This window comes from Zingiber officinale, chromosome 9A (assembly GCF_018446385.1).
Source record: "Zingiber officinale cultivar Zhangliang chromosome 9A, Zo_v1.1, whole genome shotgun sequence".
Taxonomy (NCBI): domain Eukaryota; kingdom Viridiplantae; phylum Streptophyta; class Magnoliopsida; order Zingiberales; family Zingiberaceae; genus Zingiber; species Zingiber officinale.
This window is the reverse complement of record NC_056002.1, coordinates 134,048,512-134,117,295: the sequence shown is the minus strand read 5'-3', so window position 1 is coordinate 134,117,295 and position 68,784 is coordinate 134,048,512. Positions and strand designations below refer to the sequence as shown.

Sequence of the window (68,784 nt, the reverse complement as noted above, 5' to 3'; positions counted from 1 at the left end):
ACTGATCGTAAATACGTCATCATCCATAATTTTTAAATATTATTTTCAGTGATTTAAATTTTTAACACCAAATTAGGTCAAATTGGGATTAAAAAATTCCAAATATATATATATTTGGTAAAAAATATTTTTATTGATAGATTTATGATTATGACAATGAGACGAGCACATAGAAACTTGTTTCATCAAATTCTGATATCTCTAGGTCCGTATTTAAGCCGTCCAAGTTTGTTTATTTTAAAAAAAAAATGATTAAATTTTTGGGACGAATCTCTGGATTCGTCCCAAAATTTGGGACGAATTCCTGGATTCGTCCCAAATTTTGGGACGAATCCAGAATTCGTCCCAAACCTAAAATTATTTTTAAATAATTAAAATGAAACACGTAAGGCTTAAATATGGACCTAGAGACCTCGGAATTTGATGAAACAAGTTTCTATACATTCGTATCGTTGAGCTGATCGTAAATACGTCATCATCCATAATTTTTAAATATTATTTTCAGTGATTTAAATTTTTAACACCAAATTAGGTCAAATTGGGATTAAAAAATTCCAAATATATATATATTTGGTAAAAAATATTTTTATTGATAGATTTATGATCATGACAATGAGACGAGCACATAGAAACTTGTTTCATCAAATTCCGATGTCTCTAGGTCCGTATTTAAGCCGTCCAAGTTTGTTTATTTTTAAAAAAAATGATTAAATTTTTGGGACGAATTCTGGATTCGTCCCAAAATTTGGGACGAATCCAGAATTCGTCCCAAACCTAAAATTATTTTTAAATAATTAAAATGAAACACGTAAGACTTAAATATGGACCTAGAGACCTCGGAATTTGATGAAACAAGTTTCTATACATTCGTATCGTTGAGCTGATCGTAAATACGTCATCATCCATAATTTTTAAATATTATTTTCAGTGATTTAAATTTTTAACACCAAATTAGGTCAAATTGGGATTAAAAAATTCCAAATATATATATATTTGGTAAAAAATATTTTTATTGATATATTTATGATCATGACAATGAGACGAGCATATAGAAACTTGTTTCATCAAATTCCGATGTCTCTAGGTCCGTATTTAAGCCGTCCAAGTTTGTTTATTTTTAAAAAAAAATGATTAAATTTTTGGGACGAATCTCTGGATTCGTCCCAAAATTTGGGACGAATCCAGAGATTCGTCCCAAACTTTGGGACGAATTCCTGGATTCGTCCCAAAATTTGGGACGAATCCAGAATTCGTCCCAAACCTAAAATTATTTTTAAATAATTAAAATGAAACACGTAAGGCTTAAATATAGACCTATAGACCTCGGAATTTGATGAAACAAGTTTCTATACATTCGTATCGTTGAGCTGATCGTAAATACGTCATCATCCATAATTTTTAATTATTATTTTCAGTGATTTGAATTTTTAACACCAAATTAGGTCAAATTGGGATTAAAAAATTCCAAATATATATATATTTGGTAAAAAATATTTTTATTGATAGATTTATGATCATGACAATGAGACGAGCACATAGAAACTTGTTTCATCAAATTCCGATGTCTCTAGGTCCGTATTTAAGCCGTCCAAGTTTATTTATTTTAAAAAAAAACGATTAAATTTTTGGGACGAATCTCTGGATTCGTCCCAAAATTTGGGACGAATCCAGAGATTCGTCCCAAACTTTGGGACGAATTCTTGGATTCGTCCCAAAATTTGGGACGAATCCAGAATTCGTCCCAAACCTAAAATTATTTTTAAATAATTAAAATGAAACACATAAGGCTTAAATATGGACTTAGAGACCTCGGAATTTGATGAAATAAGTTTCTATGCATTCGTATTGTTGAGCTGATCGTAAATACGTCATCATCCATAATTTTTAATTATTATTTTCAGTAATTTGAATTTTTAACACCAAATTAGGTCAAATTGGGATTAAAAAATTCCAAATATATATATATTTGGTAAAAAATATTTTTATTGATAGATTTATGATCATGATAATGAGACGAGCACATAGAAACTTGTTTCATCAAATTCCGATGTCTCTATGTAGATATTTTTTAAAACATCTATAGATTGATACTAACTAAAAATGTGTTGTGTACTGAACGTTTGTAAATTAGTGTCCGAAAGCTTAAATAAGGACCTACAGATCTCGGAATTTGATGAAACAAGTTTCTATGCATCCGTATCGTTGAACTGATCGTAAATACGTCATCATCCATAATTTTTAAATATTATTTTCAGTGATTTAAATTTTTAACACCAAATTAGGTCAAATTGGGATTAAAAAATTCCAAATATATATATATTTGGTAGAAAATATTTTTATTGATAGATTTATGATCATGACAATGAGACGAGCACATAGAAACTTGTTTCATCAAATTCCGATGTCTCTAGATCCGTATTTAAGGCGTCCATTTTTGTTTTATTTTTTTAAATAATTAATTTTTTGGGACAAATCTCAGGATTCGTCCCAAAATTTGGGACGAATCCAGAGATTCGTCCCAAAATTTGGGACGAATCCAGAGATTCGTCCCAAACTTTGGGACAAATTCTTGGATTCGTCCCAAAATTTGGGACGAATCCAGGATTCGTCCCAAAACTGAATTTATTTTTAAATAAATAATATCAAACACCTAAGGCTTAAATATGGACCTAGAGACATCGGAATTTGATGAAACAAGTTTCTATACATCCGTATCATTGAGCTGATCATAAATACATCATCATCCATAATTTTTAATTAATATTTTCAGTTATTTAAATTTTTAACACCAAATTAAGTCAAATTGGGAATAAAAAAATTCCAAAAATATATATATTTGATAAAAATATTTTTTTTTTGATAGATTTACGATCAGGACAATGATACGAGCACATAGAAACTTGTTTCATCAAATTCCGATGTCTCTAGGTCCGTATTTAAGGCGTCCAATTTTGTTTTATTTTTTTAAATAATTAATTTTTTGGGACAAATTCCTGGATTCGTCCCAAAATTTGGGACGAATCCAGGATTCGTCCCAAAACTGAATTTATTTTTAAATAAATAATATCAAACACCTAAGGCTTAAATATGAACCTAGAGATATCAGAATTTGATGAAACAAGTTTCTATGCGTCCGTATCATTGAGCTGATCGTAAATACATCATCATCCATAATTTTTAATTATTATTTTCAGTGATTCAAATTTTTAACAACAAATTAGGTTATATTTGGATTAAAAAATGCTAAAAATAAATATATTTGGTCAAAAATATTTTTATGGTTGTATTTACAATCAGGACAATGATACAAATGCATAGAAACTTATTTCATCAAATTCTGATGTCTCTAGGTCTGTATTTAAGGCGTCCCATTTTGTTATATATTTTTTTAAAATAATTAAATTTTTGGGACGAATCCAGGATCCGTCCCAAAATTGAAAATAATTTTTAAAAAGGTAAAATCATACACCGAAGGCTTATATCTTGACCTAGAGACATCGAAATTTCATGAAATAAGTTTCTATACGTTTGTATCGTTGACCTGATCATAAATATGTCTTCATCCATAATTTTTAATTAATATTTTCAGTGATTCAAATTTTTAACAATAAATTAGGTCAAATTGGGATTAAAAAATTCCAAAAATAAATATATTTGGTTAAAAATATTTTCATGGATATATTTACGATCAGGACAATGATACAAACGTATAGAAACTTGTTTCATCAAATTCCGATATCTCTAGGTCCGTATTTATTCTTTCTAATTTTTTTCCTCTTTTATTTAAAAATAAATAAATTCTGGGACGAATTCCTGAATTCGTCCCAGATTTTGGGACGAATCCAGGGATTCGTCCCAAAATTAGGAACAAAAACATATTTGATGCTAAAAACCCTATATCTACATCTCATCCCGATTCCTATGTTCTTCCCCATTTCTTTCTCCCCCGTTCCCCCTTCCAACATGCGATTTCCAGGGTTTCGGCCACATCTCCGACCGACGACGGCGTGATCTGCGACAACCGCTTGCTCTCCAGCGGTGGAAGGTTTTCGATTGGTAAGCCCACTGCTCTCGGATCTCCCTCTCTCGGCGACGGCGCGGGCCTTGCCGTGGCTGGCCGAATCTTGTCCGCGTCGCGGGGCTGCCTGCCGTCGTGGGCTGTCCGGCGCCAGGCGCGTGCTGGCCACCGCCAGGCGCGTGCTGGAAGCAGAGAACGATCCGTTCTGTTGTTGGCGATCAGTCGAGTTTCCAGAAACAAAATCGAAGTCTCCATTCTGTTGTTGGCGATCAGTCGCTGGATCGTGGTCGAATCCGGTGTCAATTGATGGTGAGGAAGCCCAGCAGCAGTTGCTGCGCCATCTGCGAGGGTTCAAATCTGGCATCAATTTGTGCTCCCTGCCACAAGCTAGTGATTTCTTTTGATCATCTTTGATATGGAGCTGGATATGGGCAATTGTCGGTATGTAGTGATATAATTTCAGAAATTTCAGGTTAAACGAGTACAGCCCTCTGTTGAAATCTCTGAATACCGTCTGTAAATCTCATTATTCGAAGCTGGACGATTTGCTCGCCAAGAAGGTTAGCCTTCAAGCCTGTTGTCTGTGGCGTTTTGACTTTGTATTGTACTACACTAGTGACTTTCAATTTCAAATTTTCCCGAATGGTACCACTGTATTTTCATCTCGTTTGAAAAAAAAAACTTTATTTCGCTCAATTGTTTTTACTAATGGATTTTTCTTCGACAGCTTTTATGCTCTTTCTTTTAGGTGAAATGTAAGTTTATTTTCGTTAAATGTTTTGCTGTTTGTGTTTTAGAGGAAAGCAGATCAGCAGATTAACTGGAGAGTGATGCAAAATGTGGAACTCAAGGCATTGAAGGAACGGCTAACCTACTTGAAGAAGAAACTTGCTGAAGGTTTGTTTCTTTGTAGGTAATGCAAGTTAAAGCATCCCTTCTTGCAGCAAGGATGCTTCATTATGTTGCGGTTCGATTTTCTTGAAACTGATATTGCTCTTGCAGATAAGGCTAAGGTTTCCAAAGAATCAAATGATCTGAAGTTGAAATATGGGTCATTGGAATTAGCATTTTCTATAGTGAGATAATTTTACTTTTATACTCTTCCTACACTTATTCGTCCTTTCTTCAATTGTATGCTTCTAATATGTCTGAACTTTTGTTAATTATTCATGTTTTAGATGAAAAACAAGCAAACAGAAGTATTAGATAAACTCAGTAGCGATCTTATGTCCAAAATCTCAAAATTATTTATACACATCTGAATTGTAAGATAATATAGCTATGTAAAAGAAATCAAAAAATATACCAATTAAGATTTTCAAAATTAATTGTACACATCTGAATTTAGAACTATCAAACCATAAATCAACTTTTTTTCATGATATGCATCTTTTCCGTATTAAAAGGCAATCTAATTTAAACAAAGCCAAGTCCCTTCATCAGCCTATCTTAATTATTAGTACCACATATACAAGATGTCCACATAAAAGCATAAAAGAGGAGAGGATTACAAGGAGGATGTGAAAAGAATCAATTAGGCGAAATTAATAAAAATGATCAACAAGCATCCAACAACTTTTGATGCCATCATTTTGCTTAATTTTTATAGTTTGATAAATGAGCTCCGAAAATATATCCTTTTTGGTCGTCCTAACGTTTTGTGACACTTTACAATTAATCATATTTGCTTAGCAATAAGTAAACTTTGTACCAAAAGCAAGTGATTGAACTTACTAGAGAAAAGAACTAGTGTAAAGAACAGTAGTTGTGTCTTAGACTCCTAGTCCAGGATCCATAGTAAGTTTCAACTAAAATACATAGAAATTAGCAACCGTTTCACTTAGATGAGGATCAGGTGCATGAAAGCTAAAGGAAGAAAGATTTGCATATTCACCATGAAAACCATCATTAGTTTACAGAAATTATTTGCATATTCACAGAAATTATTTTAAACATTCTTTAGTTTACATTAAACACCAAAATACAACCAAACCAAGGACAAAACTATAAATTCAGCAAATTAAAATAAAAAATAAAGTGAACAAAGTGAGGAAATTTGAACCCTAATACCATACTACACAAGATCTCTTTCTCTCTCTATATATATGATGTGCCAATTATATTAGGTTGTATCATAGTTACGATACTTGTACTTAGCTTCACGATAATTCTTATACTTTTATTTACCGTTGCTATCACATGGATGGTTATATCGTTGGTAAATAGGGCATTTATTTGAATGTTTAAGGAATTTCACAGTTATGTCTTTTTTCCAATCGTTCTTGTTACATGGTCATATCGTATCATATTTACAATCTTTCTTGTTACACATGATCTGGTTTATTTGTTTGTTGTTATGTAGGCAAAGGAGATTTGATGGGGAGCAAAGCTTTTGTGGCAGACGAAGATGAATTGATGTATTATTAGTTTATTTACCTTCTTGATGGATGATGAACTTATATAAGATTGGGTTGTTGAACTTTGTATAATATTTTCTAGAAGCTTGAACAAGATTGTTGAGATCTTTATATTTGTTGAATTATGAGTTGAGTTCAATTATTAATATTGTATGTGAAATTAGGATGTGTTGAATGTATATTATATGTTATTTGAATTTGGTGTTTATGTATCTATGGATTGAATTGTAGAAATAAATTGAATCTGGAAAAAATATTTAATATAGGGACGAATTTGGCGACGAAAATGATTTGTCCCCGTTCTATCATAATTAGGGACAAATTTATTTTCGTCCCAGATTTCGTCCCAGAATCTGGGACGAATTCTGGATTCGTCCCAGATTCTGGGATGAATTTGTGGATTCGTCCCAGATTCTGGGACGAATTCTGGGACGAATCCACAAAATTCGTCCCAAAATTCGTCCCAGAATTTGGGACGAATTCTGGGACAAAATTGAATTATTAATATTTTCATGAAATTTGGCAATTTTTGTTGCCAAATTTGTTGCCAATTTTGCAACAAATTTATATTCGTTGCAAATTTAGGGACAAAAATGGCAACAAAACATATTTTGTCACCGAATTTGTCCCCAAATTCGTTGCAATATTAGGGACAAACTTCGCAACAAAAAAAAATTTGTCTCCGAATTCGTCCCCAAATTTGTTGCAAAAATAGAGACAAATTTGGCAACAAAACTTATGTAAACTCGTCCCCAAATTCGTTGCTAAGTTTGCAACAAAAAAATTATTCGTTGCAAATTTGTATGCTTTTTTGCAATGAATTTGGGGACGAAACTTTTATTCGTCGCGAATTTCGTCCCCAAATTCGTTGCCAAATTTGCAACAAACCATTATGTGAATTCGTCCCCAAATTTGTTGCTAAATTTGCAACAAAAAAATTATTCGTTGCAAATTTGTATATTTTTTTGCAACGAATTTGGGGACGAAAATATTATTCGTCGCCAATTTCGTCCCCAAATTCGTTGCCAAATTTGCAACAAACCATAATTCGTTCCAAAAGTTGGCATCAACCATTTTGGGACGAAAAAATTTTCGTCCCTGATTTCGACCCAAAAAATTTTGCAACGAATTATTTTTTAAAATTCGTCCCAAAATTTGTCCCTAAAAGTCTTATTTTTTGTAGTGATTTATCTTTGAACTTAAGCTTTAGATTTGAATTTATATTTATGTTGTATTTTCATGGTAAATATTTGGTGTTTAAAAGTTTAAAATTATGAGTAATTTATGATTATATGAATTAAAATGTTCTATACATAGATTTATGTTATAATTTGGATTAAAACATTTAATAATCAATTAAAAAGAATATATCAGGTTTCTTTTAAAATTGATTTAAATTAAAGTATGATGTAAATTTTACGATTTAATTTTACAATCCAATCTTATAATTACTCTAATGATTTTATCTAAACTCTCAATTTTGATAACAATGGACTTAACCTAGCCCATCCTTGTTGAGCACAATTCGATGCGAACGAAAAGCTTTTAGAAACCTTTTCGACGAAAACACTTTTTTAAAAAACCTCAACGCCATCCTAAAGATAAAGATTTAACTCTAGCGTAGAAGTTTATTACCCAAGAGGGTTTAAAATCCAAGGATGAGACTTTATGATTAAAGATATTTTTTTGACGAGTTGTTATACTATTTAATAATAAATATGTTAAATGAGTAAAAAGAGAACATAATTTAGTTAGTATTATAATTAAGTCCTTATTTATTGCTTAAATAGAGAATGTAATTATTAAATAATAAACAAATCAAATATCTAATTATTGCAACCACTCTATTTTTTAATTTATTTTCTTTGATAGATAAGTGCTAATTTTAAAATATCTTCTTTTAATTTTTTAAATGTTGCTTATTTTGATGTTTATTTCCTTTTCTATATTACGTAGAGTCATACGTTTCATCTTACCAAGTCCATACAAACTTTATACACATTTTAGTGAAATAGACAAGGACGTATTTTTAATTTTTTGAATATATAAAGATCGAGTCCTAATTTTAATTTAATTTTAATGAATTAATAAATAAATTTTTTAATAGACAGTTATCCTAAAAATATTAGATTGATGGACCATCCATAATAATTGTTGTAAGTCCTTAATTTATCCTGAAGATAAATAAAAAATTCTCATAAAAGTTAAATTGATCATTCTAAAATTAATGACGAGATACTTAATACTTGTAGGGTGCTGTGGGAGTAGATTTGGGTATTTTTTTTTGTATTTACAAAAATAATTTCCCTTTTTTAACAAAGTTAACGGGGTACTTTAATATAAAAAAACCAATTACGATAACTACGCCACGTAGCACTCGGTCTCCCTGTTTTCTCAATTACGCAACTGACACTTTCCCCGGTTGGCGCACCCCCGGTCACGTGCCACGCTCGTACTTAAATACCAAGTCGACCGATGCGATACGAAACCGGAAAGGGCAGAGCTCGCTACGACCATCGCCTGCTAGGTCTCGTCTCGCTCCGATCGTATTCATGGGCGTGGACGCGATCGACTCCAGGATCGATCCTTCGGCGGCAGCTAGGGGGCGCCTAGCGGTGCTCGCTGCCCACCTGGCCGCCGATCGCTCTTACGGTGGCCTTCCGCAGCTGCTGGAGAGATCCCCAACTCTCTCGCAGGATGCCGCAGGGAAGCCCGGGAACCTCGGAGGGTCTCTTGCTGTCGTCGACGAAAGGACTGGGAAAAATTACAAGATCCAGGTCTCGCCGGAAGGAACTGTCAAGGCTACCGATTTCAAGAAGGTATAGATAACAGCTAGCTTGTTTTAACATTAGTACTTTTCTGATCCATCTCTTTTTTTCCTTGTATTAACTCGTGTTTCGAGTTTGGATTTGATTATAAGCGAACCAAATGGATCCTTTGTAGATAACTACTGATAAAAATGACAAGGGACTCAAGATCTATGATCCGGGTTATCTCAACACTGCTCCAGTCCGGTCGACCATATGCTACATAGACGGGGATGAGGGGATACTTCGTTACAGAGGCTACCCAATTGAGGAACTTGCTGACAACAGCACATTCCTTGAGGTGGCCTATCTATTACGTAAGCCTCTGGTGATCGATTTATTGTTGTCACGGTTGGTTGATTCAATTAAAGTTTGTTACTCAAAGGATTTTTATTTCAGTGTACGGTAACTTGCCATCTGAAAGCCAACTGGTAGATTGGGAGTTTGCTGTTTCTCAGCATTCTGCTGTTCCACAAGGCATCCTTGTATGTCTCCACTTGCAGTTTTATTTTAATCTCTGAATTTACCAGATACACTCTGACATTGTATTGGCAAATTATTTTGAAAGCATTATGAACCTATCTTTTCTTAGGATATCATACAAGCAATGCCACACGATGCCCATCCCATGGGTGTTCTTGTCAGTGCATTGAGTGCCCTTTCAGTCTTCCATCCAGACGCAAACCCTGCTCTTAGGGTAAGTTTTCTACACACAAGTCAAGACTGTGGATGAATTAAATAAGAAACACATTTGTGTGTAAGCAAACCTTCATCTATGAGATGCTGACCAATAAGTCTTTTCCAAAATCTGCAGTTGCATTATTTTGTATCTGTGATATTAACTTTTTACCAAGTCAAATAGCTCACATGATTTTGTCTTGCTTTTAACTGATTATAGGTTTCTTTTTAATGCACGTGTAGTCATGAAAATAGCATAAGTATCTCTATGTAATTAGCTGTGATCCATGGAGAAGAATGTCTTCCTAGTAGTCATCTATTGCATCTTAAAATAATAGCAATAATATCTTTACCTTCTTAGAAGAACATATGCTTAATATGATGCTTTCAGATTTCGTTCTCAAGCATTTCAATTTTTTTGAATATTGGACTTCAGCCATCTCCTTTGGGTTGAGCTTTGTTACTAGTTTGCACATATCTGATTCTGGTTTGTGCGACCACATGTATCTTGATCAATTTTTCATGTAGGGTCAGGATCTGTATAACTCAAAACGAGCCAGGGACAAACAAATATTGCGAGTACTTGGAAAGGTATGTGTAGTTGTCTTCTTATATCTCTGTAGATTAGTAGTCAAATGGCGTTTGGCTATCGTTTTTACAATAATCTGACATGTTACATTTGGAAGCTTACACTGATTCAGCTATCAAGACTCCTTGCTCATGGAACCTTCGTAGCTATGTTGTATAGATCATTACTTGTCTATGTAAAAGATATCATAATTATTTGTATCAGGTACCAACAATAGCAGCTGCAGCTTATTTACGGTTAGCAGGAAGGCCTCCAGTTCTCCCTTCAAACAACCTTTCATACTCAGAAAATTTCCTCTATATGTTGGACTCCTTGTAAGTTATCTTGCATTTTTTTTTAAATGTAATAGTATTTCCTTTTTAGTTGATAAAGTATAACTACAATAAAGTTTCATATCCTTAAATTGAAGACAAAATTGTGGCTTATATTGTTTTTAAGAACTTGACTGTCTAAGGTTTTAACTTCCCTAGCACATGATCTTTACTTTGTAGGGGTAACCGAGCATACACTCCTAACCCTCGACTTGCAAGGGTTCTTGACATTCTTTTCATCCTGCATGCCGAACACGAAATGAACTGCTCCACAGCTGCTGCAAGGCATCTCGCATCAAGGTAGGTAGCTAACTTTTGTTTAGGGCTAGCATCTGTGATGGCTCCTGATTTTTTTCACTGTATTTCCAGTGGTGTTGATGTTTTTACTGCTCTTGCTGGAGCTGTTGGTGCTCTATATGGTCCTTTGCATGGTGGGGCAAACGAGGTTAGCCTGATTGGATTTTCAGTTTAAAGAACTTATCATTGTTCCTACTTTCACACATGTGTAATGCTGTCTGTTAGAAACTGCACCCTTTTTCTTATATATATATATATTCTGGAAATAAAACTCATTTTTTATTCTTTCCTTGATAACTGAGTTATTTACCTAGCATTTGTAGAAATTTTTATATGTCCTATGAATGAAAGCATGGTGATTGAATTTCTTTGTAACATATTTTTCATGTTATTCTTTTTATTGCCTTTTTCAATTACAAAATTCATACTGGATATCTGATATTGAGAAGCCAATATAAGCATCATTTTACAATTTGGTATATGCTTGGCAGGCTGTCCTTAAAATGCTAAATGAAATTGGACAAGTTGAGAACATTCCAAGCTTCATCGAAGGTGTAAAGAACAGGTAATACTTCTTATGCAGATGTTGCTTATGCTTTACTTATTATTATAGTGATGAATATTTAATTTTTTTGTCCCATTTCAAATACTGGCATTTATAGAAAGCGGAAAATGTCGGGGTTTGGACATCGTGTCTACAAAAATTATGACCCTCGTGCTAAGGTCATTCGCAAATTGGCTGAGGAAGTTTTTTCAATTGTTGGCCGTGATCCTTTGATCGAGGTTTGCTTTATTTTTTTCCCTCTAGACTTATAAAATTCTGCTACATCCTTTAAAAGTTGAGACTATATTGCTAAATATACCCTTTTGTGAGTTCCATCATCTTGGCTTCCCCTAACAAGAAAGAAAATACTCAACCTCTCTGCAACATAAAGAACATACTAAAAAATTGAATACACTACGTGTTAACTACAAGTGGAAACTACGGCAGATACACAAATTCTTGATATCAGTTTGACAATACTTTGTATACAATTGCAGCAACTAAATCTTCACTTTGGAACTCTACCTCGCCAGCATATTAATAAAACTTGAGCATATCTAAAAATTTGTTAACAAACTTGAGGAAGTTCAATGCACATACCTTCTATGCCTATTTGGCTTCTTCATAGCAGAAATCTACAGTAGCATGCTAAAATGCTGGAAAACTCAACGGCTGTTCATATTCCTTAAAACTACCATCTCCCCTCACCATTTATGATTGGCACCAACAGATTCCAGTATGCTGAAAACAACAAAACTGAACAAAGTGTGTATTGCTTCGAATAACATGGTATCCAAATCCTATCTTAGGAATTTCGTTTAAGAGTGTTTTCCTATAGATCGTTTATTGCAAACAAATGCTGATTATGTACTTGATTAGCACTATGAATACTGTATAGTTTCTACATCATTTTAAAATTTCTTCATTTTCTTAGGTAGCTGTGGCACTGGAGAAAGCTGCTTTATCTGATGAGTATTTCGTGAAGCGGAAGCTTTATCCAAATGTTGATTTTTATTCAGGCTTAATCTACAGGTATGGAAAGATAACCATGTGAATTATTCTTCTATTGCTTTCCTCAGATGGTAAAGTTACCACCTAGAGATAATGGACTGCAATTTTCTGTAACAGGGCAATGGGATTTCCAACAGAGTTCTTTCCTGTTCTCTTTGCAATCCCTCGAATGGCTGGTTACCTAGCGCACTGGCGAGAATCACTTGATGATCCTGATACAAAGATTATGAGGCCGCAACAGGTTATTCATATTAACAACTGTGTAGCCTTTCCCAAATTCTTTACCTATTTTGAGTGCAATTTTAAACTTTTATTTATTATTATTATTATTTTTGAGCATGCTACTGGTCAAATGTATGATATCATATATGGTGGCATGCATGGTAAATTACATAGTTGTAAAAATAGATAGAGATATAACGACGACAATAACAATCAAGTCTATCCCACTAGGTGAGGTTGGATATAGATCCTTCTACGTCACTAGGCTTTATCCTCCTATTATATTACCATATATATCTTTAAATAAATCCCACGGGGTTATCTGAGATAGTAAGTGGTGGTTACGTTTACAACTAAGAACGCGGGGTTGAACCACAGGGATGTCAGTGCGTAAATCTCCGGATTCTATGTATCTCATCCCACCCACCACTTGCCCTCTCGGCTATCGTGATTTACCTCCCTCGTGATGGCCTTGGGTTGGGTGGGCAAGCGATTTCGTCTTTTTGCAGCAGATATATATCTTTAAATAAATTTTATTATTGTTAACCAAATTTTTTTTTAGTCTTCTTCATTTGATATGCATATTTGTCATAGTTAGAGATACAAAGGAAAAAAGAAGCAAATTGAGTAGAAGGGTGTCTGACCTTTGAGACCAATGAACAAGGTGGGACCACATTGTCCCTCAGTTAGGAGTACCCAAAGACAAAATCATTATAACCCACATGGACATACCATCATGGGATTTGATAGGACCCCCTTGACATCAACCCAGTCACCTAGACACAACCTAGCCAAATTCACATCACCACAATCACTCTAGGGAGTATGCGGCAAGGTAGATCTTTGATTCTGGGGGTTCTACAAGCAATATGACTTGATTCTAGGGGTTCTCCTGCTCGAGCGCTACCTAATGAAATCCATGATCTTTTATTTACAACAGACCCGCTCGGTCTGTTGCAGTGTCAGGATTGTAACTGCATATTTGAATATATGCGCATTAGAGCAGTGAGTCAGGATTGTTAGTTTAAGGTAATGAGTTTGGTATCCTTTGGCTAGTAATCCCGTTTTCTTTTCAGTTTGTCTTCTTGACTTCACATTTTGCTCACAAAGTTGCCCGAAATGACATACTGTGTCGTAGGTTTATACGGGTGTGTGGCTTCGGCATTACACTCCAACCAGAGAGAGATCGACATCTGAAGATGCCGACAAGCTGGGCCAGGTTGCGATATCTAATGCAAGCAGGAGGCGACTGGCAGGCTCTGGAGTTTAAACTGCCTGCCCTGAAGACACCGACAGGTTGGGCCAGGTTACGACATCGAATGCAAGCAGGAGGTGACTGGTAGCCACCGGAGTTTAAACTGCCTGCCCACTTGAAAAGATGACATTTAAATAAATCCAGGGTCATTGTTTCACTACTAGCTTAATAATTAACAACAATAATAAACTTGTAGGTGTTCTGTATTTCTCGATCGCAGATTTGGAATTAAGCAATGCTAAAGCTTTCGTTGCAGTGAAGAGAGCAAGTAAATGAACCTCTGCTTCTTTAAGTTTCTTCAGAACTATATGTTTTTTCCTTTGGCCTTGCACCTTTTGAGTTTATTAGTCATGTTCCATTTGAAAATTATTTAATTTCTATTGAATATTAATATATTTATTTTGACTTTCTTTTTTTCGAAAAAGCTTTTTTTGTTATTTTTCTTACGTATTATTGGTTATCCCGTTTTACCTCGCTCAAGATTATCTATATTTTTAAGAAGTTTAAAAAGCTTTCTTGTTTGATTTTGTTGTCATATTCTTTTGTTTGAAAATTATATTTTTCACAACTTAAATATCAAATTGTTATTTTGTATTTTTAATGATTACCATTAAAAGAAATTATTTTGAAGACAATTGGTCAGATTACTTAATATTAATCTAAAAGTTATGTTGTTAAACCTACGGATTTGATATACATTCAATGATAATTTTTTTAAAAAAAATTAGGGTTTTGTTCGGTGTATTCACGGATGGATGTGAAATATATTAAAATCTAAATCTTGTAAAATTAAATATTACACGATCATCCAAATATTCAAGCGAAAAATGCATCTATGATCTCTTTTATTACTCTTATTGTTTTTTTACTTGGAATTTTTATTTTTATGTATGTGGTTTTTCTACATTAAAAAAAAGTACATGCCATCTCATCTAACACTTACGAGGCATTTAGCCTGCCATCTCCGAACCCTAAACCACTCCAAAAAAGGTATTAGGGTAAATCTATTTTAGAATCACGCTTACAATGAAGTATAAATCTTATGCAAAAGAGATAACATTAAGAATTTGAGTTGAAGCTTTCAATCTCAATTCAAGCCTCTTAAAGTGTTGAGCATTGCTAGCACCCTCCTTACGGCTTAAAGCTGTCCAAGAGTTTTTATCAAATCACTCCCATGACCACAATTTGTCCATCTCTATTTGATTTGAAATCAAAATCGGAGGACCAAGCTAAGTTTTAGACTACAATTTAGCATCCTAGTTGAAGGTTTCTGAAAGCTCCATTCCTACCTAACTACGTTGCCTAAAGATAGAAGCCCAATAGTTAGATTTCACTTACGTTATCTCTCACACTCCTATGCTTCTAGGTTTTCAATCAACTGAGTCTCCTCGCTCTCTCTCGTTCATCTCTTGCCGGGTCCTAAGCACCTATGCACCAATTAAGCTACTTGAACTTTCTCCATGCCATTCAATTCTCCGCGCATGCAAGTTCACCTCATTACATCTATCCTATAGTTCACATTGGGCCTTTGGTTACTTGTCACCGAGCTACCGTGATTTACCTCCCTCGTGATAATCCTGGGCAGGGTGCGGCGGGGGCCCTGAGGGCGAGGGTTTCGCCTTTTGCCACATTGGGCCTTTGGTTACTTTTGACAGTTAATAAAAAATTTCTATGAATCAGAACGATCGTCCAAAGATTTAGTATTATATGATTTACCATTAGGCTTTTGGTCTTAGTAGAAAGGGGCAAGAGTGGGCTTCCTGTGAAATCGGAGAAAATACCTTCTCATGTAGTGGTATGTTGATTTACTAATTTAATTCTTTCTAGATAGTTATGGAACCGATTATATAAGACATTTGAGATCGTATGAACTTTTATAGACATATTAGACCTTTTGGTCCATCAAATGCACTGCAAATCCTAGAACTTGCTTCATGCTATCTGATTAGTCGTACATTTCGAGTTTATGATTTAAAATTTAGGATTTTAGGGCTTGTGCGTTGAGTCAAACTCCATGAGCGTTTTGTGTACTATTCTAAATTTATGACACTTGACATACATATGAAAGATATATATGTAAAATTTAATTTAAATTATTTTTCAAATGCATCAAATAATTAGAGTTTAATTTGAGCCCGAAATGACCAAAGGCTAAACTCTAAAATTTTAGCTTGACTTCCATTCAAATTATTCAGAGCCTTGATTCAAATAAAATTGAATTATAATTTAAAACGACTTAAATTAATATTTGATTTGAATTATTTAAATTTTAATTTGAATATAATTAAATTAAATTTATGTAAAAGGAATTAGAGTTTGAGTCGGGATTCGACTCACGAATGATTTATGAATAATCGAATAAAATATTACGAGTTTAAATTCAATTAAAAAAATATTATGCAATATGTTCAAATTCGTCTTGAATTCTATAATTTTAAATACCAATCAATTTTTTTTATTAGTCAGTTCAAAAAATTCAATCTAAATCTAAAAGTCTATTGACTTTTTTATTTTAATTAAATTTGATTTTTTTTTTTTCACTCCGTAAATAAACCCATGTGAATCACGGCTCAAATGGATCGGCTCATCTGAATCTATCTATTTATAAAATTTTAATTCAATCGGTTTAAATTGTTTTACGGTCGATCAATGCGGAATACGAGAGTGGTTCCACCGTTGGAGCTAGAAATGCCGGACGTTGGAGCCGCCCCCAACCCACCAGCCGACTAGCCGCGCACTATGCTAGCGTGCGCACGCAGCTCCTGCGCACTCCGCAGCGCACGGACACCTGCGGTCGCAACCACCTCCCAGGACGCAGAGAGGCGCAAGGTGGCGGGCCGACGTCGCAGTTGGTGGCGATCTACCTACCTACCCCGGTCCCGTCGGGTGGTCCGCCCCTTTCCCTTCCTCCCCACGCCGCCTTCATTTCGATCCCCGTCGCCTTCAGTTGACCGATTGTACGCGCAACAGCGACATCGCCACCAGCACCCTGCCCGGCCCGAATCGCAAATAAACAATTCCTACTTTTTCCTCCTTTCTTCCGAGATTTGAATTCCGCCAAACCAACTACGGGTAGGTCGATCTCCGCGATGGGCGAGCCAGGGCTTAAAAGGAGTCAGATCGATGGTGGAATCGGCGAGAGCCAGGGTCTCCGATGGGGAAGGAGGCGGCGAAGAAGGGCGGCGCCGCTGGGAGGTATTACGCGGCCAAGGGAGGCGAGAACGTGGGCTGTGGGAAGAGGCATGCTCTCTTCTGCAACCATCTGAGGATGGTTCTGTTTGTGTTCGGACTGATGGGCTCCTTCTTCCTGCTCGATTCCCTCATGCTCACCGTCATCCATCACTTCAATCTCCACCGCCGGGGATCTCTCCAGAGAAGGCGGTGGATCGTCCCGCAGGTTTGCCTCCCCTTTTTTTGCCCTTTTCAGATCAAATCCAATTCGTGGAATTGATGAGGTCATTTGATACGTGCATTATTGAAGAATGTCAAGAGTGAAATCCCTACTGAGGAAAGGGCAGAAAAGATTATGTACGCACGGCTACTAGCTCTGGCTTCTGCGGCTATTTCCAAGGTATTTTTCAGCTTTAAATCTACAAATTTGATCACTCTCATAACTCATTCATATATTGTTGTTGAATTTCATCTGATATGGCACTTCTTTGCAATAGAATGAGATACATGATTCAATCGAGCTATTCAAGGAACCAAATAATCAAACATCTACTTGGAGATCTTGTTCTGATCAGGGAAACCAGATTCCTCAAGGCAAGTTTCTATCTGTTATTTTAGTTGAGAGAACTTTTTGAACTTGATATTGAAATTTGATTCTGATTTTGTCTTCATTTTGAGTTTGCTGAAATACTTTGAATGCTTCTTTGGAGTTATAAATGTGCTTTAGACAGAAATGAAAAAGAAAGAATCAAGAACTTTTGTTTGAATGGTTATTTTGCTTATGATCATTCTTAACTTATCTTGAGTGCATTCTTGACAAATGTTGCATGAAAGAATCTCAGCATATGTTGTTATTCATTCCTTGTATGCATTTTGCAGTTGTTGTAGGTCGAACCAGGACACGATCTGGTTATATATTGGTGAGCGCAAATGGCGGTCTGAACCAACAGCGAGTTGCGGTAAGACTTTCGATTATCCGCTTAAGTTGACAATGATCAGGGTGATTCTTTTGTTTAGTGCTAATTTACTATCCTTGGACAGGTTTGTAACGCTGTCGCAGTTGCTGCCCTCCTCAACGCCTATCTTGTTATCCCCAACTTCCTGTATAGCAGTGTCTGGAAAGATACAAGGTTCGTATTGTTTTTAATAGCTTGTCATATCCCAAGATATCATAGGCATTATTTAGACTGTTTCTTTGTTGTGCAGATGCTTATTGCTTCATTCATTTAGTGGGTTAATTGTAAATGATAAGTAAAACCTTGAGAAAACTACAAGCTCAACACATTCTCTACTCAAGAGAAAAAGAGTAATACAAGAATGTTTACCATTAGAGTTTAAAGAAGAATGCCATTTTCGTTCCAACATCAATTTAATACTTCAATTTGAGTAAGTATAATATATTGGCTTTAGAGATGCATTCATCTACTTAAGCAAAATAAGAAATGGTTAGTAATGAGTTGTGTGACATTTAATAATTAGAGGAAGTTCAAGAAGTTTTCTGAACTAGGGAAGTTGAGTTATTAATTATGTTCATACAGATGCGAGCAAAATAGATCTGATTATATTTCTGGTTAATCACTATAAAAGAGTTCGTAATATCTTTTGCAGCCAGTTTGGCGATATATATCATGAGGATTTCTTTATGAACTATTTGAAGAATGATGTGGATATTGTGAAAGAATTGCCTTCCCACCTTCAATCACTTGATATCGAAGCTATTGGAAGCTTAGTACGTACGCTTTCTTAACTGCTTCATACAATTTACTTTACCTGTTTATCCTTCATTCTGAACCTTGTTTTTGTTTTTTTGGCCAGATCACTGACAATGATATCAGGAAAGAGTCTACACCTGAATATTTTCTGCGAGTTGTATTTCCTCTCCTCCTAAAAAATGGTGTCGTCCATTTTTATGGATTTGGAAATAGACTATCCTTTGATCCTCTACCTTTGGATCTTCAGGTATATCATTTTTTTTTATCTATGATTCATCATGCATTTGATTTTCAACTTTTTTTGAAAATTTCATAAAAACATCTTATGACTTTGTTTCTTTTGGGTGGCAACCTCTTGTGTCTGTTTTTCAAGCTCATTAGGATTTGCTACTATCTAACAATTGGTTTATAGAAGTTGGTGGTTTTACTTGGAAGTATAACTTTATTTGTTTGCCTCCACCATTATATGAGTATCTTCATTTTTTTATTAATTTGGAACTTATTTTGAAAGTGATATTTGACCTAAATATTTTTGGGATATGAATAGCAAGGACTTGAAGGGGAGTCTTACAACAGCAGTAAAATTAATATCATGTGATCTTAAGGTCACGGATTCGAATCGTAAGAATAATCTATTATAAAATGCAAGATAAAATTGTGTACAATGGACTCAATGTGCTCCGACCTTTTTTTGAGATTCTTTTACGACAGGAGTTTCGTGCATTGAGCTGCCCTTTAACAACAAGTACTTCTGTAAATCCTATTTCAATTGGAAATTGATGAGTGGTTCCATCTTGCTTTTACTGTGACATCAGTAGTTACTCTACTTGCTGCTTATCAGAAAATACGTTTATATAAAATTTGCAAATTTATAGATGTAAGAATATTTTGGTCTAGAGGAAAGTATTCTATCACTTAATTTCAGCAAATCAAATGAAGGAATGAAAAGGTAACATTCAATAGAATGAACAAAACTAAGGAATATATACCTTTCTCATTCCTATTCTACTTCATTTCCAAGAATAATTATTTTGTTCTTTCTCAATTCTATTCTGCAAAGAAAATGTACTCTAAATTAAATCTATGAATGCATATTTTGACTTGCTTTCCTTTGATCAGAAATTAAGGTGCAAATGCAATTTCCATGCATTAAAGTATGTCCCCAGAATTCAGGAGATTGGTTCTTTATTGGTCAGGAGAATCCGTAAATATAATTCAAGCCTGAATATGTTGGATGAACACTTACTTGGGAAGCATATGCCTCATGCTCCAGTAAGGAGAAACGATACTTCTACAAGCCCTGTCAAATATCTTGCAATGCATATGAGATTTGAAATGGATATGGTGGCCTATTCTCTTTGTGACTTCGATGGTGGCGAAAAAGAGAGGAAAGAATTGCAAGCATATCGGGAAGTTCACTTCCCCACTCTTACGATGCAAATTAAGAACAATAAGTAAGTTGTATGTGTGCTCTGTTTACCTCACTAATGTCAAGTTCTAATCCTGTGTTTGGGATGTTGGTGTGCAGCTCCCTTTCTCCAGAAGAGTCAAGAAGCTTGGGGAAATGCCCATTGACGCCCGAAGAAGCGGCGATTATGCTCACTGCACTTGGTTATAGTAGTAGGACTTATATTTATCTAGCTGGTTCTCGTATTTACGGAGGTCGGTCTAGAATGCTTTCGTTTACAAGGCTATATCCGAATGTGATCACAAAAGAAGATGTTCTCACTCCCAGTGAACTTGCTCCTTTCAAGAATTTTTCTTCACAGGTAAGTACTCACTTCTGTCAAGTATATTTGTTTGGCCAATTCTGACACCATCTAGTTCTAAATCGAATGGGTTGATTGTTCCAATTACTCGCACTAGCAATTTTTGACATCATGCTCTTATACAGTGTTAAGTTTGATCATTTTTCGTAAAATCTCAAAATCTTAAGTTCTGCTAGAATGTACACAATTTCTTTAAACTGATCTAAAGAAGATAATATGATTCAACATAGCATTATTGTTTCAGTTCAAAAGCTAAACGCTAGTGTGTTAATGCAGCTAGCAGCTTTGGACTTCATAGCATGCGCGGCTGCTGATGTATTTGCCATGACTGATTCTGGAAGCCAGCTTTCATCTCTAGTAAACGGTTATCGAATATACCATGGCCGAGACCATGCTCCGACAATACGACCGAACAAGAAGAGGTTTGCTCGGATTTTGTCAGAGAATAGGACAATACAGTGGCATGACTTCGGAGAAAGAGTGAGGAAGATGGTTCAAGAGAACCAAAGAATCATCGCCCGACGTAAAGGTAGGAGCATCTACAGGTTACCAAGGACCCCCGGGTGTATGTGCAAATACTAAAAAGATGAACCTGAGATTTCTATGTTTTTTGATTCCATGCTGACACCTCATTTGTAACTTCTATTTCCATACCATCAATAAAGGACTAACAAATTTTTGTCTCTCTAGACCATTGATTTCTCATACTTTGAAATCTGCGACAATTCTGTGTTGTCTTTAGATATATTTTGCCTTTGTTTTGCCTTGGCACAAAGGAAGATTGATGTTTTATGAATTCTGTTGAAGTGATGGTTAAATGTAACTTAGTTATTCAGTATGCTGAGCCAAACTGTATTTCAAGCTTTGTAGTCAAGCTACACAACTGAGACTGAGAGCACACCTAAAACTTCTAGCACATCCAAGACAAGTAAGTTCTTCATTTATGCTTTTGATGAAGGATAGCTTTTATGTCATCTCATCTTTACATTGTTATTAGATTGTTATGTCTTTAATTGTATTTCCATGATCAAATAATGATGGCATTTATAATGTGTTCTTACAACAACCAATCCAATCTAGCTGTCAGTCATGGGTTGACTTGCTATTCTAGCAGGATGAAAAATCCACAACCCAATCCAAATTTAACGTGGATTGCGTGTTAAATGGATCAGCTTATCATAAAATATAATATATATTAAACAATTCCTATAATTCATTTAATTTGATCATTTCATAAATAAAATTTTTAATTCTTGATTTCATACATATTAGCCAACGTAATTGACACAAAAAAAAATTTATAATTTTTACTAAAAAAAATACATATATCACCGTAGCCCTTCTCAACCTGACCGACCTGCCTACAACCAATGCTGATTGATCAATTTAGATCCATTTTTAAATGAGTTGATAAAGTTTCAACACAACTCGTTTAAATTATTTCAAGGGGTGGACCAATTTGACGAACCTAACCCAAATTGACGATTCTAACAACCAAATATTATCCATTAAGTGAGATCGATTATATAAATCCTTCTTGGTCATTAGACTTGCTAACCAAATCTTCTTTGAACTTAATGGATATGAGAATTTATCATATTTATCAATTAAATAATGATGGAATATAGCATTATTGACATTCATAATAATAATATGTTCTTATAGTATATGAAAATTGCCCGTATTTAGCAAACAAATCAAACACATTTTGCATGTACTACATAAAGGAGCAATCCAACGTACAAAGATCCAGTCAACACATTGAATTGGGGAAGGCTTGAACCATATTAGGTTTATTATCCGTAGTCTTATTTTACATTTTACAAAAGATTATTTCTATAATTTAAACCCGTGACCTCAAGGCACTCTCCAATATGTAAAAGAATGAAAAAGTTTTGCACGTTAATTAAAATGCCCTATTTCTAATTGAACAATTTTTTTTTTATAGGAATCCAAATGCTATGATTCTTAATTGGAATGAAAGAAAGTAAAATGTGTGTCGGAAATCCCTTTTCACTAGCTTAACCTAAAATGTCCCCTTGTGCAAATCCTTGGGCCTCCATGGCTTACATCAATCTTGATGCGATTGTTGTCGATGAAGTTTTGTTTTTGGAATTTAGTAAAAGTTTGGTTAAATATGATACAACATGTTGAAAGCTTCATGGCATGCAAAACCAAACATAGTCGATTCTGGGCATTCAAAAAGGGGGAAGAACTAAGCAACAGGGCAGAAAAACAACAAGCATCGAACAGGGCGTGTGTACCTTGTATACTCTCGCAAGATGGAATTCTTCGATGATTCTGCGATCAATCCGGAATTCTCCTGTCGTTCAAGGCGGACTCAAAGCGGCTGCAGGAGTCTACTCTCATCTCGGTGCTCATGTCGTTCTCCGGCGCCGGGTAGTAGTCTTCCCGGAGCTGGACGTCCCTCAGCACCGGAATATCGAGGAAGAATCTCATGAAGTGTTCGTGGGCGGTGCCATGGATGAACAGCTTCCTCAGGCTGCCGCACATTTGGAGCAGACCTACGGCTGGGAGCGACAGGCTCCTCTGGTTCACCTCCCTGTCCTGCGGCGGCCAGTAGTCGAGTTCGTAAAGGCCGATAAGCTCGCCGATTCCGTGGAGGTAAAACCTCTCCCACAAGCTCAGGTCCATGTGGCCGGCGGGCGCCGTCAGCGCGTATCCAATGGCCTCGCCGCAGTCCAGCTTCATCTTCCGCAGGGTAGGGTAGCGAGAGAGGAAGCTCAATCCGAACACCATTTGTCTAGGCTTGGGGCACAACCTGCAGTCGCCCTCCACTTTGATGCAGATGTCCTCCAGCTGCGGGCAGCACTCGAGCCCGGCGTCGCCCAACGGGGTCAGTACTTCTCCGGCGGGAATCCAAAGAGACAGCCGCCGGAGCCTCTCCCACGTCCGAAACCAGAAACTGGCGCTCTCGAAGCTCTCGACATCATTAGCTTGTGCGTACCTGCACCTCTTGCTTCTCGAGTGGTCAGGAGCCTCCATGTCGTCCTCCTCCGGATCCGACTCTTCTTCCTCGACAGGCAGCTGATCCAGCTCAGAAGATGCCCAGATGCAGTCGATGTGAAGGCGCTCGATGCGGTCGCGGATGGGTTCCAGCGCACGCAGAGCGCTCGTGGCGTTGAGGAGCTGGCAGCCGGAGATGGCGACGTCCACCAGCGTGGAGCGCAGCTTGCTGGCCAGCTTTTTTATCCCAGCCGCGGTCACCTTGTGACATTTGTGGATCTCCAATCTGGAGAGTCTCTGGCATCCGCGGGCGATGGTGGCGAGGCTGGAGTCGGTCAGATCGGGTGAGCTCTTGATGGAGAGAGACTCCAAGTGGCCGCTGACGGAGACGCCGTCGAGGTGCTGCCACAAGCCATGGCAAACGCCGTGGAAATGGCCGAGCTTGAGAGATTTGACCTTGGAGCACTTGTTCCCCAGGGCCTCCAATGCCGGGCCGGTGTCTCTAACATTGTGGCAGAGATCTAGGGCGAGATCCTCCAAGTGCGGAAGCCGGGTAAAGAGCCCCTCGAGGCCGGGCCCTGTGATGGCGGCATCTTCGTTGGCATCGGAATCGATTCGAGCGGGGGAGAGAGTGGCCGGATCGACGAGGTGGAGGAGGGAGAGGCAAGGGCAGGCGGCAGCGAGAGCGAGGAGGTCGTCGTCGCCGACGAACTCGATGCACCGGGGATTAAACACGCAGGGAAGGAGGAGGTGAGTGAGGTTGCGACAGACTGCTGCGATGACGGCCAGCTCGGAGGAGCGGTAGCCCTCGTTGGAGGCGGGGCAGAGCAGATCCAGGCGGGTGAGGGAGGCGGCAGTGAGGGGGTACTGGTGGAGTGCGGGGGGGACGTCCTCGGTCCAGCAGTAGAACTGGGAGAGGTCGAGGGCGGAGAGGGCTGGGCAGGCCTCGAGGAGAGGCGCGAGGTCGGCACCATGGGGCAGGTTGGGGGGCCGCTGGTGCCAGCGGACGAGGCGGGCCGTTCGAAGCTTAGGCCAGAGAGGCGCGAGGGCGGCGATCACGGAGGGATCGCGCGCGTAGACGGAAAGGGAGGAGACGGAAGGGAAGGCCTGGGCGAGGCGCGCGGCGACGAGGGCGGCATGGTCGTCGGGGAAATCGTGGTGGTGCTGCTGCTGCTGGTGGGAGGAGAGGAAAGGGTGGTGGCCCCAGGGCGAGAGGAAGGAGAGATCGAGGTGCGCGACGGAGGGGAAGCAGGTGGGGAGGAGGAAGGGCAAGCGGACGTGGCCGCGGAGGGCGAGGGCGGTGCGGGTGGAGCGCTCGAGGCCGCGCCACCGGCGGCAGGCGAGCGCCATGGCGTTGCGAGTGCGCACGTCTTCCACCAGGGAAAAGACTTGAGCAAGGATCGGCTCCGGCAGGTCATGGACGTGAGTGGCAGACGCCGCCGCCCCCGCCGCCATCGATTGGGCGTCGCAGCGACTGCGAATCGAGCGGTAGGAGGGAGGAGGAAGGATCGATCGAAGAAGGTGAAATCGAGTGTTTATTTTAAAGGAATTTGGATTACGACGGAAAGGAAAGGGGAGGTCGAATTGAAGAGGAAGGATGGAGGCGAGGAGGACATGTGATGGCGATCGGATTTCTCTCATCTTCCGCCATGGATTTGTGGATAATTACGACTTTGCCCGCCCATCACGTTTATAAATAAAATCCCTCCCTTCCTTTATTCTAATTTATTATACATATGGCGGTGGTATAATTCCGGCCGGACTATTTGACCCGCAACTTACCGGCTCAATTGGGTCATAATTAGGGCATATATTTAAAATATAAAAAATAAATTAAAATAAGACAAGAACAATTGAAATGACAAAGGTAAGTAGTGAGGAAGAACTCGGTAGTCGGTAGTTTGCTTGGGTAGTAGAGAGAATCTAGATCAAGGATTTGTTTGATCTAGATGAGCTCTGGTTGAGGGGAGAGTTCCCTAGCTTTTAATCATGAGAAGGTCTAGTGTCATCTTATAATAACCATTGTAGAAACTTATTCTATTACGTCATTTAAAGAGTGGATAGTGGAGTTAGGATGATTCACTATGCATATATATTGTAAGGCTAAGACTGAAAATAAAGTTCAGTTAGAATTGTGATTAACTATTGATCCTTCGTGAGAGGATGAATGAACTATCGATGAATTGATGTTGATTAAGTCGTCAATCTTTCAAGGATAATGAGGACTTATGGAGAAATTCACTAGTGTCTGGAAAGAAGAAATACGGAAGGAGATGGTTAAAATGACGGTCAGAGTGTCCCGACGTAGCCACTTGGACGCTCAAGTAAGTTTATAACATAGGAGAATGGAAAAGAATAGAAAGCATATGCAAGAGCAGACGATCTTTTATGGAGCTGTAAATGTGCTCTCACGTTCTCCACGTGTTTTGAGATCCGTGCTTATATTACCCATGTTTTTGAAATAAATGATTATGTTACTCGCCTCTTCAGGGCTAAATGACTGCGTTTTTCATGTTCTTCCAAAAATATGGCTACATTGTCTGCAATGGCGAAGCCAGGTTCACAAGCACTCAGGCTGTAGCCGGGTTGACCAATGCAGTAAAAGGGAAAAAAAAACTTGGAGTTACTATGAAGAAAGGAAAAAGAAAATGAGAAATAGTGGAAGTTAGCTCAGATCGTCGAGCGCTCGTAGCCCATAGCCCGGGTAGATCACCCGGGCTGGCTCCGCCAATGGTTGTCCGTATTTTCAATGAGCAATGGCTCAACGCCTTACCTGTCAGAAGTCGAGTATATTAATTCGGATAAGAGAAACCTAGAGTCGGGAACGGTATGTAGTCGGAGAACACATAGAGTCGAGGACCATATGGAATCGGGGATGGTATGGAGTTGGGGATCACATGAAGTTGGGGACCACATGAAGTCGGAGACCCCATGGAGTCAAGGGCAATATGGAGTCGAAAAGCAACTTTATGTTGACTTCCCCTTAACTACGTGGTATCCTCTAGTTACCTCCTGTATCAATTATCTTTCATTTTTGTTACAATTCAAGTGTTCAAATTTCGTCCAACTAATCTTGGAGGTAGATAATATTCTTTTAACTCACTTATCAAGGTAATCCGAAACACAATTTATAGACATTCAGAAATAGTAGACTTTCAAAACGTACATCTCATTTGAGATTTAAACTTTGATCCTCTTATTGCTATTGAATGTTTTACCATTAAAGTCTATCTATAGATTCTGTGAAAGGTGGTAAATTAAGGAATTAGTTTATAGCCAATTATGAAGTAATTAAAGGGTGTGAAGAATTTTTTTTTATTTGAGAGCATGCCTTTGAATGTTTTACCATTGTACCATATCTAAGGGGCTCAAATTAATATCGTAATTGGCCATACACTGAACTTTATATTTAACAAATCTGAGTTGTGAGTATTTTTTTTTCCTACAAGAAATGTGTATTATTTATTCATGGATCATCGTCGTTCCTAACACAACTTTGAATTGGACACGAAAATGGAAAGCTAATTCAAGCAACTATGGCCAAGTTGAAAAGGCAAAACCCATCAACTAATAAAAACACTTGGGGCATGTTAGTTGAAGGTTATGGGTGATAATCTTGATTATCTAATAAAGGTTATATTATTTATTCCTATTTTATTCAAGTAATAATTGATTCTCAAGTAATAGAGCATGTATGTTACATCATCAAATGGAGGATATAATTAGAAATGTGATTATGTTGAAAGTATGAGGTTTTACGTAATTTCAAGATTAACCAATTTTTTAAAAATATTATGATTATCTGATAATCATATAATCAAAATTATACATGATATCTTAAATCAAACGCGCTCTTGAAGTCTCAATGGTTCTCTTTTACAGCTACCTCAAAAATCCCTAGTTCTTGGCTTGGGCTCGAAAATGGTCAATGTCACATTTAAGAAAGTAGTTTTGAGGACTCTAATTAGAATTTCTTAGTTTTGGGCCATCTAAGAAATTCATATTTTGTCGATAAAGCCTATAGTAGGTAAGAAAAGGATCCACAAGGTTCTCAATAACATAGTGCCCAAAGATGACACAATTCGACAAAGAGCCGATATTTATTCGCAAGTCTTTTGAGGGGGTCCTACATGTCACCTTCCTAAGTAAGATTCTCTAATTTCAAAGACTTAAGAGGGATCCCACAAGATACTGATTGAGCCAGGGTCGCAACGTTGGGTCTATCCTCCGCAAACTTCTAAGCCTGTAGCACTACAATTAGCATCGTGAATCAACAACTTAAAAACAAAGCGAGACGTGCATGAAATAAACCTTAAGAGAGGAGGTGAAGTGCCAAATATACCATGTTAAGCTAAGGACCCAACAGTTAATTAGAAATAGGATACTAAATTTTATTTTAAAAAATTATATCAACTATAATGTGTTAGGGCTTCTCCAATGGAGATATTTGAAGGAGATATTTCTTCAAATATGTGAGGGATATTTGAGAGGTGAATAGAAATCACCGAGCATAACTTTATGTCCCATGATTTCATTTTAGGTGACATGCAAGTGGACCCCACGAGGGGCAATGATTACTTTATTTTTTTTAAGTTTAGGTGGCATGCAATAGTTAGTGAGATATTTTATTATATAATTTGAGATATTTGAGAATAAGATATTTAGTAGGTGAGACTCATAAATATTTAATTGAGTGAATATTTGATTGTGATATTTGGGATATTCGAGGAGTGAGATATTTGATTGATGATGTAGACGTGAGGACCACAAATATTTAGAAGAAATATTTAGTGTTACTGGATGCTCTTATAACATGAATCTTTGGTGTGTGTGTTTTTAGCAAAAAAAAAACAAGAAGATGCTAACTCAAAGAGGGCCCACTTTGATTTTTTATTAAAAAGATGCTCCATTTAGTTATCCAACTGTCCTCTAATACTGTTCAGTACTATTATCTCCCATATAATTTTTAAAACGATCGAACGCATTATAACAGCTACGAAATCGTAGGTACTACACATGTTGTAATAGTTACAATTTTGTAGCTATTACAATATGAATGTTAAATGAACAAGTTAAATCCACATTGTAATAGCTACGATTCATATATGTTATAACGTGAATCTCAAATTCACATTCTAACAACTACAGTTTCATAGTTACTAACAATTGTAGCAGTTCTAGTTTCATAACTGCTACAATGTGAATTTCTACAAATATTGACTAGATTACGCATGTATTGTAGTAATTATAAAATTGTAACCGCTAAAGTCTAAAGAAGGTGAATAAATTCATCAAATTAATCTATCTAGTCAACAGACTCACGAAAAAAGGCATATCAAATTCATTATAATTGATCACTTACTAAAAGTGATAGGAGATGATAACACGTGCAGTTTTGAAATGGGAGACGTCCTATGCTGATGAAGATCCATAGCTCGTGGATCCACGCACCTTTCAGCTTGGTCTACATTGGAGGCTAGAGGAAGCTGATCCCTAGAAAATGAAGGATAGCCAAATAGGATGTTCAACTACATGTGGCATAGAGGCAGTACAGGAGGTGATTGTTTGACATTGGTGATAGAGTTTGGTGGATACCTAATCTCCTGTGGTTCATATGAAAGATGGATAATCAACCATAGCACATCTAATAGTTGATACACAAAGAGAATGATGATAATCATGTGAGTACATGTACGTCATATCTCGAATACTTTTTCAAATCTAACATTTCATCAGCCAAGACATGAGCAGAATACTGGTTTATATATATACCTAAAAAATATATAAAATTATAGATGCTCTAATACATGTGAGCTATAAAATCATAATTGTTACAAGTTCTAGATTTAAACAAGAGTTTTAGGCAAGAGATAACAATAGGACAGTTGGATAATAATACAAGACTGAATAGTAGAGTGTGCGTCATTTTTAATGATTTGGAAAAAAAGAAACCCCCATTTAACTTTTGACCCTTTTTTTTATTATCTTCATGGGGTGGAAAGTTTTTGGGGGGCAAAAGCTGGAAGAGAATGCTGCACGGCACTGCAACGAGTGGAAAAGATGATATGAGATGCGGGGTCTCGTCTTCGCCTTTCCTAACCCTCCCAGTTTCCAGTCCCAATCACAGCCCCACTCCTACTCGACGTTTCTTCATCTTCTCCCATTCATTATATTCCTATTCCTGTCCCTACCTCCACTTTGAGTGCCATTGGCAGACAAAACCACTTCCTGCACTGACTCAATCCCCTTTACTACTTCAGCATTCAAGTCCCTGCCTCATGCCCAGTGTTTCTCTAGATTTAGAACCAAATGAACTAAGATGGGGGTTTTAAATGATGTCTCTGTCGAGGTGCTGTGGAAATGCACTAGCAAAAACAGAGATAAAAGCAGGATGAAAGTGTGTGATTAAATGAATGAATTTAAATAGGCAAGTAGATGCATACCTCTCCAGTCTCCACTGCACTGCATCATCTGGAACTGCGTTAAAGCAAAAGCATGGTTGAGCACGTGGAAGTGAAGTGAAGTTTAGGTGTGGATAAGATGGTCCCGTTTCGTGCGTCTGAAAGGGAGCAGCACATCCACATGAAGAAGAAGCAGAATCTGAGGGGGGAAAAGCCAAGCCTCCTCCCTTGGCATTTACTTTGATCCATCAAGTGTCCTTATCCGCAGCATGATTGATGGCCCCATCTACATGTCCTTCTCTTATCTACAAGAGAAAAACAATGCAGTTGCAGTACCTAAAAAGGACAGCTATGGAACCTGTCCGCTAACCTTTGTGCTTTCCAGTCGGGCACACTGGAGGCCATGTCCACCAACAATGACACGCACCATTATCCAGCAACTAATGCCACTATCAATTAATTAAGTAGAGATTACACTAAAAGCAAGTCCTGGGCATGGGCCTGATAAGACCATCATGAGGAAAAATCAAGTGATAGTCCAAACTGTCCGACTAATATTAAACAACAATATCTCACTTAACATATGGATGTTTGATTGAAATAAGCTTATTCTCCTTTTCACACAAATAATTTATTATACAAACTTGAGGGTTAGCAGATAGTTGTTCATATCCAAGTGCATAAGATAGCATAAAACAACATACCACGACAGTAGTAATGAATGCAGTAATCAATGAATGAATCGACTGTCAATACAAATGAAGAGACCTTCATTGTGGAAATAATTGTAAAAGACAAAAGCCAATAACATGATATCATAGATAAGTAAATGCATCAGTTATATAAGAGAGACTTGCATTGACGAAAACAAACTGTAGCCAGCAATATAATAAAATAAATAGACCAAAGATCTCACTAGTAATATGAGAGAACCTCCATAAAAAAAGACAGTTTGATGCATGAAGCCAATGCAGGTCCTAGAGAAAAGTCAAATCACATTAGGTCTATTATACACAGACTTATCTTGCATTGCAAAAAGTTATTTCTGTGATTTGAACCCACTAGATAATTACATGCATTTGAAAAGTTTTCTACATACCTCTTCCCTTATTCTGTTCTGAATAAAAGATAACAACAACAACAACAACAACAATAATAATGTGTTAGTAACCAAACAACAAAGGCCTCCATTGATACAGGGCATCCCTCTCGAGCAAGTTTCTTGGGATAATGATCTCTTCTGAAGCTGATAAACACAGCCAAACTTACCAGAATTCAAGAATCATTTTCACTCACTCTTCAACTTGATCTGGATAAAGTCTGGCAGGCAAGACAAAAATGGAAAATTCAGACTTTTGTCGTATCTATATTTTCAGTAAACTTTCATCCTGAATTTGAAAACTGTATATCATCTTTGTGGATGCATTGAATCCCAAAATATTATGATTTAGCAAGGAATATTTTGTTTTTGTTTAACTTCCTATGGAAACATATGCTAGTGAGTTTATCCATTTTTATATTTTCTTTCAGAGTTAGTCCTACTACTGATTTCTGGATTTCTCATGTCTAAGATGTATAGTGGATCTGCATGCTTATATAGTCGATCAAGCATTATGTTAATGGGCTATGATAAGAATAGTTTATCTATTTTATAAATGGGAGGCATTCCCTAGCAAATTGTATGGACAATTTTAATAAAGTGAGCTTTCCATTTTTTTTCCCTTCACTACTAGTTCTTGTATCCTACGTAGAAACTTTATCTTCTTTCAATTTTCCTAAAAATTTTGATATCAGAACAAGACTTTCTAGTCCTTCAATTCTTTCTCATTGTTTTAAATGGAATGTCTCCTAACACCTAATTCAAACATTTAAGGGAGAATTATGAGCTCTGCAGTGTCAAAGGCAGATTCTATTTTAGTATGATCAACAATCATCATGATTCATGATGAAGCTGGACCTAAAAAGTTTTTTTTAAAAAAAGGATTCAAAGGCAATGAATTCTCTTCATCCAATGTTATCCATGATAGTCTTTTTTAGAATCACAATAGCTGAGATATCGAAGGAAGCATGAGAGAGTCTTGGAATAATAATATCAAATTGCCTCTAAGTACTCACAGTAAAGCTCCAATCCCATGTTGTGAGTTTGAGGCTTTGTTTACAAAATTTAGTGAATTTATTTAACAATTTCTTCCTAAGTTCCTAAGAGTTTGTAGTTTTGGCCAAATAAAATTCTATGAAGAAAATAGTGATAATCAAATTGTCGTTGAAAAAGTTTTGGAGTTTAAATTGAGAGTTTAATCATATTCTGCTACATGATATTTTTGTCACCACTCAAATTTAGTGCAATTGTCATTCATCCCAAGTTTTGAAATATCAAATCTTGTAGGAGTCTTGGTCTTTTCACTAAAATGATATATTTTGGTTCCATATTATATCATGTCAGTACAGTTTCCATATTTATTTAATTGAATTATTAATAATAACATAATTATCAAAATTAAAAATTGTATAACTTAAAACTTGTCAAATACATGAGATGCTAACCCCTTTTACCGATTGATAGTATGACTTAATTCTTTAAAAAATCCTAAAAACTCTAACTTTGTTTAAAGAGACTTATCTAAAAATAACTATACACTTTTAAAGAAGCAAACTATGCTATCATATACATAGAATATTTTAGGGTTATCCATGAATACAAAAATATGTTTTCCCACACTCCCTTCAAACTGGTGAATAGATGTTCATCATTTCTATTATTTACTATGTTTCTTTGAGATCCTACTATACTTGGTGAGTTGCTTGTTGATGAGCTTCTTTTGGATACGGGATGAATTGACTAATTACAATTTGAGATATAGAATATTATATTTTAATCTTAAGTTAGAATTTTGTATTTTGTATTTAAAAAAACTAGCTCAATGCACGAAACTCCCACCAATATGGGTCCCGAAGAAGGGTCATACTATATTGGATCTATTAATTATATTTATTTAATTTTGTAAGAAAACTCATTGTGGTTTTATCTTTCCTCGGTACCCCGTATTGACAGAAGCTTCGTGCATCTAGATACCCATTTAATTTGTAAGTATAATTATTTTAAATGAAAAAAAAAAAATTCAACTCTACTTCAACTCAATCAAATTTAAAATTTAAGATGCAAGATTTTGTGAATAAAATTAAATTAAAAATTTTAAAAAAATATTCTTTCAAATTAAACTAGATAGCAAAATAAATGAATTATTTTTTAACTTAATCAAGCATCGTGTTAAACTTTAGTTGTTTTTTGACAACCAAACCAAAACTAAGAGAAGACACAAGGAGGACAAGATTGACACGATCTTGTTAAACTATAATTTTCTCATTGTTTGCTCGCACGACCTTTTGACATTATAGAAGTTAGAACATGAAAAAAAAAAATCTTTGCAAATGGTAGGTACTAAATTTTATCTTATTTAAAATCTTGCATTATTAAATTATTTTTAAAAAATTTCCTAGTTGATTAATTAGCCAATTGAAAAGGGCAGTCCGGTGCACGAAGCTCCCGCCATGTGGGGCCCCGGGGAAGGATCCATTGTATACAGCCTTATCCTGCTTTTTGCAAGAGGTTGTTTCCAGGATTCGACCTGTGACTTTTTGGTCACATGGCAACAACTTTACCATTATGCCAAGGCTCCCCTTCTAATTAGCCAATTGAACCAACATTTTAAGTTTTAAGGGTTGAATGAAAATGGATTAAGGGTTAAGTGGATCCCATCAAGTAGACATGGTGATGATTAGGATCAGTGGATACAAATTAGGCTTGATTTATATTTATTTTTAACATGTTTGAACCTGAACTAAGTTTATAGATAGTATAGTTTGGTTTAATTGTATTTAATTAGATTAGTGGTATTTTTAGAAGCTTATGCTGGTGTAATTGAGGAGATTGTGGTGCTATCTACCTTTAAAAAGCTTGAGTTAAGAAGCGGTTGTTGATGCAATCATATTTGAGTTGAGTTGGTTATGCGGCTGGCAACACTGTTGGCATATTGTTGAAGTTAGATAATGAGATGAATTAATCTGATTAATATGATGTCATATGTGCAAATGCAAGATCTTCACAATAAGTATAGGTGCAATTTGGCCAAGTTTGGTTCATGAAAGTCCACGAGTTGAGATGTTTGGCAAGAGTATGAAGTCCCAGAGAGTGAGCTTCTGCCACAAGTTAAGGAAGTGGAGTCTCCTAGAGGATGAAGTTTTGGCGTCAAGGAGAACTAGATGTTTAACAAAAAGTTCCGAAAGTGGAACCTCCTTGTAGGTGATCAAGACAGTTCAAATTGGTCATCAAGGACCTAATATATCTTCCTATAATTCTAGAGAGTCTAAATTTAGTAAAAGATATCAAGATGGTTTGGAGTCTTATAATGGATCAGGCTGGATAGGTTGGCCATCAAGGTAATTTAGGCACAAAACACCTTGATGAGGAAGGTATTCTATGTATGAAAACAAAAGAGAATGTGCGCCATTTGAAGTTTTCAAAGTAGAAGAATATTTGCACAAAAAGTAAACTGGGGTGTGTTATATCAAAATTTTGCCAAAAAATTACAAGAGACTTAGGCTACGTTTGGTTGGGTGCAATGTAATGGAACTTGTAATGTAATCAAATTTGTAATGTAATGTAATGTAATCTTGATTACATTACTACGTTTGGTAATATAATGTATGTAATCTTTGATTACAAGGGTGATTACATTCTTTTGTTTGGTGTCCATTATTTTTTATAAGGAATGTAATTCATATTATTATAAAATGAAAAAAATATCCTGCGACTTTTACCGACGGGCCGCCGCACCTCTATCGAAGCTTGCGGCAGCCACCGGCAACTAGCGGCTGTCACCACTGGTCGCTGCCGATGGCGGGCGACAAGCGGTGGCGGGGGGCGGCGGCTGACTAGGGGTATATTTGGCATTCAAATTTTAGTTAAGCAGTAATCTCGTAATGTAATCGGATTACATAGTATTTACTTTTTAATCCAGATTACAAAACTTCACTACCTTTTGTAATCGAGATTACATTACATTACAAGTTTAAAGTTAAACCAAACACAATAATCAGCCTTGTAATGTAATCTTGATTATATTACAAGGCAGATTACACCCTACCAAACGTAGCCTAAATGCAAAAAACACTTTAGGTTTCTATATAATACAACCTTAACTGAAAAAAAGATCCACAGTGTTTTTTCTGGCATATGTGAATTGTATTTCTGCTATATAGAAGGGGACTCTTAAAGACAATAATTTCACAAGATGCTCGAGGGGAAAGCATATCTTTATGAAAAAAATAAAAGAAGATACTCCACAGAATTGGATAAAGGTAAGCATATTTATGTAAATCTCTAATCTTGTTGTGGGTCATTAATCATGCATAAAAGGATAAGCAATATGGTATATGTGGTTTCATCTCACATAAATATGTGTCATGTCTGGGATTTTTCCCTGGTGCACTTTTATGACCTCACATATTCACAAAGTTGACTTGGAGGGCTTGTGGAACTTACATATCAACTTCTTCATAGAACCCTAGGGAAGAATGGCGAGTTTGATCGCGGAGAGATGCTTCAGATAATGAACCTGGCCAACAAGTCCTGAGAATAAATATAGCATAAATCACTTCAATCAGCATCCAAATTTTGCATTTCATCAAAGGATGTTTTATCACTCATGTTACTTTCTGTTATCTTCGATTTATACATGGGAAACAACAAAATTCTTAGCATAATCTAAGTAATAAACAGTAGCACTTTACTATTTTGGAATAATATATTAGAGGAGCCTTTTCATAGCAGAGAAAGCAACTAGCAATAATCAGAGTAGAAGCATAGTTAAAGGAGAGGAATGGGCACTTCACCACATGAATCAAGTCTGAACTCCAAAGCATTCAATTGCACGGCTTCTAGAGAACTCCATGTAATAGCAAATTGATAATCCTCATTATCAAACTTTAGCGCTTTATGAGCAGTCAAATGTGGCACAACTTTGCTCAGCATGAACTCTTCTTCTAATTTCGGTTATCAATTTACTTGCTCTAACCTCAGCAATCTCATTTGAGCTCTTCCATTTTTGTGTCTCATTTGAGCTCTTCCATTTTTGTGACTTCTTTGAGTCTTTACGTGTTTTTAAAACATCCGACATCACCTCAGCCTTCCTCAAGATGGATTTTCTGCGCTCAGCAACATCATCCTTCTCCCTTTCACAAAAAGTATCTGGCAGCTTTGTAGAGCGAATCACTGAGTTCATCTGATTGCTAACATTTATTTCCACTTCAGCCATTCCCAACCTCTTAAGTCCTCTCACAAGAATCCGATAAGTAATATATTGCGGCACAATCCCTCTTTTGATCATACTCTCAAATTCCAAAGATGCCTCCTCAAGCCTACGCATTCGACATAGTAAATGCACCAACATGGTACTCGTATCTAAGTCTTGATCAAAACCATTTTTATTCATCTCCTTTATCAGCTGTACGGCCAGCTCTAGTCTCTCTTTCTCACACAGCATTTTAATCAATAGCTGGTATGTGAGTCGATCTGGAGAGTATCCCGAATGAATCATCTTGGTGTAGAGGTTCATGCCTTCTTCAATTTTTCCAAACTTGGAGAAAAACCTGAAAAAATAATTGTAAGTGGTCGAAGATGGAATAATGCCCCTTTCTATCATCATCTTCAGGATTTTGCTGGCGCCAGCAAGGTCCCGACGCTTGCAAAAACCCTTCACCAGGGAATTAAATGTGTAGATGTTGGGAGAAACACCATAGAGAGGGAACTTTTCAAGCATCCCAAGAGCCTCTTTGAATCTACCATCCTCGGATAATGCATCAATGATCGGATTGCACGTAAGAGGGTTGGCCTGAATCCCAGCAGTCTTCATCTCTTCCAGTAGGGTGAGGGCCTGTTCTGGGCGGCGCATGCGGCACAGCCCCTCTATGAGTGTTCCATAGGTGACGACCGTGGGAGAAACTCCCTCTTCTCTCATCTGATCCCACAGCTTCTCGGATTTGCGCAGTTTCCGAGATCGGAACCAGCCATGGAGCAGCATATTGTAAACACGAACTGAAGGGGGTGCAGTGGCGTCCTGTCTAGTGCGATCAAGCAATTCCGCAGCTACCTTTGTGTGGCCTTCCTTGCAAAGGGCGTCGATGAGGAGCTCAAAGGGATCCGAGGCGCCATCTTCTGCGGAAACGGCTTCTGGGTGGCGCCGGGTGTAATAGAAGGTGCGGATGGCAGCGGAGGGCATTCCGGCGCGGGCGTAGCGTCGGAAGAGGGAAGAAAAGGCTGAAAGAGGGAGAGGAGCGTGGTGAAGGAGAAGAGACCAGGCGGAGTCGAAAGCCCGGGACTTGCCGAGGCGATCTATGAAGGTGACAAGGAGAGGAGAGGCAAGTTGGGGGGTAGCCCAACGGTAGAGAGCGAGGATGGCGTTGGAAGAAAGGTCGCCGGAGCCGAGTATGGAGGAAAGGATGGGGGCCGAAGGGGCAACGCCGGAGTGGAGCAGAAGAGATTCCAGTTGGGAGGAATCAGTGGCCGTCCGGAGGAGTCGGGCGACGGTGGCAGCGTCATCTCGGTGGCCTTCTTCTGTGGAGAGGGTCGGCAATAGATCCGTACGCGTGAGATCTGGCACGGCGGGGTCGGCTTTTGGGATCGGTCGAGAAGGGCGGCGCGTGCGATGTCTAGAGATGGCGGAGAGCGGCGAGGAAGCAAGGGATGGAGAATCGGAGGCAGAGTAGAGGGAGCGGAGGGGGAGGAGGCGGCTGTTGGGAGTGACGAGAGAGGCGACGATGCATCGCCGGAGCAGGTGAGGAAGCATACGGAGTCGTGGGTGACGTTGGGAGCCAGACGGCCGTAGATGTAGAAAGAGGGGTATTTATAATTTATTCACCCAGTGAGCAGCGCAGTCACCCTCTTGGCGTTAGATATTAGGGGTGATTGTTAGGGTTGAAGGGCTTAAAAGGATTAAGAGGGTTTTTGGATAAATTTATTAAAAATAGTTTATAAGTTCGTACAGTTTATATGTTGTTTTAGAAGTTTAAAAATTGTTAGATCTTATTTTAAAAATAAATTGTTAAAGTATTTGGATAAACTTATTACAATCAACTTAAAGATATTGATGTGTTTGGTATTATAAGATCTTTTTATTAATAAAATTACCAAAAAGGATATAATAAGAGTTTTGAGATTTTTATTAATAGAGGGTTTTGGGCGAATTTCTACACTGGGGGAGAGAAAATTATAAAGAGGTGTTGGCGGAGAAGATGACACAACATTGGAAGAAAAGTCGACGGGGATAAAAAGATATTAGACTTATAAAGATTTATGGAGGATAAGATGGAGATTTATGAAATTATATAAGGATATTTTAGAGAAATAAATTATTAAAATAAGATCTTTTTTTAAAAATAGGGTCTTCCATACTTTTTTAAAAACAGCTTATAAGCTCTAAAATAACTTATTTTGATAGTTTATAAGCTATTTGAAAAAAAAAATACCAAACAAATTTGAAGAGCTTATAAGCTCCAAAACAACTTATAAGTTGTTTTAGAGAGTTTAATTATAAGCTCAGCCAAACACCCTCTAAGAGGTTAATAATGTTGGTCTAATACGCTATAACTATAAATAGAACCGTGGCATTATAGTCCTGGAACATATTAGTCTAATATGTGGAAAAAGGTGAAATCGTTTGTCCCCAGTGCCTTCGTCGCACCCGATTCAAGATTATCACGAGGAAGGTAAATCACAATATCCTGAACGAGCATGTGACAAGTGGTCTAATATGTGATCATTAATAAAATGTATTTATCAAAATTGATCAAATATTTGGTAAATAAAAATAGGTAAAAATATAAAGGGCATCCGAAATTAAGAGAACCATGAAATGGATTCCTTTTTTTTTAAAAAAAAAACAATAGTACAAAAATAAAAAATAAAAAGGACGCTCCACATTAATAGAACCATAATATTGACATCCTTCTTCTAAAAAAAAAAGAAGTCAAATAAACATCTCTTATCCTAAAATATCCCTAGATTTAGTGTTACACATTGTAAAAACTACATGCTAACTTTTACACGTTCGATCATAATTAAATTATGTTCATTTAAAATATAATGAGTGTTATAGAGTTCTCATCATTTGATTTACTCGTTGAAATATTATTTTAATCATGTTATTACTCAAAAAATCAAAATGAAAATGATATAAAATTACTATTATAAAAACTAGCAACTAGATTCTATAACTGTAGAAGCTAATATCTAGCTTCTACAACGTGTAGAAACTATAGCCCCTAAGGTTAGCTCAATTGGTATGTGCATGGAATAATAATTATAGTGGTTGGGAGGTCGAAACTCAATAAGAGATTTCATCATCTCTACATACGCCCGCCCACGCAGTTGCTAATTTGTGTTCCTGCTGAACTCTCTCTCAATGGTGGGATAGTCATGAGAGGGTTGCAAACATAATTGTGGAAGCTAGCATCTTGCTTCCATAATTGTAGAAGCTAGTAGCCTAGCTTATGCATGATCGAATGATCAAACAATGTATTGTAAAAGTTAATTGCTAGCTTTTACATATTGTAGAAGCTAGATGTTTGCATCTATAATTATAGAAGCTAGTTGTTAGCTTCTATACGACCAAATGATTTGATAATGTAAAGATATTTTGGACATATCACTTTAAAAGAGACGCTCATTTGCCTTTAATAAAAAATGGGACACTCATATGATGAAAACGCAAATGACGGTCGCCAACCCTTTTATCTAATGTTATTGTAGCAACTATCGGTAGCTGCTACAACGTGTAGAAGTTTCGAAGTAATTGCTACAATGTACTTAGGATAAGTTTAAGATTTACATCGTGTAGAAGTCACTGAGTAGCTACTACAACCTGTAAAACTTATCCAATATTTGTTAGAACGTATTTAGGGTAAGTTTAAGATTTAGGGTTGTAGTAACTACATAATAGTTTTTACAATTATTTTAAAGTGATTTTAATAAAATTTAAATAATTTTGATTAAGTTGATAAATAATATTTTGATATAATAGTATTCAAAAATCCTAAATTCTAACTCACCCTAATAAACACATTGTAGTAGCTACTAAGTAGATAGATTCTACATGTTGTAGCAGCTACTCGGTAACTCGTACAAATGTAAACTCTAAATCCAAATTTTAAACTCGCCCTAAACACGTTGTAGTAATTACTTTGTAGCTTTTACATATGGTAGCAGTTAATCGATATATTTTATAAGCAGCCCCGGCCCATAGGTCGGACCGTCCTGGGCGATTGACCAGGCCCCAAGTTTGGGAGGGGCCCACAAATCATAACTTTTAATATATATATATATATATATATATATATATATATATATATATATATATATTGTTTTAAGAATTAGACTTTGTAAAGTAAACCTAACGGTCCTAATACTGCTGCACTTTTCTTCGCCGCCACACAATTTCACAAGCAGACAAGCTCACTTTTCTTCCGCCGCCGCACAACTGCACAAGCAGACAAGCTCAAACCTCAGGCTTTTGCAATTTCTGCCAAGTGCTGACGCTCTCCTACTGTTGCACCTTTTCTTCCGCCGTCACCGCACAACTGTAGTCTGCACAACACAAGCAGACAAGCAGCAAGCTGTTTAAGGGGGTGCCAGATGTATGATTAACCTGAAAAAAAATGTTATTTCTTCATTTATCAGTAGAATGATAGCAGACTGCTCATTGTTCCTGGCATGATCAGATTGATTCTGCTTAGTCTTCTTGAATATCATGTTTCTTGGTGTTCAGCATCAGCATCTTGCTTTGTATTTCTAGTTTTCTACCACTAATATTCATCTCACAACTTTGTTTGAAATTGTATACTTGTCAGATTGCACGAAAAAGTGGTGTGGATTGTTGAGAAACTAAGAATACTATTTCTTCCCTTGTGTCATTTCATGAGATGCTTTGAAGTTATCAATAAAAGCTCTGATTTTCTTAACACATTATCCTGCAAATATTTTTGCCGAGGGTCGACGCTCTCGTATTTTCTCTTTTCTCTTAGATTTTTTTTTTACAATTACTTCACTTTTCTTTTAATCTTCTCTTTTCATTTTTGTTTGCTCTCCTTTCTACAGGCGACTCCGCGACGGTGTCACAACGACCTTTACCTCTTCTCTACACGGCTACATCAGCTGACCAGCACTCCAGCACCTCCTGCACACAGCACGCTGCACCTGAAGATTTTGAACCTCTACGGCCTGCGTTGCGGAGGTTTGCGAGTTGCGACAGTTGCGGATTGTCATCTACTCCTATTTTTCTTCCAGGTGCATTTATTCCAGTTAATTTAAATTATAATTTTATTCAGTTTATTTAAATTATACTTTTGCAATTATTGTAATTTTGTGCATTATAATATGCAAAATATATTTCTGGATGTGAAAAAAGAAAAAAAAAGAATAGAACAATTAAATGAATCACAAAGAGGTGCTCTTAATAAATTCTTTATTAAAAGATCAAGTTCTAATGAAAATATAGAAAATTTAAATAGGGATAATATAGATGAATTTAAGGAAATATATGATGTTAATGAGGAGTCTAATGAAATTCATGACATTAATGATGAGTCTAATGAAATTTATGACGTTAATGATGAATCTAATGAAATTCATGATGTTAATGAGGATAAAGATAATTTAAGAGAGCATGAAAATGCTACTAATGTAGTAGATAATGAGAATACTAATATTGATAAACAATTTATTCCTCCACTTGATATATATGATCCAAGGAATTGGGATAATCTTGATAATAATGCACATAATATTTTAGTTGAAAAGGGGCCTATAAGAGAAATGAATCTCATATTTCCTTTTGATCACTACTCTAGACATTTTTCAAGTACTCATTTTAAAAAATTAAGTAATGGAGAGGTAAGAGACCGAAAGTGGTTGGTATACAGTAAATATGTAGATAAAGTTTAATGCTTTTGTTGTAAGTTATTTAAATCTGAAAATAATAGAAGTTCTTTAGCAAATGATGGGTTTAGAGATTGGAAACATATCAGTGAACGACTTAAAGAACATGAAAATTCTATTGAACATATAACTAATATGAACTCTCGGAAAGAATTAAAAATGAGATTAGATAAAAATGAAACAATAGATAAAGATCTACAACAAGAAATCTCTAAAGAAAAAGAGCGTTGGAGACAAGTTCTTACAAGAATATTAGCAATTGTAAAATGTCTTTCTAAACGTTGTTTGGCTTTTCGAAGATCTAATGAGAAACTATATCAAGAAAGTAATGGAAATTTTTTAGGATTGATTGAAATGATTGCTGAATTTGACGTTGTGATGCAAGATCATATTAGACACATTCAAAATCATGAAATTCATCATCATTATCCTGGTCATAAAATTCAGAATGAGTTGATTTCTCTTTTAGCTGATAATGTTAGAAGTATTATCATTAAGAAAATTAAGGAGGCAAAATATTTTTCAGTAATTCTTGATTGTACTCCAGATATAAGTCATCAAGAACAAATGACTTTCATAGTACGATGTTTTAATATGTCATCTAACAATGTGAAGATAGAAGAGTATTTTTTAGAGTTTTAAAAAGTTAATGATACATCTGGTTTTGGACTTTTTAATCAATTAAAAAATGTGTTAAAATCACTTGATCTTAGTATTGAAAATATTAGAGGTCAAGGTTATGATAATGGTTCTAATATGAAAGGAAAACACCAAGGAGTTCAAAAGAGGTTGCTTGAAATAAATCCAAGAGCATTATACATGTCATGTGCTTGTCATAGTCTTAATTTAACTCTTAGTGATATGGCACATTCTTGTGTTAAAGTTGTTTCTTTTTTTGGAGTAGTGCAACGCATATACACATTGTTTTCAAGTTCTCCTAAAAGATGGAAAGTTTTACTTGATAATGTGAAAGGATTAACTGTCAAATCTTTTTCAAACACACGTTGGGAAAGTCGTATTAAAAGTGTTCAAGCTATTAGATTTCAGGCTCTTGAAGTGCGAAGTGCTTTATTAGAATTATATAATATTTGTGATGATGCAAAGTCTAAGAGTGAAGCTGAAAGTATAATTAACTCAATTGAAAGTTTTGAATTTTTACTTGGTATGGTTATTTGGTATGACATTTTATTTGCTATAAATATGATAAGTAAGAAGTTATAATCAAAATTTATGTGTATTGATTCTGCTATGAAACAATTAGATGGTGTAATATCATATTTTGAAAAATATAGGAACGATGGTTTTGCAACAAGTTTGACTATTGCTAAAAGTCTTGCATCTCATATGAATATAGAACCAATATTTTCAATGAAACGTCGTATTTTTAGAAAACAAATAATTTGATGAGAAAGAAGATGATGAAATTCCACTATCACAGAATCTTTTAGAATTGATTATTTTGTGATTGTTGTAGACATGACAATTTCTTCTTTGAAAAGTAGATTTGATGAAATGAAAGCATTTGAAAATATATTTGGTTATTTGTTTGATTCGAAAACATTAGATAATGATGAGTTGGGAAAATGTTATATTAATTTAACATCCACTTTTACGCATGAAAATTCATTAGATGTTGAGTTAGATGATTTATTTACGGAATTAAAAATATTACAAGTGACTTTACTAAATGAGATAATGTCAGCAATTAATATTTTTAATTTTGAGAAAAATATAGATTATTATCCAAATGTTGCAATTGCTTATAGAATATTATTAACTATGTCTGTTACCGTAGGATCAGCTGAAAGGAGTTTCTCAAAATTAAAATTGTTAAAAACATACATGAGATCAACAACGTCACAAGAGAGATTGAATGGATTAGCAATTTTATCTATTGAAAAAGAGATTTTAGAAAAATCTTGAAATTAATAATATTATAGATGATTTTGCATCTAGAAAAGCTAGAAGAAGTCATTATAAATAATTATTACTTTATGAAAAAAAAAATTAAGAACCTCTTTTGATCGTTTCGCCCTGAGCCTTCTGATTGTTAGGACCGGGGTTGTTTATAAGTTGTAGTAGTTGTTCGGTAGTTATTATAATAATGCTAGGTCAAGGGTATTTTTGAGAAAAAAAATTGAAGGAATACCTTTTTGATTTTATTTATTTTAAGAAAGAGATGCCTTTTGATAATTTTTAAATTTTGGAACGCCTTTTTTATTTTTGCCCAATAAAATCCTCCTAGGTCAATATTACTCAAATATTTGACCTAAGTGGAAGAAATTGAACCTCGATGTAACGGCGACATTGAAATCACAGTCGAGGTGACGAAAATAATCTCTTACAACATGCAAAATAAGACTATAAATAGACTCAATATGATCCAATCATTCACTGAAACCCCACGTTAATACAACCCTTTAGTGGATTTTATTTCTACAAGGATGAGTGGTAAAGCATTTATAATCATGGGTTAAACATGAGCTAATTTAAGCCCGAATTAAGCTTTATAAATTACCTTCATCAATGTTTCCTTAATTGATACTTGAGTCGACTTATTCACTCTTAGGAAAAATGAACAAACAGAATATTATATTCATATGCTTGTGTTTAAACCAGTCGATTAATTAGTCAAACTGATACCATGAACAATGAAAATTTTAAATCGATTGATACCATGAATCATCACTAAAGATATCTTAATTCGACTAAACAATAATAATTTTACTATTACAACGGAATGTTGAGTAGCTGCCATGGAACAGTTAGCTGTTACAACACCAACAATTCAGAAGCTTCAGTTGATCTTGCAATGACATAAAAGTAGTTGTAGCAACTTACAGTTGGCCTCGTTCTGCGAGTATTCACAACGATATTCACACACTCTTCGTCGAGTAAGAGACTTGGGCTTAGGAAACATACATCTCAATTCACCAGCTCCACTGGCTCTCCTTGATGCTTTATTTGCCTCTACAATTAGGAAAATAAATGTTTCTTCATCAACACAAAGGAACACTTGTACTCCAATCTATCTATCCGTCTTGTTATTTCTTGGATTATCTTTTTTAAGGAAAAAAGCAATGCGAAATATGATTTATTTATCAAGTAAAGCTTTTTGATATGATGACTGAGAATTGGGCAAATTTGATGCATTTTGTTTATGAAGCCAACTTACCTACCATCCAAATCTAGTAGCTCATGGGTAATTCATTTTCAGCCTCTTCAATTAGTTGTTCTTCGATCTCTGCATCCGTAAACGTGAGAGCTCGCTGAAGTTTTCTATGGCAGAATACCTCAACTTCGGCCATGAAAACAGCTGTGACAGGTCTGTGATCGGATAGTTTTATCTCCGCTCTCTTGTAATTTACAAGTTTAATGCCTTTGCCAAATGATAGAATGCGGTCGCACCTGCAAATAAATGTAAATAGACAATCATGATCAGAGATATCCAATCATCACAAAATTTACTAAGAATGCCGTCATAAAATGAAGGAAAAGATGCATCACACCATGCAGGAGTTCGCTTTCCACCCTTTGTAATCTCCCCAATGTATTTCTCTGAGTTCAACTCATATTTGTAGGTAGGAGGGAAGTTTATAACACCTTCTGACCATCCATCAAAAACATGCCCTTTCTTGAGCTCGAGCCTCAGCTGCAGTGATAACAAATCATACCAAAATTTATGTAAAAGTTTCTTTTCATATAGTTAGTGAATTTGAAGAGAGAGCGTGATTTAATGAAATCAAATTATTGTGCTCTTTAACAAAAATAAATAAATGAATCAAACAGCAATATATCTCGCTCTTAATTTTAAGCATCCAATTTTATTAGCAACACTTAGTGAACTTGAAACACAACAAATCACGTACCTGGTCCTTCTCAAATAGTTTACACCATTCCTTTCTATTTATTAGTTCATGAGTTCTTTCATATGGCAGGTTGATGCGGTAATTTAGATCGCCTAACCAGATGATTCTTCTGAAAATTGAATTCGTAGAGATCAGAAATTCTGTATGCAGGTAAAGAAAATGAATTCAAACTTCAAGGCTAAAAGGAGATGTGTCATGTTCAATTTTCCATGTTATAAGTGGCTAGGAATATCGTCAACATCATGAGGCCTAAGTTCAGTTTTCCTGTTATATGTAGTCTATACAACTATAGCATCATCATACTCGATTTCTCCATTGAGACTTGATAAAATAATAGTTCTAGAATATATTACCATTTCAATTATGATTTCAGAAAGAAATTGACTTGTAATAGGCTCTGCAGTGTTTACTTACTGAATTTGATATAAATATTTACTATCCGTTTGTAAATAATTATTTTGCAATTTATCTTCCTATCCCCATGCAAAGCCTTGGGGACTTTCAGTAATTCTAAAGGAGTAACTGGGTGGTTCCCTTCATATCTGAAACCTTTAGACCATCGCACCTTGTGCTCTCCCTAGGTTAAGACTTTGATTAGCCGAAACATTCTCATATATTCTATGTAATTCAAGAATAAACAGAAGTGCTGCACGTCCTCCACTTTAACTAATAAAAGCAGCATAGAGTCATTTGAATGCAAATCTTAGGACGTGATGGACATTTGATTAACTTACTCGTGATCACAGATCGTCTTAGGCATTCTACCACTTGGAACTGCAGAAGAACAGAATAGTGTTCTCCTTTGAATTTCTTGCACATCAGCATTCCTTCGAAGTTCATCACCTTCTTTTTCTCCCGAGGTTAGATGACTACATATGAAGCAAAAATGTGTCTGATATATAGACATGCTGACTGATATAGATCCCTGTAATGAGGTACAAAGATTGAAGGTCATTATTTTTAGGATCAAGTTATGCAATAAACAAACTTTCATGATATGAATAACACAAACCCTGGCACCTCTAAGCACTTCAAAATTTGAAAAAGAGAAACATTAGGAGAAAAGAGTGGCATAAAGTAGTGTAAATGTCCTCTCAATCCATCAATCACCAGGCATCTGTAAAGCAGCCTTTTCAAGATGGAAAGTTACAATTACAAATTTTTTGAAAGTTTGTGCATTGGGCTAACCAAAGCGCTAAGATGTACCAGGTAATTGTCAATTAATATAAAGAGTGAAGAGAAACTTCAACCCATCAAAACCTTTAAGCCATCGAAACCAGTAGATTCCACTCATATTTGGTTGGTATTTTTAGAATTATATTATAATATTTTATCGTTCATTACATGTTAAATTTGTCAAGATGCTTGTCCTATTCAGCGACTGAGATGAATCTCATAAACTTTAAAGCATTTTATGACTATCCATAACTTACCAAAAGAAGACATGACCATTGGGTCATTCAATCCAATCCATTTTTAAGGACTAACCTTGTTACCTATGTAGCCCATGACACCTACTCCAGCAGTTGATATTTTCAAGTTCTGAATATGCTTCCGCAGGCTTCTACGAACCCAGACTGAGAGATAAATACCCACCATTTGTTTGCTTATAATTCGCACAAACAATGACCTTTTCTTTCTATTTGCAGCAGACTCCAAAACTGATTCAGGACTCACAGATGGATATGCTGAAGCTTTAGGCTCAACATTGAGAGACTTGAAGGAATTGCATGCTTTAAAAGATTTAACTGCATTTAATGATTTTGGTCTTAGTGAATCAGCATTATATTGAGATAACAAATCCAGTGGTTGTTCTGGCCAAATTAATCCAATCCTTTCTGAGCTGCTTAAAGTTTTGGTAAGCTTCTTTTTTTGACTTACTATGGCTTCTGACCTCATATCATGATTGTTAAAGCTCAAATTACCATATCTTTTGAAAATATGTTCAAGATTTGGTTTATGTGCATGTCGATCTGTGACTGAAAAGTGCCTTTGGTCATCTGTATTTACATCAATCTGGTCTTCATTGAACTGGATATTCACGGACTGTGCATTGAATTGAATGTCCTCATCACTGTCACTATCAGACTGGGACAATAGTTCATCTTCTATGGCAAGAGAATCATCAGATGGTCTGAATCTTGATGGTGAAGGAGGATCGCTGTAACATTTGTATTTCTCTTTAAATGACTGAATCTTGTTCAGCGTCTCACGAATTATATGTTCCCATCTTTGGATAGGGCGGCTATCCTCAGCACCAAGGACATTGCCAGCATTTAGTGGAACAATTTCCTGAAAGCTGCAACAATAGGGAGCCTATTTTAGTGCGTGAAGAAACAGAAAACATGTTACCATCAGAACTGAATAACATAAAGAATTAATCTGTTCTTTGTGTTCCTTTGTACCCATGTCGAATAGCGACATTTGGACTTTGACACTCCTAGGGGGATACCTGATAATTTTCCTATACAAACAGTTACCTTCGTGAAATTCTTGACATTTGGACTTTGACACTCTACAAACACTGTGAAATTCTTGACATTTGGATTTGACACTCCTAGGGGAACACCTGATAATTTTCCTCTACTAACACTTACCTTTGTGAAATTCTCAATATCTAAGTTGCAATGGTTGTTTTCCCTGATGATCTCATCAGCAATTTAAATTTCCATTAAGGAAGAAGAGGAATAATTGATTTACAGAAACAGGAAAGGCTTAAAATCTACACTTCCAGTATGCATACCACAACTTATAACTTCATGATTGGACAACTCTATGTGAATATGCAATGAACAACATGATTAATAGACAATTTTAACTATTAGTATTATTTTCTTCACAAAGGTAATAGCAAGCTAGACACATACAAAACAATTCAAGTTAACATAGAAACAGGACGGCCACAGCATACCTAGAAAGCTAAACCTATGATATTTGTGAGACGCATCCACCCACACACAAATAAAAAAAAAAACATGTCAGGTATCCAACACTAAAACGCTCAAGGTTAGGCATCAATATCTGCATGCTTTTGTAATATTCTTATGCTCTTTTCTTCCGTGTGGATCAGCATGAACTCCATGTTAATAATAGAGTTACCATAAAGAACTGTATGTGTGTCTCAATTATATTCTGAGGTTATTATTAAAGTTAGTTTTAAATGACCAAGTTCATGTAGGGAGCTGGTTCACAGGTGGACAGTAATCCAAAATTTGTCTTAAAAGAGTTAGCTAAAGTTTACAGGAGTTGAGAATGAACTATAAACTCCCCATTTAAGTTAGATAAAATTTACATGAGTTGAGAAAGAACTATAAACTCCCCATTTATATGATGTTGTCACAGCAACAACATCAAGCAAGTTTAATGTGTATGTGTATGCCCTTTTCCTTTTATCCTCTTCCAAAAAGATATGAGTTCTCTTCTCAGAAAATCTAAGGAGATCTTGTGTTTTGTACTCAGACAAATCTATCATCAATTTTCAAAATTAAAGATGAGTTCTCCTTTTAATTGAAAGTTGATGATAGATTTGTTAATACACATAAAATGTAATACATATTTAGAAATGTTTCCTAGATAATAAGATTAGATGCTATTACTTAGTGTCTTTTTTTTTAATTACAAAGAAATACTAGTATTACATTAAATAAATCATGTCTATAATATAAAAAATTTAATATTATATCAAGTTTATATATTGTAGTATATAAGGATGTGCTATATTAATCTATTAATGATAGAATATAACAAGTAGTTGAGAGAAAATAAAACTTTATAGCATTGAGAAAATAATACAACTTAAAGGCTTAAGACTAAGGAATATGGAAAAGGCTTATTCTCTCTAACACTCCCCCTCAATTATTAACATAACATAAAAACAAATCAAGTAACAGAGAATACTTAGTAAAAATGTCAGGTTATTTGTTCTTTTGAAAAAGTGTATGGGCGTGCTAATCTACTCATACATGACTACACCTTGAATGAAGAAACACTTTCCTTCAACGTTTTTTGTGCGCTCATGAAACATTGAATTGTTTGCAATATAGATGATTGCCTAATTGTCACGATACATATCCATTGGTTCTGTGATACACATAACACAATCATGTTTTTTGACTTCCTTAATAAGTTTTATGTAGCTGAAGGCTAATCTCTGTTTTCATATTTGTACAAATGCAGCAAAATCCTACGGAATCATTCTTACTAGAATCTCATCATTTGGTACTAATATTTCTTGGCATGATGTTGTCAGCACATAGAAACAATGATCAGTGGTTAATCATACTTAGAGTGTGAACTATGATATAACACTTATGTCAAGTATAAAAGATTAGAGAAATACATGTGGCATCTAAAATTACTTGATAATTGATCGCTGAATATAATTTCAGGGCAATTGCTTGTGTTATTAGAGGTTACCCAAGCACATATATGTCTGCAGCTTCCTCCATATGTAGCCAATCTCTGATGTCTAAATCATCCGGTGGAAGTCTTCCCCCAACATTCCATGTTCCTGCAAGGATCCTGATTGACCAAACAATTAGCAGATTACCAACTTCTAAACCTTCTGATATTAGATACCCAGAAATACAAATGGGGATAACAAGATATGAATAAAAAATGTGATAACAAGGAGCCTTTGGATTTTCCTGCAAAGATCCTGATTGACCAAATAGTTAGCAGATTACCAACATCTGCACCTTCTGATATTAGTTGCCCAGAAATACAAAAGCGGATTATAAGCAATGAATAGAAAGTGTGATAACGAGAAGTCTATGGATTTTCCATCTAATAGGATTATCGCTTGCCATTAATCATGTCAACATAGTTTGGATAAGGTGATATTAGACATGCCTTAGTTCCTTGGTATTTATATATTGAGCGCGAAGAGTCTCAGATTTTCGTCTTCGTAACCTATAAGGAATGCTGTCCCTGCGATTAGCTGCAAATAAAATATAAGGGCACATGCAACCATGAGAATTGTAGCTGTTACCAATAAATCAAATGTATAAAGAAATATATGATAGCACAGACAAAATTCAGATAATATATATATATATATATACACACACAACTCTGATGCCCTGCACACTCGTTCGGTGCACACTCTTGGGAGACCCTCATAGGTCCAGGCGCCCGGATGCACCTCCGAACGCTCGGATGTCAGGGTCGCCCAGGAGTGTACACCGAACGGGTGTGTAGGGTAATATATATATATATATATATAGAGAGAGAGAGAGAGAGAGAGAGAGAGAGAGCACAAAACTGAGGCAAACTCATGCACTTCGTAGATGTCTTATGAATACTTTATAGAATCAATTAGAGCTTTCTTGTTTCTTGGAACAGCTAGTCTTATATCTCCTTCAAGCTTTCTAGTGAACAAAAGGATGGTCAAATTACAGCAGATACAACAGTTTATCAACACATGACAATGTAGGCTTAGATGGAGAAATATTTGAGTTAGAGCTGTTGAGTGGATGATTCACTTCAGCAGGACTAGGAGTTTGGCTGAGCTGGATTTTTTCTAGGAGGTTGGTCGAGGTCTGTTATTCATTGTTGTCGGATTCATGATCATCTCTCAGTGACTAGTTTGTTATTTTTGGATAAGTTCATGTGAAAACAGTAACAAATTTAATCTAAGAAAGAAAAGTTATCAAAATCTGGAAATTAGACATTAGTAATGGAAAAAAAAGGAAGGAAAATTTACCATTGGTCTCTGCACCAAGTCCACCCAATCTCCTCTCCTCATCACGCAATTGACGCTCCCAACCGCACATCTCTGCACCAAACCAATATGGGCACACGGATTATGGGAAAGATTAAAAAAAAAAAAAAGAGAACTCAATCGACGGAAAGAACCAAAAGGGGGGAGAATTTTAATTTTTTAAGTTAAGGAGAGAGTTAATATGTTCACAAAATGAGTAGAAGAAGCGAAACCACAACCTTCGTACTCGAACTCGCTCTCCGTGGTCTCAGATTCGTCGGCGCTAAAGTCGGACTCTCTGGAGCTGATATTGAGCCACTTCTTGAGAACGATCTTGGGCCACAGCTGCAGGCAGGCGCAATCCAAACAAGAGAGTTCAGTCCAACTCCACTGCAATTCCCCCGACCGACAAGCGCGACAAAAAAGCAAGCACGGAATGGATCTGGCCGTTCACGCCACTGGTAAAAGGGAGACAAGAACGAAATCTGAAGCCTTCTTACCGCTTTTTGCTTCTTCATCGCTGCCTGCCTCATTTTGCAGGTCGACGGAGACGGCGACAGTGAGGCGATACGAAGCTAGGAATGGAGCTCCTACTCGTCCCCCCAGCGCCACCAACGAGAAGAGGGAGATCGGACACCGAGCGAAAATAAATAGAATTTTTCGATGGAAAGGTCGCTATGTGGGGTCTCTCGGGAGTCGTCGGATCTGGACGGTTCAAATCCGTTTAAAAGGTAGACAAAGAAAGGTGCGGATGAATCGTTGACGAGATATGAAGCGTTCAATTAGCAATCGGACGGCTGAAAATTGTCTTTCTAGGCCAAGATTGAGCTTCAATTTCAATGTAACAACAGATAAATTTTTCTTAATAAATAATTGACTTAAAAATATTGAATTAAACTACCTATTAAGAATATTTTTTAATTTATCCTAATAATTGATCCAAAATTTACGTGAGCACACCGATAATCTTATAATTAATCTATATAAATTGAATACTTTAATCAATTAAAAAATAAATAATAATAATAATAATAAATACTTATAAAAATTTACCATTGTCTTCAAGTATATTATTATTTTTTATCATAACATTAAATCTTAAATTGATCAATCAGTTGTATGAATAAAATAAGTCAACATTGAAATGGTATTATAGCAATTCCGAGTTTATAGTTATTATTTTAGTATAGTAATTACAATTTCATACATATTATAATACGAATCTTATAGTTGAAAGTAGACACTCCATAAAGTTGAAAGTAGGATACCTATAATTTTTATAGTTGTCAGTTGTCTTCTTCTTCGAAGAAGAAACATTAATGATACTTTAGATTGTGAGCCTTATCGGTTGGTTCCCATTAAACATTTGTAGAGATATTCATAAGACGAAGATTTAGGTATCTAGCTGATAATTTTAATTTTAGAAAATAAATAAAGGATAATAATGGAGATTGGTTGTCTATCCACTTGTATGTCTAACTAGTCCTTCAGGTGGACATTCTAACCCCGCATATAAGCCCTAGACAAATTTGAAAGATGACTTCTCGTTCAACGATTAACATCATTTCACTAAAGGAAAATACTCTACAATACCCAGTAAATAAGATTCAAACAGCAAGAATTTGGAAAATTATGTGAACATCTTGTCCTTATACCATGATTCGAGGGACATTCGGATGAGTCTAGTGATTAGCACGTGAGGTATTGTCACTAATGAGGTCTGGGGTTCGAATCTCAATAAAGTCGAGGTAAATGTCTTCTTTTTGTGCTAGTCATTATTCTAAAAGCTGGTAGCCGGCCGTGATTTACTTCCTCCGTATTAGCCCAGAGACAGATTAACGAGGACACTGAGGATGAATATATTCATCTTTTACTACCAATGATCCGAGGGACATTGAGTGCTTTACCATTACGCCATATGAATATTTAGTCATTGCCATTGAAGAAGAAACATTAATGGTACTTTAGATTGTGAGGCTCAATGGTTGGTTTCCATTAAACATTTGAGATATTCATAATGGTATCTAGCTAATGATTTAAATTCATAAGCTGGTGGAGTAAGTAGATCAATTCTGAATACGAATATATATAATTTTAGTGACTAAGTTTAGTAGCGGATTCAGAAATTTAAATATGTAGGAATAATTATAATTTAAGCTGAGTACGACTAACTTTTTTTTTTGAACGGTTAATTAATTATATATAATTAAAAAAAATATTTTTCAAATAACTTCACATACAGCATGCTGCCATGGATCTGCTTCATTTAGTTAGTTAACGCCTCGAATTAAATTCTCACGATTAGTAAAGATTAAGGTACTTTGATATTTCCACGGCCAACGAGTAAAGTAATGGGCTCGTCGATCAAGTACAAGCCGTTGTCCAAGTGCATCTCAGCACCATCGAGATTATTCACTTCGACGATAAGCCATTGACCTGTTGCGGCGACGCAAACGTTGGTGATGGCTTTCCCAATGGCGGTTGTAGAATCCGCTTTTTAAGTTGGATTTGCGCTGTACTCGATCGCATAGAAGATACGGGGTGTAAATTTTTACAATGCTTTATTTTTTTCTTAAAAGTTCTTTTTCAAATAAAATAACGGAAAAAGTCTTATCGAAAGGGTTGGTGCACCAGAAAAGAAAGCAGAAGAACAGATAAAAAGTAGAAATTAAAGCAATGACTCATTGACGAAAGTGGGGAAGGCGAAGGCAAAGTAACATCGGACATAATATAGATTATTCTAGGGCGTAATATTATAGAGAGATTAAAAAGAAACAAGAGAGAAATAACGAATAAGAAGTAGCTCAAGATAGTTTTTTTTTTTTTTAAACTTCTTGAGAAAATAAGAGCGGGAAATAAAGTACAAAAAAGATGTAGTTGTGATGTGGCTTAAGCGAAACCAATTGATTCAATATCAAAATAACTTGTCCCCAAACATCATCTAAGCATATGTTTATATAGCTCTCAAAACTCTCAAAAAAATCTAAACAGAAAAATAACCAACTAGACTTATTTCCTAAGATTTAGGATAAATTAACTATCAAGACTCGGTTCATAAGATTTAGGACAAATTAAATATAAAAAATAAACTAAACTTAATTAACGGATAACTACTTTAAAAAAATCTCAATTTTGGATTCTCTCCTGTATCAGTCGCCTGAAGTTGAAGAGAACTCGCCCTCGAGTTTTGGGTGGGTGTATCCGGCTCCAGAGCGCAATGACTTAGATGTTTTACATTAAAAACATCAGAAGTTTTTAAATGGCTAGGAAGTCGCAACCTGTAGGCATTATCATTAATCTTTTCTAGTATCTTGCAAGGTCCAATCTTTCGATCTTTGAGCTTGTTGTATTCACCAACAGGGAAATGGTCACGAGTTAATACAACCCAAACTATATCACCAATGTCAAAAAGAACCTGACGTCGATGCCGATCTGCCCTGATCTTGTATTTGGTGTTACTTTCTTGAATAACTTGCTTAACTGAATCATGAATAACTCGAAGATGCTCGGCCATCGTCCTCAACCTTGGGGTTAGTTTGTCCGGGGCACGAAATAAGGACTAAAACCAGTACCCCAGATGAGTTTCGTCCATAACTTTGAAATGACTTAAACCAGTGGTCATGTTCTTTGATCTATTGTATGCAAATTCTGCTTGACTAGATCCTATTGCTTCAGTTTGGTTCTTGTGAGACATCTCAGAAGATTTCCTAAGCTCCGATTCACTACCTCTGTCTGACCATCTGCCAGAGGGTGATAGGCGCTGCTGAACTTTAGCTTTGCCCCTAGCTTTTCCCATAAAGTCTTCCAAAATTGTCTGACAAATTTAGTATCATGATCCGAAGTAATAGTTTGAGGAATACCGTGTGATCCGGCGGTAAGAATGGGGGACCCCATTTAGCAGAGTCAACACCACGTGGAGGTCGAAAGGTAAAAGGCCAACCAGAAGCTTGGCCGAGCTGATTGTGATGGTGATAACCGGCTGAATCTTCCGAGCGGAAGCGATACACCCCTGCGGGGAGTCGGGGTTCCGACGCTTATGATGAACAGTATAGTAGAGCCGAGCGGATGGCCCGCTCGGCCGAAAGAATGAAACACTGCGAACAGTCCCGAGCACGCGACCAGGAAGCTCCCGAGCGGATTAGGAAGCTCCGACCGGTCGGACGTGAGGAAACCGCCGACCGGTCGGACGCTCGGCATGGAGACAAGGACAGAAACATCCTCTGACAGCAGGTGATACGCAGGATCTTAAGGCATGGACTCACTGTCCCATCAATGACGTGCTCAGACTGTAGCAGTAAGGGGTCAGGCAAGCCCATCTGACAAGCCCATACTAAGGTATGGCACATAACACGTGTGCACCTCGGTATGAGTGCACATGCCTCTTCACAGCCCTATATAAGGGTCCTCACCCTTCGCCGGAGGTACGCTCTCTCGCATGTTGGAGCCTCATATCTACTGTCTGCTTGCCTGACTTGAGCGTCGGAGGGTCGTCGCCGGGGACCCCTCCCCGGCCCGACTTCTGTGCAGGTTCGCCGGAGGTCGGTGCAGCTGGTCGGAGATAGAGGAGAGCGCCACGTGCCCAGCGTCCGTCGATTCAGCGACTCGGACAGGATCAAATTGGCGCCGTCTGTGGGAACGCGCCTGTATCCGAGCGGAATAGATGGACGAGGCTGGATGACCTCACACCGTGATGCTCCCCCAGGAGAAACTCGACGCTCTAATGGGGGCAAGAGCAGCTAAGCTCGTGGAGCAACAGAGACAAAAGGCTCAAGCTGAGCGGATATCCGAGCGACCCAGGAGGACTGACCGGAGAAACATTAGAAATGGGAGTAAAATAAGGGTCCAATCGGCCCTCAGGTGGGAGCAACTCCTGCCCCGATATCGGTCCGACAAAGGGGTCTTCATCAGGCGTGGCAACTGGCCAATAAGTTTCGACAAGTATAACGTATGCTCCTCACTCCACGGGTATTCGGGAGTTGAGAAATTGGGTCATAGTCGTGCCGATCGATAGGTCAGTTCTTTCAATTACCTGTTGCTCAGATTGGTAGTTTAAGTAAGAACTCCCGTGCCACTCGGCCGGGAGTGTATAAACCGAGCCCAGCGCTCGATGTGAAGGCCCGAGCCGTTCGGCCGGGTATATGATATTCGAGCCCAGCGCTCGATGTGAAGGCCCGAGCCGTTCGGCCGGGTATATGGTATTCGAGCCCAGCGCTCGATGTGAAGGCCCGAGCCGTTCGGCCGGGTATGTAGTGGAAAGTTCCTAGGGTATATGGTATCCGAGCCCGGCGCTCGATGTGAGTTCGGCGGGTATATGGTATCCGAGCCGGCCGATGTGAAGGCCCGAGCTTATATGGTATTCGAGCCGATGTGAAGGCCCGAGCTGAGTATGGTATTCGAGCTCGGCTCGATGTGATGGCCCGAGCGGGTATATGGTATTCGAGCCCATCGATGTGAAGGCCCGAGCTGTTCGGCCGGGTATAGGTATCCGAGCCCAGCGCTCGATGTGAAGGCCCGAGCCGTTCGGCCGGGTATATGGCCCGAGCCGTTCGGCCGGGTATATGGTATTCGAGCCCAGCGCTCGATGTGAAGGCCCGAGCCGTTCGGCCGGGTATATGGTATTCGAGCTCAGCGCTCGATGTGAAGGCCCGGGCCGTTCGGTAGGTAGACCCCGCGCTCGATGTGAAGGCCCGAGCCGCTCGGCCGGGTATATGGTATTCGAGCCCAGCGAAGGCCCGAGCCGTTCGGACGGCAGGTATATTTTAGCCGAGGCTACCTCGGAGAGGATTATATACGAGCCCAGCGCTCGATGTGAAGGCCCGGGCCGTTCGGCCGGGTATATAGTCTCACTTGAAGACCGACGAGCACCGTCGTTAAAAATCGAGAGCCGCGCCGACCGGCTATAAATAACCGCGCCGTCGAGCACCGACGTTAAACATCGAGAGACGAGCCGGCGTCTATAAATCCCCGAGCGGAAGACCGACGAGCACCGTCGTTAAAAATCGAGAGCCGCGCCGACCGGCTATAAATAACCGCGCCGTCGAGCACCGACGTTAAACATCGAGAGACGAGCCGGCGTCTATAAATCCCCGAGCGGAAGATCGACGAGCACCGTCGTTAAACATCGAGAGCCGCGCCGACCGGCTATAAATAACCGCGTCGAGCACCGACGTTAAATATCGAGAGACGAGCCGGCGTCTATAAATCCCCGAGCGGAAGATCGACGAGCACCGTCGTTAAACATCGAGAGCCGCGCCGACCGGCTATAAATAACCGCGCCGTCGAGCACCGACGTTAAATATCGAGAGACGAGCCGGCGTCTATAAATCCCCGAGCGGAAGATCGACGAGCACCGTCGTTAAACATCGAGAGCCGCGCCGACCGGCTATAAATAACCGCGCCGTCGAGCACCGACGTTACAAATCGAGAGACGAGCCGGCGTCTATAAATCCCCGAGCGGAAGACCGACGAGCACCGTCGTTAAACATCGAGAGCCGCGCCGACCGGCTATAAATAACCGCGCCGTCGAGCACCGACGTTAAATATCGAGAGACGAGCCGGCGTCTATAAATCCCCGAGCGGAAGATCGACGAGCACCGTCGTTAAACATCGAGAGCCGCGCCGACCGGCTATAAATAACCGCGCCGTCGAGCACCGACGTTAAACATCGAGAGACGAGCCGGCGTCTATAAATCCCCGAGCGGAAGATCGACGAGCACCGTCGTTAAACATCGAGAGCCGCGCCGACCGGCTATAAATATCGAGCGGCTAAATTTGGCATGAGGGTCGAACGGCTCACGGGATGTCAGCAGCATCGATAAGGCGACGACCGCCCGCTCGGACACACAGTCCAGTCAGTCGGACTCACTGCCTCCTTCGACTAGACTTGAAGGGGAGGCAAGTGATCCGGCGGTAAGAATGGGGGACCCCATTTAGCAGAGTCAACACCACGTGGAGGTCGAAAGGTAAAAGGCCAACCAGAAGCTTGGCCGAGCTGATTGTGATGGTGATAACCGGCTGAATCTTCCGAGCGGAAGCGATACACCCCTGCGGGGAGTCGGGGTTCCGACGCTTATGATGAACAGTATAGTAGAGCCGAGCGGATGGCCCGCTCGGCCGAAAGAATGAAACACTGCGAACAGTCCCGAGCACGCGACCAGGAAGCTCCCGAGCGGATTAGGAAGCTCCGACCGGTCGGACGTGAGGAAACCGCCGACCGGTCGGACGCTCGGCATGGAGACAAGGACAGAAACATCCTCTGACAGCAGGTGATACGCAGGATCTTAAGGCATGGACTCACTGTCCCATCAATGACGTGCTCAGACTGTAGCAGTAAAGGGTCAGGCAAGCCCATCTGACAAGCCCATACTAAGGTATGGCACATAACACGTGTGCACCTCGGTATGAGTGCACATGCCTCTTCACAGCCCTATATAAGGGTCCTCACCCTTCGTCGGAGGTACGCTCTCTCGCATGTTGGAGCCTCATATCTACTGTCTGCTTGCCTGACTTGAGCGTCGGAGGGTCGTCGCCGGAGACTCCTCCCCGGCCCGACTTCTGTGCAGGTTCGCCGGAGGTCGATGCAGCTGGCCGAAGATAGGGGAGAGCGCCACGTGCCCAGCGTCCGTCGATTCAGCGACTCGGACAGGATCACCGTGTAAACGCACAATCTCTTTGAAGAAGAGGGTGACAATCCGAACAACATCTATAGTTTTTCTGCACGCCATAAAGTGAGCCATCTTGGAGAATCGGTTCACCACAACTAGAATAGAATCAGCATTGGTGAGGGTTCTCTTAGATTGCTGACAAACAAAGCAACGGTCCACGAAATGAGCTATGTCACTGGTTAGCTTGATCCAATAGAAGTCGGAAGACATGAGGGCTAATATCTTATCTCGGTCAAAGTGTCATTCGTTATGCAATTCACTGATAATGTGTTGTATATCTAAGAAAGATCCCAAGTCGACAACCTTAATGCTCATGGTAGTAAGCAGGGAAGAATGACAGCTTAGAGCATCTGCAACACAATTAAGACTCCTAGATGGATGCTTCAGCGTGAATGTGGTAATGACTATACTATCAATACACATGCACCACGAACCGTCTTTCTTTTGCACGAGTAGGGAAGGGACTGCACAAGGGCTCATACTCTCACAAATATAACCTTGTCTCAATAGCTCCACAATTTGTCGTTGTAGTTTTTCATCATCCTTAGGGCTAACACGGTATGCCGGCCCATTATGTAAGCTTGACCCCTGAACGAGGTCAATCTAGTGTTGAATGTTTCTCCTAGAGGAAAGTTCCGGAGGAAGATCTTCAGCCATCAAATTAGCAAAGTCAGATAGGAGTTGTTGCATCTCAGCTGGTAGATCCAAGTCTAGGTCTATTTTATCGCTTTTGTAAGAAAGCAAAGTATAAACCATGTCTTTGTGCTTTATCTTGTTCAAAAATCTGGACATAGAAAGTAGTGTAGAGTTATTAGTTACCAAATTTGAAGGGATTTCATCTCGCCCAGACTCCGAATAGAGTGCAACCACGTCATAAGACTACGAATTCATCATCTTCCTTGTAAGTAGTCTTGATCGTTCTTCTTCTAGATTCAAAAGGAAAGTTGGTAGCTTTATTTTCTTCTTGTAACAACTCCAAGGGGAACATAGCCATGTTGGATGGTACGAGATGATTGTGTCACTAGATGCTCCTCCATCAGACACCCCAGGTTGAAAAGAACTCATCATCGAGTTCAAAATAATGTCTTTAACATCCATAGTCTCCCTTTTCTTCGCATTGTCTTCCAATACGGCACAAACTGCATCCTCAAATAAGACTAAAATCTCATGGTCATCACCATAGAGTATCTCGTCAACTTCATCATCAAATATCAGTTCGCCTAGTGCTTCGATCTCGTCTTTGTCGTAAATTGGATCACCGAATAATTTGATCTTGTCGTTGTCTTCGCTGCCTCCTGCAATTGGATGATCGAGAGAGTATGACTGCTCGTACTCGATGTTATCGAGGTCCGCATCCTCATGGTTGTCTCCGCCGCCATGAGAGGAAGGGGGGACGTAGAGGCACTGGAGAGTTGGTGTTCTCTCGAAGTTGTAGGTGGTGGGGTGGTTGAACCCGTATTTCTCGAAACCTTGGACAACTCTTCTCGATTGGAAATTAGAGATTTTTCAAAAGGGGAATAAAGGAACTTACGATATTTACGTTCTCGTGTCGCTAAACATTGAAATAACTTTGTGACTTGTCTCTGTAGATACTGAATCTTGTCTTGGGTGCTACGACAACAAATGTGAGACTTTCTCAGCCGGAACCTGCCTTTCGCGATCATGACCACGTCCACGACGACCCTCCATTGGATCTTAATGAGCTCTGATACCAACTGACGCCGAGTAGAATATAGATTATTCTGGGGTGTGAAGGTATAGAGGGATTAAAAAGAAATAAGAGAGAAATAATGAAATAAGAAATAGCTCAAGATAGATTTAAAAAAATCTTTTTGAGAAAATAAGAGTGAAAAATAAAGAACAAAAGAGATGTAGCCGTAACGTGGCTTAAGGGAAACCAATTGATTCAATATCAACATAACTTGCCCCCAAACATCATCTAAGTATAGGTTTATATAGCTCTCAAAACTCTCAAAAAAAATCTAAAGAGAAAAATAATCAACTAGACTTATTCCTTAAAATTTAGGACAAATTAACTATCAAAACTCGGTTCCTAAGATTTAGGATAAAATTAAATATAAAAAATAAACTAAATTTAATTAACGGATAACTACTTTAAAAAAATCTTAATTTTGAATTTTCTCCTACATCACAAAGGCACAGTAGAACTAGCGTTGATGGAGGAAGAACTGAATTTTGCTGTGCGACAGTGAGCAATGACATCTATTGTCTTTTGGAGCTGGGTATAATAATGCTTGATGGAGGCATAATCATTGCATGGAACCCTATAATATTAAGGGTTTACCATCAATAAAGAGGGCGACCGTCGATACCACCCCAATGGATCCACCCATTCTAAGCTTGTCTAGCACAGTTTGTACGTACTAAAAGCTAATTTTTAAAATATTCATCTCATATAAAATTTAAGCTCTAAATATTTTATTTATTTGACTAAATACTTTGCCACTGCATGCACACTTATGAGTTATGAAGGTTTATATCGATTTATTATTTTTATTAATTTATACACACTCATATAGATTGATTTTTATAAGATTCCTCTCATATGTCTAATCCTGAATACTTTGCCACTGTATCATGCACACGTATGAAGGTTCATTATATTGTCAGCTTATTATTTATTATTTAATTTTTTTAATAATTTAAGTATATTCGATCAAGCACATTCAGAAGTTGATTTTGATATAATGAAATTCGAGCTCTAGATGTTTTATTTGATCCAGGGAATGATTTACCATTGTACCATGCACACTTGTGAAGGCTCGTTGTTAGTCTATCATTGTCGACATTGCTAGTTTGCCAGAGAGTTTTGTTTTGGAGGAAAGAAAATCAAAATTTCGAACCTTTGTATCAAGGGGCACGCAGCACTTTCATTTGTGACTCTGATATCCTGCCTGGCAAATTCTTTGTTGGGAAAGAGTCAGTGAGAAAACGAAAAGAAAAGTGAAGCAGGGTGGTGTGGCTTCATCTGGTCCTATATGTGTATGGTATATTGATAAAGTGGCGACGGACCACATGAGCATGCAGCAGCAAGTGGACAAGCTGCACTGCACTGCATGATTGATTGATTGCAGATGAGACTGGTTTGTAGCCTCTCTAGATCTCTCTCTATCTCTCAGGTAATTAATGGCCAGGTGGGATTCCATTGGACCGCAGCAGACAGTGAGACGCTGCGATATCAGAAGCAAGCGCGCACATGGTTGGCTGGCACTTGGTTGGTTGGTTGTTTGTCGTGCCCCTCCAGTTTGCACTGCACTTGGCAGCCGCCACGCACCCAATTTCGACTTCCACTTTTGCCCGCACCACGCCACGCCACGCCACGCCACGCCATGTCGGCCATCATGCTTTTGACTATGGTTTTCATCAAATTGCTCAATTTGCGAGGCGGAAGAGGACAGTTCCACATTTTTTTTTATATAGTCACCATCAAATTGGTCAATTTGCGAGGCGGAAGACGGAGTTCCACGTAAAAAGGTTTTGATACGCTGTCCTATTTTCGTGTCACGATGAGCGCACGGACAGTGCGCAGGAGTCGAGCGATATATCTTATTTCTCTTTATATATAAAATTTTAATATGTTACTCGACTCATTGTTCATAATTGTCATACACGACTGACTGGGTTGGAATGTACGAGAGTAGGTTGGGCATATGAAAGTGAGCCAGGCTATCCGGAATTAATCCAAACATTTTGATTTCTCAGCGAATCGTGGATTAATACATAGGGTAACACCTCTATACATATGTTATCCTATCCATTATGGGCAATTCATGAATACATAAAAATCAAATTTGGACCAAATTTTATCTCTAAATTTTAAAATTATAAATCCTAAATCCTAATTTTTTTAAATCAGTTAATTTACGATATTAATAGATGTCTATGGGTTGTTGATACAGATTCGACATATTAATTTTTCGAAGGTTATAACTTTTAAATTAAGATTCGGAGTCAAGTTTTGTCTGGGTTTACACCCGTAGAATTTAGAGATTTATGTTTGTTATTGAGGAACCCATAACCATTAAGTTTTGAATAAAAAAAATACTATTTGAATACTTTTTTAAGCCTCTGAATATCATTTTAACTATTTTTAGTTGATACGGATATGTCCTGATGGCAAAGTAATAATTTAGGAGGGGGAGGATGGGACAATTTCGTGATTCCACTATGTAGGGCATTAAGGGGAAAGAAGTGGGACTGTTGGAAGAGGGCTTCCGCATTTTTTCTCTCCGCCGCCACTACCAGGAAGAGAGAGGCCACTTCCTCCACCTCCAGTGCCGGTGCCGATCACATCCGACGTCGACAGCTCTCTCTTTCCCTCTCTCCTTCCTTCTCCATGCCGACAACCTCATGCACGCCTCCACTCCACTGCATCCTTTCCTTCATCCTGTCTTCTCGACACGGACACTGCCAGGGAGAGACCAGCGACACCGCCAATCGAACACGTCACCACCACCTCCTCCCTCGTCGTCGGCGAGCCATCTCTTTCTCTCCCTCTCTCTCTCTCTCTCTTTCTTCCTTCCGTGACCAGGTCACCTCTCACAAAAGGGGGGCTGAGGCTTGAGTCTTCTCCGCCGCCTCCACAGTGCGAGAGATGCACGCCGCCACCCTCATCCGACGTCGCCTCGTCGGAGGCGCTCGCAGCCACCTCACCGGAGGCTCATATGCCGCTCCTGTCTCTCTCGCTTCTCCATTTGGGGTTCCACCACCTCGGGCAGAGGGTATTTTTCTTCGCCACGACGACGAATCGAGGGGTGCTCTGTTGCTGCGTGGGATTCTCCACTGCTGGCGCTGTTGCTCGCTACCACGCCCATTTCTCCCTCGTAGCTCGACCACCGGATCAGTTGTCGGCGTCCATAGCCGTTTCCAGTGGTTGCCGATGTCCACAACCACTTCCGGTAGCCATGGACAGCCCCGCTTCGCCTCCCTCTCCCTCCTTACCGGTGCTCTTCTCTCCATCGACCATGACAGCACAGAATCTGCCTGAGCCACAGTCGGGTCCCATCGTCACAAATGGCCTCAGAGTCGTAGCTGTCCCCCTGTCATGCATCGCCTGCGCTGATTTAGTATCAGATTCATGTTGATGTATGTTTTCAGCACTTATCTGACCCTCGGGCCACCGCTGTTCTGGCTCTGTGTCATGGTTGTGTTTTGGCCCTCGAGCCGTGGCTATGTTTCGATCTTTACGTCGTCTGAACTATGTGTTAGATTCTAGGTTGTGTGTTATATCTCGGCCTGTGTACCGATATCATGTTCCGGCCTCCATGCTGCCATTGTATCCTGGCCTGTGTGTCGATGTCCTATCTTGGCCCACGTGCTGATATCTTATCCCGGCCTTTGTGCCAATGTCTTAGCCTGGCCTACGTGCCGGGGTCACATTTGGTTTCGTGCCACCGCGTCCGGCTTCACGTCGTCAGATCCAGCTCTTCATCTGGCTCCGAGTCACCTGCACTTCCGGGTCACGATAACTCGAGCAGTGTCCCATCCGAGGGCGCCCCCCTGGGCCAGGGTACATTCTCCGTACTCGCGTCCTTATTTATTTTATTATTATATTATTAGCTTATTACTCATATATTCGTTGGATCTGCCTCGAGCCTCGGGGTACTAGAGACCGGGGCAACTCGGTCACTGGCTGTAGGTAGCATTGACCAGAGGACTTTTGACGACTCAGTCAACATAGAAGTCATCTCAGTATACCCCTCTCCGGGACGTCGCGATTCGGTCAACATTTCATCCACCTCACCCGACGGTCCATTTGACTCAGATTCCGGACAAGATCATTAGTATTAGGGTTTTTTTTTGTTATTTGATGTGCGTAAATTATATATACTTTTATGCATGTTTTATCGCACATTCATTTATTTTCTTTACGTATGTTCTATGCAATTTCACCCATCTTTATCATATTTTCAACATAATTATTCCCTTTGTCAGAAATTTACTCTTTGTTTGATTTTCTATTGACATGATGTATTTTTGGAACGAAAACGGTGTTGAGACGTGCTTCGGAGTGATCAAAGAGGACAAAGCCCTGACCGTGTGGTTTCACACGACCTTGGCTCCAAACCTGTGGGAAAGTAGGCCACGACCGTGCCAATCCACTAGACCACAGTCAATCTTGGGTCATGTGGTTTCACACGACCGTGCCAGATTTCCAGAGGAGAAGCAAGGTCGGGTCATGCCAAAAGGCACGACCATGCTAAAACATCCAGAGCTAATTCAAAGGTGGATCGTGCAGTTGGCACGACTATGCCATTTAACCTGAACGACTTCAAGCTCTGGCCGTGCCATTTCAGCAGAGCTATTTCAAGCTCTAGCCGTGACACGGGTCATGTGGAGGGTTGTGTCCAGCTCTATAAAAGGGGAGTTCTTCCCCTTTTTAAGGAAGGAAGGTTCTCCCTCTTGGGAGATCCATCTTGATCCAGATCTACATCCTTTTCACATTTCAATCAGAGTTCTAAAGTCGTATTCATCATCTTCTTCAACTTCAAAAGTATAGGATAAGATCTGAAGATCACTCAACATCTTGGATAAACATCTCTCCCTCTTCTCTTTAGATTGGGTTTAAGATTTCAATTTCAATGTCTTTAGATTCATCTCCTCTTGTCATGGAGTAGATCTCATTATTCTAGGATCGAGGGAGTAGTTGTGATGTGTAATTGATGTATACTCTTTGGATTTACCAATTTCCTATCCATATGACATATTTATGCCTTGTATTTATTTGATCTTATGTGTGTATGGTATATTTGTGCTTATATGTTATGTTTTATTGAATGATTGTATTGTATTGTTCACCCCATAGAGGGGATGCTCTAGATCGTATGATCGGGGGGCCCTATTGATAAGGGTATCCCTTTAATTAGACATCTAGAGTATCACCTTAAAAGGGGGAGAATAATTCTCTATAAGGGAGCATTGAATTAAACTTAATGGGTTATTTCTATATTTATGTTATCAAGTGTTTGTGTACTCTAGTGAACATATGACTGAGGGGCTCTAGTGACAGGGGTATCCCTTGAATTAGACTTCCTAAGGATCACTTCCATTCGGTAGCATTTGATATTAATAGAGATAACACTCTGACAGGGGTATCCCTTTACTTCTCTCTATTTTAAGTGTTCAAGTTCTCAAATTTTGATTGTTTAGCTAATTCATTGTGATTGATCTTTAGTGCTTATATCCAATCCTTATGGGTTCGATATCTTTTATTACTTGAAGACAACCGTACATTTGTGGATTGTACACGTCATTATTATTATCTTGCAATTAGGGTATTATGTCTATATAAGCATCGTATTTAATATTTTGAGACAGTTTTGTGATTAATACTATTTTAGTCATCATCTTCTTCTTTAGGAACAATCAGTTTTATTTTTTCTTGGTATTCCATTGAATCAATAAAGATTAGAATGTCACTTTCGATATTCGCGCGTGAATCAACAAATTTGATAGTTATTCACTATGTCAATTAGTATCAGAGTCAAAATTGATCTTACGAAGTCATGCTACCGAGGAGACAATAGCATGTTGACAATGTCAACAACGTGTACGAACGTGATATGGAGCAGCGAGTTCAACTTATGGATGACCAGATGGAATGAATGGAAGGGGCTATGGAAATGATAGCGGCGATGTTTGAAAACCTAAATAGAAGAAATACAGTCCAACATCATCATCAGACAAACTCAAACGTTGAAATGAGTGATAGACAGGAGGAGGATGTTTCTGAAGAGAAGGTTCCCCACAGATGACGCGTAGAAATAGTATAGGATGATCGTAAGTGCTAGGAGATGGGGATGAGAATGAAAATCTCTTAAATTCATGGTAGCCTGCAACCCGAGGAATTCCTGGATTGGCTAACATCTATGGAGGAAATCCTAGATTTTAAAAAGGTGTCTGAAGACAAGTGTGCGCCCTTGGTTGCTACCAGATTGCGTAGAAAAGTAATTGCATAGTGACAACAACTAAAATTGACCGAAACAAACTGGGTAAGACAAAAATGATCAACTGGAAGAAGATGAAGAAACTCATGCGGGAAATATTTTTGTCATACAATTTTTAGTGATTGATGTATTAAAGGTTGCAGAATCTGAAGCAAAGCACTCAGTCATTGGAAGAATATACTTGTGATTTTTTTCAACTAATTACAAAGAACCAAATTCATGAGATGGAAGATCAGTTGGTGGCACGGTATATTAAGGGTTTGAAATACCAGATCCAAGACATTTTTAATATGTTTGACCCTATTTCTGTATCTGCTGCACACTAAGGGCGTTGGCTATAGAAAAATATGCATATCTAAATAGTAAAATTTTCCATACGGATGCCATAAGCGGGGTTTGAGTATAGTGAATATTGGTAGTAACAGTGGTGTGAGAGTAAATAAAGGCATTGGGCAATTTAATAGAGGAAGTGATAGAAATAACAATCTAAAGTATTTTAATTATTCAGGTAGACTTCCATTCGCTTCTTCCAATATGGGAAGTCGCCGCCATTGAATAAGGGAGGTCGCACGGTGCTCTAACCCTCAGTCTAGGCCATGAATTCTGCACACAAAGAGAGAAGAGAGAGAGGGTCCCAAGACTTGATCTTGGATTAGTAATGTGAGAAAAAAAATTATATTACGAATGAATTAGTGTTGCACCAATTCAGATTAATTTGCTACGAAAAAAACTTTCCAAAGAGGTAATTATACCAATTTGGATTATGTCGAAAAGCTCATAAAAATGAAAATAAAAATTACCCCCTTTGTCTGACTGGTGGTTGCACCAAATTAGAGTGGTATCTGCTCTGATATAACTGTTGGAGTGTATACTGAAAGCCTAAACTTTGTAAACATTCATTATGAATAAAGAATCACATTTGGTCAAATTGTCTACATTTAGTTGTAGTTGTTCAATTAATTTATACTGTAGATAACATAGTATGTGATGTCACATGCAGAAGATGATGTTATCAGTACCTTATAAATTATAAACAGTAGCTCACGACCAAAATGGAAAGGAACAAACCATTAGAAGGTCGTAGTGTAATTAGGTATCAGTTTATCTTGACTGTATAATTACACTAGTACACTTAGAGTGTATTGAGTAGGACCATTTGAGGTCGTTTCTTTTATACTGATTTTATAAAGAAACAAAGACATCGGTTATTATGGAAGTGTGTGCTCTTAATCCTGATATAATAACAAGCACATATATTTGATATTTATTTCTTTAATTTATCAATGGGTGAGATTTAGTTCGATGAATCAATAAGCCCGATAAGTTGGGAAATGGTATCACTTATAGTGTGTGTTGTTGATTATAGAAGGAAACTGTGTCCTAGAGATACTAGGTTGATAATGTCCCCAAGAGGAGCTCATAAGG

The 68,784-nt window shown here is 38.0% G+C and overlaps 5 protein-coding genes and 1 long non-coding RNA gene across 10 annotated transcripts; 3 read left to right on the top strand and 3 right to left on the bottom strand.

The window, feature by feature from the left end:
• The first annotated feature begins 3,885 nt into the window (after positions 1–3,885).
• Positions 3,886–6,595, top strand: LOC122020403. Of its 2 annotated transcripts, XR_006122217.1 has the most exons (4): positions 3,886–4,578; positions 4,816–4,915; positions 5,021–5,094; positions 6,381–6,595. It is a non-coding gene; the product is annotated as an uncharacterized LOC122020403 (long non-coding RNA). The 2 variants fall into 2 exon arrangements; XR_006122216.1 differs by lacking the exon at positions 6,381–6,595 and having other exon boundaries at positions 3,889–4,578; positions 5,021–5,095.
• A 2,307-nt stretch (positions 6,596–8,902) lies between these two features.
• LOC122019869 (citrate synthase 3, peroxisomal-like) lies at positions 8,903–14,409 on the top strand. Its single transcript, XM_042577454.1, has 13 exons — positions 8,903–9,254; positions 9,379–9,559; positions 9,642–9,727; positions 9,835–9,939; positions 10,449–10,511; positions 10,714–10,823; positions 11,001–11,120; positions 11,190–11,265; positions 11,609–11,682; positions 11,780–11,900; positions 12,596–12,693; positions 12,790–12,913; positions 14,033–14,409. Exons 1-13 carry the CDS (start codon positions 8,988–8,990, stop codon positions 14,162–14,164), a joined length of 1,557 nt encoding a protein of 518 aa, XP_042433388.1. The 5' UTR covers positions 8,903–8,987; the 3' UTR covers positions 14,165–14,409.
• Positions 14,410–16,947: 2,538 nt separating this feature from the next.
• On the top strand, positions 16,948–21,490 carry LOC122018815 (O-fucosyltransferase 8-like). Its single transcript, XM_042576232.1, has 10 exons — positions 16,948–17,546; positions 17,631–17,720; positions 17,818–17,914; positions 18,200–18,279; positions 18,362–18,450; positions 18,929–19,049; positions 19,136–19,279; positions 20,152–20,486; positions 20,561–20,801; positions 21,078–21,490. Exons 1-10 carry the CDS (start codon positions 17,304–17,306, stop codon positions 21,381–21,383), a joined length of 1,746 nt encoding a protein of 581 aa, XP_042432166.1. The 5' UTR covers positions 16,948–17,303; the 3' UTR covers positions 21,384–21,490.
• A 1,449-nt stretch (positions 21,491–22,939) lies between these two features.
• LOC122018814 (F-box protein MAX2-like) lies at positions 22,940–25,412 on the bottom strand. The gene has a single exon (XM_042576230.1). The coding sequence runs from the start codon at positions 25,407–25,409 to the stop codon at positions 23,109–23,111; it is 2,301 nt and encodes a 766-aa protein (XP_042432164.1). The 5' UTR covers positions 25,410–25,412; the 3' UTR covers positions 22,940–23,108.
• Positions 25,413–31,142: 5,730 nt separating this feature from the next.
• Positions 31,143–38,098, bottom strand: LOC122020040 (pentatricopeptide repeat-containing protein At5g11310, mitochondrial-like). The gene is made up of 3 exons (XM_042577749.1): positions 36,062–38,098; positions 35,712–35,798; positions 31,143–31,489 (listed from the first exon to the last, which is right to left on the bottom strand). Exon 1 carries the CDS (start codon positions 38,011–38,013, stop codon positions 36,163–36,165), a length of 1,851 nt encoding a protein of 616 aa, XP_042433683.1. The 5' UTR covers positions 38,014–38,098; the 3' UTR covers positions 31,143–31,489; positions 35,712–35,798; positions 36,062–36,162.
• Positions 38,099–44,840: 6,742 nt separating this feature from the next.
• Positions 44,841–52,361, bottom strand: LOC122018998 (type I inositol polyphosphate 5-phosphatase 1-like). 4 transcript variants are annotated; one of them, XM_042576508.1, is made up of 11 exons: positions 52,229–52,361; positions 51,968–52,073; positions 51,732–51,803; positions 50,879–50,966; positions 50,444–50,548; positions 47,516–48,326; positions 46,762–46,952; positions 46,028–46,136; positions 45,668–45,810; positions 45,334–45,566; positions 44,841–45,128 (listed from the first exon to the last, which is right to left on the bottom strand). In XM_042576508.1, the coding sequence occupies exons 1-10, from the start codon at positions 52,259–52,261 to the stop codon at positions 45,347–45,349; spliced, it is 1,878 nt and encodes a 625-aa protein (XP_042432442.1). In that variant the 5' UTR covers positions 52,262–52,361; the 3' UTR covers positions 44,841–45,128; positions 45,334–45,346. The 4 variants fall into 4 exon arrangements, with proteins under 4 accessions (XP_042432442.1, XP_042432439.1, XP_042432440.1 ...); XM_042576505.1 differs by having other exon boundaries at positions 51,968–52,118; positions 52,229–52,355; XM_042576506.1 differs by having other exon boundaries at positions 45,338–45,566; positions 51,968–52,118; positions 52,229–52,355.
• Positions 52,362–68,784: the final 16,423 nt, after the last annotated feature.

What these genes read in the sequence shown, in the direction of transcription:
- LOC122019869 (XM_042577454.1), top strand. Translation starts at nt 8,988, where the DNA reads ATGGGCGTGGACGCGATCGACTCCAGGATCGATCCTTCGGCGGCAGCT. An exon ending in CTGTTCCACAAGGCATCCTT is followed by an intron (nt 9,728 to 9,834) that starts GTATGTCTCCAC and finishes ATCTTTTCTTAG; the next exon opens with GATATCATACAAGCAATGCC. An exon ending in ACGCAAACCCTGCTCTTAGG is followed by an intron (nt 9,940 to 10,448) that starts GTAAGTTTTCTA and finishes TTTTTCATGTAG; the next exon opens with GGTCAGGATCTGTATAACTC.
- LOC122018815 (XM_042576232.1), top strand. Translation starts at nt 17,304, where the DNA reads ATGGGGAAGGAGGCGGCGAAGAAGGGCGGCGCCGCTGGGAGGTATTAC. An exon ending in GGCGGTGGATCGTCCCGCAG is followed by an intron (nt 17,547 to 17,630) that starts GTTTGCCTCCCC and finishes GCATTATTGAAG; the next exon opens with AATGTCAAGAGTGAAATCCC. An exon ending in ATGCAAATTAAGAACAATAA is followed by an intron (nt 20,487 to 20,560) that starts GTAAGTTGTATG and finishes GTTGGTGTGCAG; the next exon opens with CTCCCTTTCTCCAGAAGAGT.
- LOC122018814 (XM_042576230.1), bottom strand. Translation starts at nt 25,409, where the DNA reads ATGAGAGAAATCCGATCGCCATCACATGTCCTCCTCGCCTCCATCCTT.
- LOC122020040 (XM_042577749.1), bottom strand. Translation starts at nt 38,013, where the DNA reads ATGCTTCCTCACCTGCTCCGGCGATGCATCGTCGCCTCTCTCGTCACT.
- LOC122018998 (XM_042576505.1), bottom strand. Translation starts at nt 52,261, where the DNA reads ATGAGGCAGGCAGCGATGAAGAAGCAAAAAGCG. An exon ending in CGATGAAGAAGCAAAAAGCG is followed by an intron (nt 52,119 to 52,228) that starts GTAAGAAGGCTT and finishes GGGGAATTGCAG; the next exon opens with TGGAGTTGGACTGAACTCTC. An exon ending in TGGGCTACATAGGTAACAAG is followed by an intron (nt 46,953 to 47,515) that starts GTTAGTCCTTAA and finishes ACCTCATTACAG; the next exon opens with GGATCTATATCAGTCAGCAT.